The 72,089-nt window shown below is 47.0% G+C and overlaps 1 protein-coding gene across 1 annotated transcript; it reads right to left on the reverse strand.

Annotated features, from left to right (window-relative positions):
* Nucleotides 1–21,146: 21,146 nt before the first annotated feature.
* LOC144137725 (ras-related protein Rab-32-like) lies at nt 21,147–58,722 on the reverse strand. The gene is made up of 6 exons (XM_077669666.1): nt 58,567–58,722; nt 29,146–29,274; nt 28,550–28,628; nt 27,930–28,111; nt 24,640–24,783; nt 21,147–21,670 (listed from the first exon to the last, which is right to left on the reverse strand). Exons 2-6 carry the CDS (start codon nt 29,266–29,268, stop codon nt 21,560–21,562), a joined length of 639 nt encoding a protein of 212 aa, XP_077525792.1. The 5' UTR covers nt 29,269–29,274; nt 58,567–58,722; the 3' UTR covers nt 21,147–21,559.
* Nucleotides 58,723–72,089: the final 13,367 nt, after the last annotated feature.

Here is a 72,089-nt window from a genome sequence, read left to right on the forward strand (position 1 = left end):
CGTTCGCTTCGTGCATGTCGAAGAGGAGCATTCGGATAGACGCCGGCGTCATAACGCGAGGGCAGGTTCGGTTCCGGCCACGGAAAGGGTTTTGTAGCGTAAGCTACACTGGCCGAGGTTGACCGGTTTCGCGCGTGCCGTGAAGGGCCGTTCTGCGCAAGCGTGAGAATCATTGGATTGCTTTGGATCGGATCGGATCGGATTGGCTTGGATTGACGTAGATTGACTTGGAGTGGATTGGATTGGATTGCATTTGATTTGGATTGGATTAAATTGGATTGTGTTGGATTGAAATCCAATCCAATTGGAGTACGGGTGCTGAACCTTAACTCACGCTACGTATATCCTGGCATAGCCGGGATATACTGCAATTTTTTCTTTCAATTCAGCCACGATAATTCAGCATCATTGTTGACTTTCCTGCAGGGCGTATCGGCGTACAATGACATCAGTGAGGGCACTAAAGCTTTGCTTTAAAAATGCAGAAGAAAAGGTGCTGCACTGCTTTGGCCGATGGCCTCTGCTGGTACAGTCAAACCCGGCTATAACGAACCCGGATAGAGCGAATTATGGTATATATCGAACAAAAGTAATTCAGTTTCGGAAATACATGGGAAACATATTTCTTATAACGAAGTTCACATCCGATATATCGAACTCTGGGCGCCTAGAATGGCCGCCGAATCGCATGATCTCGGAGCTGTGATTGAGGTGTGGATTGGCCGCGACCACGAAGCAAGAGCCGCGACTGAGACATTGCGCCTCGCACGGAGCGACGTGACGCCCAATACTTTCCGTAACTCTTTCCGACGCGCGGGACTAGCGACGGAACCCGCCCTGTCAGCGAGTCCGGACCAAGACAACAGTATCGGTGAACTGTGGGAAGAGCTCGCCAGCGTTCCCGATGATGTCACGAGTGAAATCCGTCCGACGCTTATAATGAAGCGCTTTCGGCAGTCGATGTGCTTCGCCAATGCTTCTTAGATTTTTGAGGATGCGGACTCGAACTGGCGCAAGTAATGTTTCGTGTAGAGAATGCTATGCTAGTTGAAGCCACCAAAACGAAAGTGAAAACACAAATCACCGCTTTTTTTTTGTAACCGGGGCAATTAAGGCGGAAAGTAGCTTTATTACTTGCAATAAATGGATTATTTTGGTATGGTAATGGCTACTGCACTGTGTTCGTTTCTGCATACGCGGATGGCGGAGTTGGTGAGGGGGGGAAGGGGGGGGGGGGGCTCCCGCAGATTGCGAACTCGTAACAATCAGCCCGTTATAGGCGGGTTCGGATATATCGAACTATTGGATATATCGAACTAATCGCGGTGCCTATTGCAGTTCGCTATAAATGGGTTTGACTGTATGTTCATTCTCAGAAGAAGACGATACGCGTACTTTTTCGCATAAATTCGTCTAATTGTAATAAAAACAATTCGACAATGTACGGTTACAACAATAGACGAAATTACTGGCACTAAATATTCTTTGTAGGGGAAATCATGTTTTCAGGTGACACCAAAGCGGGGCTGAAAAGGCACTGAAGCTCTTGCGAAGAGACGCAAACTAGTGTTTATGTCGAGGAAGACCAGAAACAGCAGCATGCTTTTCTCAAACTTTTTTGCAGAACTTCTTTCCCAGAAGTGGCCCCTCACCTTGATTTCAGTCTAGTTCTAATTCTTACCCGCCTTTCAATATCTTGGCCAATCCCTCTGAATGGGTACGTGCTATTGATATTTCGCCATCAATCCATCAACGAATGTGCCCTATGCACGTGCTGCGTGTTTAATACGTTTTCAGCGAATTTACAGTGTTTCAGAAGAGAAAGGTGTGTCGTTCGGGGCCGATTAGGGGGGTCCTTTGTGCGATGAAAATTTCTGCTGAGAAACAATGCTGCTGCTGCTGATGATGATGATGCTTAGCGGCTTCCACTTTGTAACGGTGTGGCGTAGCACAGCGACCTTAGTCGTAACGCCACTGTACAATCACCTCGCGAAAAACTTTCATAAATCAATAAATACAAAATATAAAATAAAATAAAAAGAACATCGGCTTATAAAATTTTTGTGTTAGTCTGACTGTTTTGTTCGCATGTCTTCCCAGTTAGTTTTCTGGTCTTTTCATACCAACATTCTAACCATGTTAGACATTTCTAACATTCTAACCATTCTAAATCCTGTTGAAAGCAGCGTCCCTGGCGGCCGCTCCTAACCAGTTGGTTTCAAAAGTTTTTTTCATTAAATTCGTTATTGATTTGTCTAAATAGTCCATTTTATTTCATGTAATAAAGTTTTATAAAACTTGTCAAATAACTGTTTAGTTTGATTTGAAAATTTATAGGTGGCGCTGGCTAGAACAGGAGTCCTCTGGAGTGCGCCTGCGCTGCATACAATTTTTACATTGCAAAGGAACCCGCGCTCTTTATTGGTTTTCACCCGTACGACACACCTTCCCTTCTAGTACACTGTAGCAGATTGGTGGATTTGCATTCGCACGTAGAAGACCAATTGGGCTTTAAAAAAACGTCGAAGAATAACAAGCGTAACTAGGGCCAAACTCCGGGTGGGTATGCACCATTCACACAAAAGTATAGTCATCGTCATTGTCGTCACCGTCGTCGTCATCACATTCTCGGACACAGAAGGCCGGCTTCCACAGACCTTCGGAACCTCTTTGTCATGCTCCGCTCCAGCTTCGACCTCGGCCGCCTCCCTGTCAGGGACGCTGGAATTGGCCGTGTTAATGGCGAGAAAAGCAGGCCCAACGCCAGCAGTTGATCCTGCACAACTCAAGTGATAGGGGCGCGTAATCTCGACCAAGAGTCCGACACCATCGCGCACCTAGTGCAGACACACCACTACGTCACCATGGGCACCAAGTTTCCGGGCGTTCTCGGGAGGCCTCATGAGTCTCAACTCCGACCATCGGGTTACCACTACTCCTGGTACGCGACAACGCGAACTTGATCAACATGATCCCGGTGAGCATGAAAACGGCAACCCCGTTCCGAGCTGTTCCAGTCGCTTCTCTTCTGAGAGAGACGGATGGGCCAATCAGATGCCTTCCAGCCATTCGTCAAACCTGGCATACAGTTTAACAGGAGAAGCTCAACCCTTCGCGTCCTGTGGTGTCGTCTTGTCAGGAAACGCCAGGTGGCCAGCCTTTCACGACGGATTTGACTTCGCCTACCTGCTAAAGGTGCTGATGGACGGAATCCGGCGGGTGGAATGCACGGCCACTTTTATTCCCTGCACGTTGAATTCCTGGCGACATGTGGCGTCAAGTGCATCCCGAACGGCTTCCCCAGACTCCAGGAAAGGGCCCCAGCGATGTCGCGAAGACCCGAAAACATCAACGAATACGGTAACATCACCGGGCGGGTAACAACTGCATCCATACTCGCGGGTGTCCCTTGAAGATCCGACAAGTGTACTTTGGAGGCAATATCTATGATTTTAAATGCACTGCGGACTTCCAAGCTGTGACGGGTTGCTCACAATGACTCCTTAATAATCAGCTCTGAACTGCGCAGCTTCGAGGGTACTCTTCCGATCTCGTATTGTTTTTCTGTCTTTACAGACAATGTTGTCACAGATGTTTGTTTCAGTTCCTTCGTTTATGCTGCGTCTTATGTACTGGCCATAATTATAATATTCGCTGAATCCCTTGCACTTTTATGTTTTTCGTACCTGACACAGTCCAATCTACATCTCTTTCGACCCCCCTACCCTCTACCAGCCCAGGGTTTAAACTTGCGTACAACTACTCAGCAGTGCTGCAAATTAAGGCGTAAGGCAAACTTATCATTGACTAAAATTATTCAACGATCGTCAGATCTACTCAGATAAAAAAACAGGCAGCCACACTAAGTGTTGGAGGCGACATTTGATACGGCAGCCGATCCCGCGTTTAGTAGTCCTGCAGAAAACCCGCCTTGTTTATAGAGGGAGCGGTTTTCTCCCTTGGTAACCGCCAGCAGGTGCGTACCGGGGGCGCAAGGGGGGCTTGGGAGACTTCAGCACCCCTTCTGGCACAATTTTCGAAACATATAATTTTTTTATGAATGAATATTTTATTTTCTTAACACAACTTGTTGCTGAGCTAGTTGGTACCCTTACAAAAGAAGAAAACGTGGCGCAAACTAGTCGTGGACGAAGAAGACAAAGTACGACAGATACAGGCGCCAGATTTCTTTTTTTGTTCTTTACAGTACGCTGGGTTAAAAAATCCGTCCTCTACGTGTAACATACAATGGTAGTAGTCAAGTTGTAGATTTATTATACGTATTTTATTCCTTTCAAAATCACATGGAGGAGGCCGAACTGTAAAGACTCAACCCCAGAAAACTGATGCCTCCAAGTATGAGGCCCAAAACATATTTATTTGAATCCTTTTTTTATAATGTGCGCCGAAATAGTTTCGTCTAGGGAGCATCATCACTTCACATATTTTCTACATAAGCAAAACTGGAATCACAGGGGCTAAGTACAAAAATTCAAATTCTTGGGTCTAACACTTTGATGGTACACAAGGGATATGAGGCGCGCCGTAGTCTCCGGATTAATTTTGACCTCCTGGGTATCGGGCTCAGTAAGCCATTGCACTCCGGTTACAACAAGTAAATACAAAAAAAGTAGAACAACATATACCTGAACCGAGCCGTATACGGCAATCTTTCGCAAAAAAAGGTGCGCCAAGTTTTGGCCGATGGCCTCCGTGCGTGCGTACCCATCTCAGAAGACGACGATACGCGGACTTTTGAAATATAAACAGGAACATGTTTTTCTCAAAATATTTGCATTCTTTTCCCTAAATCTGTTTTTTTTTCGCTTTGATTTCCGTCTAGTTCTATTTATTCTCATCTTAAAGCATCATGTGTTCGCACAGTCTTTGCCAATCTCAGTAAGTGGGTATGCGCCTATTTCCTGGCACCAACCAGCCAATCTGCACGATGCACTAGCGGCGCATTTGAAGCGTTCTCATCAGATTGGTGGATTTTCATTCGCATGTAGAAGACGAAGTATTTTTATGGAAAAATGGCAGAAGATAAAGAAGAAGGAGTAGGAACAGCATCATCATCATCCTTATCTCAACGGGGGTCTCAGTCGTGGACGCAGAACGCCCTGCTTCCACAGAACAGCTACAGGTCGGCACGCACACGTCATGCAGCAGTTCCGAATGCGGCCGCCACCCGGCCGACAGCATTGGTGGATATAATGGTGAGAACAACGGGCCCAACGCCACCACCGAGTCATCCACCGTACGAGCTGCCTGGGAGTTCAACCTCGACAAGTGTTCGGCACCATCGCGCGACTCGCTCGGACCCTACGGCGCAATGGACACAGAGTCCCCGGGCGTTCTGGGGAGACCTGACGAGCCCCAGCTTCGACCATCTGCTCACTGCAGTACGCGTTGGTACGCGACAATGTGGCCCGGATGAACGTGGTCTCGGTCGGCCTTAAGTTCCTCGACGAGAACGGCAACCCCGTTACAAGCTCTTCCACTCGCTCTTATATTGAAATGGACACCCGTTCCAGTGAGTACATCTGGCTGTCGTCAAATGTGGCAAGCAGGTTAAGCAGCACGAGGAGAGGGCATTGATTCAAATGAGTTTGCTTCGGTGTTCGCAACGCCCGGTGTTGTCCTGTCAGAAACCGCCATGTGGATCGCATTTCCCAATCGGTTCGCCTTAGGCTACCTGCTAATGTTGTGATGGGATATTTGCCAGTGGGAAAGTGCAACCACTTTTCCGCTGCCGATGTGATTCCGGCCATCTATGACATAAAGTGCATCATGCTTCAGGCGGCAGCGAAGCCCACGGGGTGTAGTGAAGATACAGCAGTCGTAATGCCAGGGAGCCGGCAGCGACAGCTTGTGTACACTGGCGCCGTTTTCTTCAATATCCGCAAAGTGTATTTTGGAGAGAAAGTAATGACAATAAATATGCTGTGGTCTTGCTACCAACCTTTCCGTGGAACTTTCTTGGATGGCACTCCCGCCTACGACGCAGTACCGAAGGTTGCGCCTACAAGAAGCTGCCATCCATGCCCCTCGTAGCCGGACCGCATGTAAGGACTCCACTAAGACGAGTTCTTTTCGGCTGCCCTCTACCCCTGCACCACCCCCTCCCCGGAATCCGACGGGTTATGCAGAGTCAGTTCCTGATCAATGCTTAATTAGCGCTGCCGTGTGTACTTTGCGCTTGTGAGTGTTTAAGTTTTGAGAACATGCAAGCCTCTAAACCTATATTTCCGTGACCCTAGTGTATGTGTGTGCGTGTTATTTTTCTCCTAAGACATTTCTTTCTTCTAGTTTGTTCTGGAATCTCATCCGGGTCTCTTTTTCTCCAAAGGAAAAAAAGTATTTGAGAGGCGAATACACAAAGAATATGCGCGTTTCTGTCTCAAGTGAAGTTATTGATTGAAATGATTTTTTACAGTGAATAGGTTCATTGATTTTTCATTAATTTTGTTTGGTGTAATAAATATTGTGTTGATTGATTCTTCGATCGACGTATTTATAGACACACTGATAAATCGAACGTGGTGTACAGGCCGAAAGACGCCTGCCAGTGTTTGCTGATCAACAATCCGGTGGCCATTCCACCTACAGCCGCGGACCTGAAAGTGTCTTCGGTGACCGTATCCAGGCCCGCTGATCTCACGATTGCCGGGGCAGTTTAAAATCGTAGTGCCTTACTGTCCCTCCCTCAAAGGCGCCATCCGGTTTTTATCACATTGCTACCGTTCAATTCTCGGGCAACAGTGTTCCTTGTCCAAAAACTCCTTGGCAATCTTCAAGCGCAGATCAGCGCCATTAGGCAGTTCGTGTAGTATGCAAATAGTGTTTGTATACTCCGCAAAACTGGCTATAGTTTTCGCTCTTTTTCCAGAGTGACGATAATTAATCGGCAGTATACTCATTCTCCTATAGCTTGAGTTATAATATAAACCAGAGATCTTCCTTTTCTGCAAATATTGTCAGATACAAACAAGAACAACACCAATTTCAACCGCCAAGAAGGTTTCTACAGTTATTAAAATTGATTGAGCTCGCTCCTAATTAAAATTTGGGGGTGCATAATTTGATAAATAAAAAGAGAAGCGCACACGACTTGAAAAATATCCTGAAAACACAGACTATCGTCAACTGTCGCTGTACGCCCCATTACTATTGATTGATCATGTTGCAGTCGCTACGATCTGCTTTTCCTCCCTATAGGAGTAACCGACATTTTAGTCCCTCCCACATCTTTCAGGGAACAATCCAGGAAATCTGAAATTTCACCCGCATGAATGAATTTAATTGAGATTAAACGGTATTGTATTCTATAGTGCCCATAAACGGAATGCCAGGGCTGCGTCAGCAGAAACATCAGATGCACTTGCTTCTGTATGGAGCAAGCTTCCTATAGTTCGCCAAGAAGCGGACATACATACATACATACATACATACATACATACATACATACATACATACATACATACATACATACATACATACATGCATACATACATACATACATACATACATACAGAAAGACAGAGAGAGAGAGAGAGAGAGAGAGAGAGAGAGAGAGAGAGAGAGAGAGAGAGAGAGAGACAATCTTTATTGTCCGCAGGACCTAGGTCCAGGTCCTAATTTCAATCTTCAATTCACCGGGTCCACGCAGTACTGCAGAATTTTCGTGCGGATGCAGTGCACAAGTCCATAGGGAGCTCCTGTGCAGCCTGGATGTTTACTGTCGGCTTGGGAGACAGCCAGTGCTCTCAGGAAGTGATGGAGGAGAGGGATGGGACAAGAGATGATGGGGTGCATTTCAAATAAGAATGAGGGATGGATGGGTAGGCAGAGCAGGTGGGACAGGAAGGATGGCCAGGGTGCCGATAGATGCGGTGAAGGATGTCATGGGATGGGAGGTAAGGGGTTTGAGCCTGCCGAGTGAGGCACTTAGACTCACGAGTTAGACGGCAACTGGTCGTGGTTACAGGGTGCGTGATAGGCGCTGGGCGGAGAGAAAGCAGCACTAGGGAATGCAATCGCCATAGCAGACATCGACGGTGCGGTGAAGAAGAGCAGCGGGTATTTCGAAATGAGCTGCGGGCCTTTACAACTCCATAATGCAGATTTCCCATTTTTAGTCATTTTCGTTGTTTTTTTATCTCAAGAATGATAGCAAACGCCTTCCTCCGATGTGCTTGCCAAGGCCTTTGAGTCTTGGACCCGATTGGGTCGCTTTGAGAGTGGCCCACTCGTGTGGCCAATAATGAGCGTTAATGGGAGATGGGTTATGACTAAGAGGGGAAACATCCTGGGAAAATGAATGAGTTGGGTGAGATGGGTAGCTCTTCCTCCCGGTACGGGAGAGTCACCGGAGGGTACTTGTTTCCTCTAGAACGTAACGCTCTTGGGCCGAAAAAGGCATCTAACTGCGGACCAGATATCGAATGGGCGCGAGAAAACCATGCAAGTTGGAGCTGTGAACAGTATTGCGAAAAGAACTTTTTTTTTTTTTTACCGTTTAAGGTAGGTCAGAAGTTACTTGTTATCGTTTTCTCTGCGTGACGATACGGTCAGAACCGAAAGCGATAACGCGCACCAGACGTATCAATTTTCCCGACAGCAAGCAGTCGCGCTGGAGGCCTTAGCCTAGATTCTTAAGGCGAGTCCACGCACGCGTTGTTTCACTCGAACACGAGCAGAGTGGGCGTCACCTGCATCTCTGGAACCCAGAGCGCACTTGCAGTGCACTGCGACATTTGGAATATCTTTTGTCTTATAAGGCGGTTTATGCTTGGTTTTCAGTGTACATTCGTTAAACGAAAGCTGAAGATACCGGGGAAATATATCCAGTTTACCTGGAGTTTCGTTTACAGAGAATAGGTTCAGCATTGGGCGATCCCAAATCTCGGTAATAAGAAGCACTGCGCACTATTAACGTATAATCAATAAGTTTAATGCAGAAAAGTCAGCTGTGGACAATGTTTTTTTTTTTTTGCGGGCACAACATGTACTTAAAAAATTAATGATGGAATCCTTGCAAGTTATAAATCAATCGAGTGGTTTCAAGAACATCATTGTTTCAAGAACACCAGTCCAGTTAATACCCCATGTTGTTCGGTATCTCGTTGTGCAACGTGAAGATAATGTACTGTTACCAGCTGTAACGTGGCAATGCCTTTGGATGTTTTTTGATTGTTATTGGCGTTCACAACTAGTGCAAAGCCCGGATGTTAAATTAACCCTTCTCACGCATGTGATTTGAGACACATGGTTACACACCCTGAATAGCCATATATCGACGAGAATTTTGCCATGACTGCCACCCGAAACTCCGTCTAAAGTGCTCAAACCTTCCTTCTCTAAGCGTGTTCTAACCTTGTGTTTTTGTTTCTATGCCAGGCTATTTTGTTTTGCAAGGCCATGTATAAGTGCAACAGGCCGACTTTCTCACCGCGTTAGGCGTTTTAAAACAGCGGGTAGAAAATTTCTATTTTGTGAACAGTTCTTGTAAACAGTAAGTAACCTTTACATCGTCTATAAAGCAAAAAAAAAAAAACTCGTGGGATTCCTACGTCAAAAGGAGGGGGTGCCGCAAAACGTCCTCACTGGCAAACATGTTATTTTCGTCGGCGCCTGCGCCGTTATATTGGCAATGAACAGGTGGCGACAGACACAAGACGAGAGAAACTAACCCCTGTAGTAAACTGTTGCGACCTGTCGATGTAAACCAAACACCGAGTTCACCTGCAAATACGAAAATTATGCCGGCAATATTTCTGCAACAGCACCCAATGTTTGGCGGCTCGCAGTTGCGTTGTATTCTTAACGGACTGGTGGAAATTTTGCGAACACAGTTTCCTGCAGTGTCTTGTAGGTGCTTATCAAACGAGCCACGAGTTATTGAAGATTGGATAAACTGCTAAGGCACGGGTTCGATTCCCTGCCGCGGCGGCCGCTTTTCTGATGGAGGCGAAAAGCAAAAACGTCCGTGTGTATGAGATTTCGGCGCACGTTAAAGAACCCCAGGGGGTCAAAATTAATCCGGAGCCCTCCACTAGGCGCGCCTCATCGCCTGCGTTGCGTCAACACCTGAAACCTCACAATCAATCAAAACTGCTAAGGCAGCCTACCTGTAAACCTTGCGAAATTCATTTGTAAAAACAAAGGATAATCAATATCCAGCGAAAATATGTTTGCAACGAATCCTTCATGCTATCGAGCGTGTGAATTTATCGCTGCCTGGGCAAAAAACGTCACTGAAAAATCAATGAGCTACACGTGCGGGACCGGGTGAGTGTTCCTAAATGATATTTACCCGCTTACTTTTGCAAGTGAAGCTTAGGAACAAAGAAAGAAAGGAGTATCAAGGAGGGTTAGCGAGTATTTAAAGAGTTAACTGCCACGAGAAGCTGGTAACCAAAACCTAAAAAAAGAGACCAGTATTATATGCCCTAAAAAGTAGGGAAGTGTAGCTGGAGCACAAAAAGCCGAGAAAACAAAGCTAAGGACGGGAGAAAAACTAATGTATACGTTATAGTTTTTCTCCTGTCCTTAGCTACACATTCGCCCTACCGAAACTCCCATGCAAAGGATCCGCGTATGGAGAGATACAAGAACTTTGTAAAGTATGGTTTACCCGACCCAGTGCTAAGTACATAAATGTCAAAATCAACAATATTTTGTGAACTTTACTTTAGTAAGCGAAGATTTCGAAAGCGGGCGCAAAACCTGAAACGTGCTGCCATACTCTATATATGGCCTGTGCTAAGCCATGAGGCATATACGCAATCGCTTTTTCGAGGTAAACGCACGCTCACACAACCTCTCCAAAAAATATTACAACACTCGAAGATTTCTCCGGTCCACTAATGTTGGTATTGTTTGAAGGCGCATTCCTTCCAAATAATGACGTCACAGCATTGCGTAAATAACGGATTACGTGAACGCGCGAATTCGCACTATTATGCAACGGAAGCAACAGGCTATTCAGTGTTATAAATGCAGTTCTCAAAATTTTCTTTGTTGGACACGGGCTTTAAAGGAGTTATTAAAATAAGCGAATCCGATCAATTTTTGAAGAGGTTTTTATCACTTCAAGCGCAAGGAAAGTTGCGTAAGCATGCATTCTGTGAGCCTGTAAGTGGTGAGTTTCCTGACTGAACTTTGTAAGCCTGCAGTATTGAATAAATATAAAGGAAAGAAATTGCGTATTTGAGCTATGAGATTAAAACCCGGGAACTGTTACGGGCTGTCTTTTTCAGGAATTTGGCTTCATTTCGCTGTATTTCTGCGAGTGCGAAAATAAAGGTTGTTTTTTATAGACCGCTGTGTTGTCCATTTTGTTCCCATTTTGTTCCCGTTTTGTTCATGTAAGATATTAGACGTCATAAAAATGTAACCAAGATTGGGACGCTGCTGCGTTCGCTCGCAGAAGAGTAGTATTGTTCGCCTCTGGTTAAATACACGCAGATTAAATTGGAACACAATTGTCTGCCGATGGGACTATAATCGTGTTGGGTTTGTCGTCCTGCTGTTGGAGAGATCGCACTGGAGTTTCTTATCTGTGAAGCTCTTATCGACCTCTACGGTAAAATGCACGCCCTTTCACGGAGTATGGTCTCGAAAAATGGCTCTATTTGAGACGTTGTAGGGGGCATGTTTTCGAAGGAAGTCTGGAGCGTTGGTTCCCAAAGCAGTTCGGCAACTATATCCAGTCTTCTCGCATTTACGGTTACAAGTGATTGAAAGCACGGTTGTTAAACACCTAGGATGTTGCTGCAGCGTTCGTGGTGCTTTTAGCCGCCACGGTGAGTTCGAGAAAAGGCTGTTAATTCAAGTACTGGGAGACTTTTCTTTTTAAAATGCACATCATCTTCGTTCATTAGTATTAACAACTGAAAACCCGTTTTAGAGACACAAGCTGGTAAACAGAGAGAGAGAGAGAGAGAGAGAGAGAGAGAGAGAGAGAGAGAGAGAGAGAGAGAGAGAGAGAGAGAGAGAGAGAGAGAGAGAGAGAGAGAGAGAGAGAGAGAGAGATAATTTTGATGAAGTAAACAGCATTTCAGTATGCGCAATTAAATGATGGGAAAGGGAGAGGGGTACAAAGTAGAGGGGTACGAAATCAGGCCGAGCATTAACCAGGAGTGGGGTGTTTAAAGGCAGCCTTCCCAAATAGTTAAATACAGCTCACCCCTCTAACTAAAAATAAAAATATGAGGAAAAAAATTAAGTTCGCTATCAACGCATACTTCTGGTATTTATTCGGAGTCAGACTGCGTAAAAGGGCTATGAAGAGAAAATACAAGCAGTCTGTTTAATAAACGGACTGCTTTGTCCCGATAACAGCGACACCAATTTTAGCGCGAACTTCAAAACAAACAATGGATATTTTAAGGAATACAGATTAAGCAGTGGCGACTCCCCAGTCACTTTTAGGCGACCTCTCTATGTCATCACAAAATCTGTTTCGCGCCATTGCGTCACTGTGTGTCATTGTGTCGCCGCGCCATTGCGTCACTATTGCTTCACTGTGGCGCTATATTTAAACGTTTTTCAATATCCCTCGCGTTTTTCCGGTTAAAAAGACGTCTTTTGTGGCTGGAATGAAGCTGATTGAGTTACTAAAGGCTACTTCTTTCATATTGAACAAAGTTTTATTTTGTCTTAACTTCCTTTTAAAGTAACAACCCTGAAAGAAAACTGAAATTAGCTCAAAGCGGCGCAAAAGATGTTGGGTGTTACCCCTCATGAGAGAGCGATAGACCGCCATGCTGTCGTGACGGGTTGCTGCGTGTTACCTGACTAGGTATGGATTGCAGCTAACTGTGGACGGCGGGAAGATAACTACACAAAACAATCGTCCCGTCCGCGAGTTTGTTCAGCGATTCCATCATTTCCTAAGCGAATGACGTCAGCACCGTAAGGGCAATGCTCACGATTCCATCATTTCCCAAGCGAATGACGTCAGCGCCGTCAGGGCGATGCCCACGAAGTTTCACAGCGCGATAAGTGCGAGGCATGATAAGGTCGTGGTCAGGGCTAACAAAGCACAGTATCACAGCGTTGTTAGCTGGGATTGTGGAATCCGGCCTTTCAAAGGCACGCTGAAGTGAGTGGTGAACATCGTGTAATGACTTGAACCAAGATCCCCAGGTGGTCAAAATTAATCCGGAGCACTCCACTACGGCGCGCCTCATCGCCTGCGTTGCGTCGGCGCGTTAAACCCTACAATGAATGAATGAATGACTTGAACAAGCCTATTTTTTGGGGGGTTTAACGCAATGAAACTGTAATGGTGCCCTAAGGCGCACCGTAGTGGAGGGCTCAGGATTTTGACCACAGGTCTTAGAGTGTCTAACCCGGGCCGAAATCTTGACACACGGACGTCTTCACTTTTTGCCTCCATTTGGGAATCAGCCACCGCGGCCGCTATGGGGCAGCACGACGCCTTTGTCCCTGACCCACCGTGACGGGTTACTTGGTCAAGTTAGACATTTTAGTCTTGAGTTTTCTTTTTAACAGTGGAGGAGGAGAAAGTAACTTTATTGTGTCCAGAGGAAAGGCCTAGTTATGGCCGGTGTGCTTCAGACGACGGCCAGGATGTCTTGGCTCCTAGCGGCGTCTTCGGCCCTCTGGACGGCCCAACGCTGGATGACAGGGTCCTCGCTAAGCAGCACGGTCTCCCACTGCTCTTTGGTGTGGATAATAAATGTTCCCTCTGTATTACTGAAGTCTTTTCTTTGTATAGCAGGGCATTCCCAAAGCATGTGTGCCAAACTTGCAAGCTGAGGGCAGTGCTTACATATACCGTCACGAATTTCTGGGTGGAAGTGCCTGTAGAGGCCTGGGTTGGGATATGTATTGGTCTGAAAACGCCTCCATGCAACTTCTTGTTTTTTGGTCAGCGAGGGGTTGGCTGCAGGGTACTTCCGTCTTTCGCCTCTGTATTGGTCGAGCACGTCCCGGTAGGTGCACAGGCGATCCTTGGTGTTGTCGGCAGGGTGTAGGGCGGATTGCAGGGGCTCTCGGTATGTGAATGCTCGAGCAGCCTCGTTGGCCCGTTCGTTGCCTTCCAGGCCCGCGTGTGCGGGCGTCCATATTAAAGTGGTTCGGGTGTCTACGTTCTTGTCCCGCTGGGCAAGGACTCGCAGTGCCGCACTGGAGATTCTCCCCTTTGTGAAGTTGCGGATTGCAGGTTGGGAGTCGCTGACAATTTTCCTCGCTCGGGTTGTGGCTAGGGCTAACGCTATGGCTAGTTCTTCACCTTCTTCGGGGTGTCGTGTTCGGATGTAGCAGGCGGTGAGAACCTTTCCTTTCTGGTCGGTGACAACTGAGACCATAGCCCTTCGCTGTTCGTAAGAGGCAGATAACTTTTATAAAGAGCATTATCAGAAGATCATGTTGAAGTGGTTTCCAATTCCCGGAGCTATTTAAGCTTGAGTTAAATTCGTGCCTGGCGTCGCTCAAAATTCGGCGCAGTGAAATGGAAAGGAGGAAAATGCTAGGCCAAGACGTGTGAGGAAAGTGGCGACGAGGCAAGGAGCTGACGAGCAGGTGTGGGGAATGGGCGTCCTTGATTGATTGTGGGGTTTAACGCGCCGACGCAACGCAGGCGATGAGGCGCGCCGTAGTGGAGGGCTCCGGATTAATTTTGACCACCTGGGGATCTTTATCGTGCGCCGAAATCTCGTACAATGGAATGGGCGTCCTGAAACAGATGTTCGGGTGGGGTGGCGCGCGTCGGGGATTGGCTGCGCATAGTGAGGACGTTGGCTCTGACGTGAAGGTGTTCTAGTTGAGAAAGAAGCATCAGTGCCCGATCTACCGATAAGATGGGAGACCGAAGGAAAGCAAAGGTAAATCTATAGTTAATACCACAAGCTCTATTGTTCTCGCAGTCTTGGCATCTAAATTGAGAAGGTGGTCGAATTTTCTTAGAAGAAAAGTCCATTAATGGTTCTGTTACCATATCTCACCGACGTCCCCAGAATATTCAAGCGTATCATTCACGTATTTCGCATACCTTTATCAGCATAGACACGTGCCGCAACGAGCACCAAGCAGACACAAACTTTTAATACGGAAAACCAGTGTGTCAACATTGCGAGACAACGTTACTCGACCAGTGCGACAAAACTACGGGAGTTCGATGCGTCCACGAGAAAAAGCAAAGCTTTGAATGTGTGCTAACAATTAGTTGGTCCCACGAGCGGAACTAAAAAAATGAATGTATAAAGGAGAGCGTCGTTTTTACTTCCGCGTAGGTTTTGTTATAGACAGACATAGTTGTGATGGTGAAATTTTGTAATGCTTGAAAACAAGTTTAACGTTCCCGTCAATTCGCGAAAGGACAGCGGGAATGACTTTACTAGAGAAGTGCTAAATGTAGGCGTTAAATCCGCGCTGTAGTTACACAACCGGGTCACAGTGATTGCTTGATTGTGTTAATATGCAATTGTGTTAATATTGCCACGGGACATTCAGGTGGGCAGTACACGCCAGCACCATGACCAAAGACTTGTGACGACGACGACGAATGAGCTATGTTATGGTCGCCATGTAAATAATGTAAATTGTTCACCTTCCCCATGATTCCTGTCATGTGCTTTGCCGCTACGTAATATCTTTACTTGAAAAGTGTCACATCTGTTCAGAAAAAAAAAAAAAAAAAACGAGGTAGCCCCACGCAAGTGTGGGCGGCGACCTTTATTAAGGCAGCCAATACCGCGTTTAGTGAACAGCAGAAAGCACGAGTAGCGACCCGAACCTGCTAGCAAAGAGAGCTCTGCTTTCGCTGCTCCGTTTACCGCTAGTCTTTCATTTAGCGACATGGTTCTTGGCCAAACATCCCTCGGTAGCACCCCGACGTATTTGCATCCTTTTTATTTGAAAGAGAAAGACCAATACAAACAGGCAATCTATCCAAATTACATTTTGTACTGCGGGCAAAATAGGCTTGAGCTTCTTTTGTCGACGTGCTTTTATTTAATGTCAAAATTTTAGACTTGCTTTCTTTGCGCGAAAGACAAAGTATGAAATGCCACTCATGAAAAAATTTCTTCATGGCAAATTCTGAACATTTAAAGTACTTTTAAAGTGCATTTAAATTTTAAAAACCTTGTGTTTTGTTCCCCAAATGTTTTAATTTGGGGAACAAAACACAAGGTTTTACTTGATTTCACACAAGGACCCTTTATTCGATTTGAAAGGATGTATTGTAGGCCTCATTCCCGCTTTTTGCAAGTTGAAACAATGAAAAGTTTCTTAGTGCATTGAAAATTTGGATGCACTGATTTTTCTAGAGATGACCTAATTTAGCTTCCTTGCTGTTTCTCCAAGCATAGCGCCGATGTACCGCTTGGTTGATTTCTGTCTATTCATTATGCTGAGGATATTGTTCTACGTATACACCATTCACGAAGTTCATCCACGATCTATTGTAAGCTCTGATATGTTTCCAAACCACAAACGGGCGAGGTTTAAACATTCGCACACTCTATAGTAAAAAAGCAAACACTGACGTCCTCAAAATATTCATCACAGATTCAACGACGGTAGAACAAATAATAGAGAGAATGTGGGGGCCACTCCCACTTCCTTCACATTAAAAATTAAATAATGAAATAATTAATATTGCGCCAACTATTGTCCAGTGGACACGATTCAGTAAATAAAATACTGCAAGGCTGCAATGACTGAACGCCAGAAAACTGATGCCTCCAAATATGTAGCCCAAACAAATTTATTTGAACCCTTTTTTATAAAGTGCGCCAAAATAGCTTCGTCTAGGGAGCCTCGTCACTTCACATATTTTCGGCACCAACAAAACTGGAATCACACAGGCAATATTCTGAGGTTTATCGCTCCGAAGCTACAGCTAGGCTATGAAGTGCGGCGGAGCCTCATAATTAATTATGACCACATTGTGTCTGGACTCAGCACATCTATTGCACTCTGGTTGGAGAAAGTAAGGGCGAAAAAAAAGTAGGAGAGAAAACCTAAACAGAGGTGTGCCAAGTTTCGGCCGATGGTCTCCGTAGGTGTGCACCCATCTCAGAATAAGACTATACGCTGATTTTTTCGCAAGAGTTCGTCTAATTTAACAAAATTATAAAATTATTCGACAATGCCTGACTGTGAAAATATAATTAATTACTGGTACTAAACATTGTTTAAGGTAAAACATGGTCGGTGTTCGGATGATACGAAAATTGGGCCGAGAATGCATTGCAGGTGTTCTGTGACGGGTCGGGAACTACGTGTTTATGTCGAGGAAAACTAAACACACCAACATCTAGGAAGACTAGTAGGGTAACGACGAAATACGAAAAAAAAAACAAAAAAAAAAAACAGGAGAATCAAAGATAGCCGAGTTAACTAAACGAAGCAAGACAGACTTAAAAAAATGGGCACACCGGGACACTCGTTTTCCAACGCCTCGCAGTAGAACGTATTATCTCCGGGGGAAAAAACGCGTACTAAAATCCCGGGTCATCTCCACTAACGTGAAATTTGGGGACGGGCGAAGCACGCAGTGTATAAGTGTATTCTTGCCGCCTCAGCGTTTTTGCCAACGGAGATGAAACCGTTGGGCGTAGAGGTATACAGCTTTGCTGTGAATGTTTGGTGAGTTTGAAGCACAAAGTCTTCTAGCGCGAGGTGTAAACGAGGGTCCCGGTGGTGTTTTGTTAGCACGCGTTACGTTCTAGAGAGAGGTGTAAACGATTGTCACGGTGTTTTGGTACCGTGACTACATGAGACGACGGCTACGACGACGACATGAGAGAACGACAGCCCGACCCCCTAAGGGGCTTTGCCGCTAATATCCCCGCTGTGGTAAGCCTAATAGTCTCTGGAGGGGCCAGCCAGCATCCCCGAGCGCTTCGAAGCTCCCGCCATACGGTGCTCGCCTCCCCATTGGTGAAAGTCGTCTGGCTCCTTCCACTGCATGCCGAGCGATGCGAGAGTCGCTTTCTGGCCGACGGAGAAGCCACCGTCGATGCGCAATCGTGGACGCGGGCGTGTATACAAACGCGCGCGCAAGGCTCATAAACACACACAAATGCTTTGCCGAGCATTTGCCGGAACGATGGAACCCAACAAGCATGAGCGAACTCGTACGAGAACAAAGCGGCGGCACACGGCGGCGGCGCCATATGCACTTGTAGGCAAGGATCTTGTAGGCAAGGAGCTCGCTCACGTACTCCGTAGCTCGCTGCATCCGCGGCATTAGGGAGCCCGAGCCACCGTTCGAGTTTTATCGAGAACCCGTTTCGGTTATTGCATCTCCCAGAATTTACTTCTACAAAGAAAATTCCGGGCCTATAGTTGGTCATGAAACTTCGTTACACTGAAAATTCGGCGAACGAGACTTCTTTACACAGAGGGTGAAAATACATGGTGTGTGGTTCGTTACATCGGGGGTTTCGTTACACTGAAGTTCGTTACATCGAGGGTTGACTGTTATCAGTGATTTAACCCCACAATCATCTTCGGGCTGTAGTGATATAGAAGGAATGGCTTGCGGCAAGCAACTGAAATGGGCGTTTTGGAAGCATACCTAAAAATTTACAATTGCAGTATCAGCGGTATTCATTGAAAAGTTTAGCTGTCAATTTCTTCGCTTGGCAACGCTGGAAATGGCCACAGACATGGCCGAAGCGCCACGGACATGGCGCGGCTTGTGCCACTGGGGCCGCACGCCGAAGAAAAATATAACACCGGCGTGTGTCGTCTGCTCCGTTTCAACCCGATTCTCAACGGTCGTGTCAACACAGTTGTTATTAATCGCACTCCGATTGGAGTCGAGGCATTACTTCGCGTTCGGCGGGCTAGAGCGTGGAATGTCCAACCCATATCATGCGCTTAGCACGGACAAGTGCCCCCATCCCGCGGAGTCCGACGTAACCAGTAACGGCGCACTCACATGGTTGTCTGCATGCGTGCCTCGCTATTGAATGCAGGCTATAGCAATAAAGCTGATGACAAATTATGAAAAATTGTTGATTAGCTAAGTAGTTGCCAGTCAAGAAACTATGCTACAAAGGCAAAAACTGAGCTTGTCAGATGGTTGCTCTTAAAGGCACCTTACAACACTGACTTTATAGAAATTCTAAAGGCTTGCAGAACGTAGTCAACCAACACATCCAGTACTTAGATTAGGGGGTCACAATGTACCCCAGCCAAACATTTTTGCCCTACGCCCACCAGATAACTTGGAAGCTTGCTCAAAGACTTCTCTCTCTTTCGTGGTCTCGGCACATCATTACAGCGGTGTAGCGGCTATTGGCCAGCTTTCCTTCAGTTGCAGCCATGAACGCATTCGCTAGCCACCTTAAAAAGAAAGCCACAAAAGCAAAGTAGAAACATACTAGCAAATTACGCAGTGCCCCTCCAAGCTGGCGGTGACTATTGCTTTCACAGTGTTTCTAGACGCGAAGGAAAGATTGAAGTGTTTATCAGAAGTGTTGCAGAATCCCTTTAAACCTGATACTACTACAAGTTCACATTCAAATCCTGTGGTTTTTATTTATTTTCTCACCTGAGTGCAGGTCATTACCGTCCTATAGTTGCACAATACCATCCTATAACATCATAGAAAATAGCATCTTTCAAGTATTATAATGCAGTGCCATTGTGACAATGCTGGATGTAAGGGCACTTTGTAAGGACCATCTAAAGCTTTTCAATATGCCGACTGCTCCAGTTCCTTAGGACCATTATTATTGTAGCACTGGAGTGACAGAAACTACTGTAGCATGTTGTGTACATTCTTTTAGATATGCATGACCTCTTTAATGATGTCGCACTGCGCAAGAAATAACGGAGTCCGCATGAATGAGAGAGAGAGAAAGAGAAAAAATTTTAATGAGCTCAAAAGTGAGAGTGGAACCCTAGTCCGGGAATCCATGCATTGCCCTAGCCATCTTGGTCCCGTGTCACCAGGAGAGTCTGGCCCTCCGGTTGACAGCTGGTCACCAGTGTCTCCCACAGCTCAGGAAAGGAACGGGTGGAGAGAGGTGGTAAGGCTGGGTTGTGAGCACACTCCACAATTATATGCTGGAGGGTGCCTATACCTGTGGACAAAATTTGCATAGAGCGGTGCACTGTGTGGGAAACAATAAATTCATTCGAACCGGGTGTACGTACGTCCCTGCTTGTAATTGTCGCAGTGTTATTTCCTGACGTTTGCTGAGGAATGGGTGAGGGCACGGAAATTTTTGTCTGGTGGTTCGGTTGTGTTCTCTGTTTGCTTCAATCATTCATGCCGATACGCATCCGCATGTATTATTGACGCAAACAGAGAACACACGTAAAGCAAGTTGTATTGCAAGATGATTGATTTTTTCAGGAAGCCAGAAGTTCACTTAAGTGTGGGACTCGTAATATACAGGCACTAATATTTAACTCCGATAAAGAAGCGTTGGAGATCCAGGGAACATTCGACCCTCCACGCATTTGTTTTGCTATGCACTACTTCTGCATAAATTTTATTGCTGTTCTTTTATAAATATTTGTCTCCTCTCGCATCTACCATTGATTGCACCCGCTGCCCCTGAGCAGTTTCCACTTCAGTGCTAAAACATGGAGGGCTTAAATGTCTTAGTCAGTGCTAAAGCTGTCTCTTCTTGTAATGAACACCGAAACTGCTTGTCCCATGTACAGCTGTTTTTATTTGAGATGAAATAATTAAATAAGGAACCAAAATCATTCAGAAGAAAATTTTTGGAGCATTCAGCCAACACCAGCTACATACACAACAGGAAACAAAACTCCAGTATTTTTTTTCACAAAGCACAAATAATAGCCGGAGGAGGGAAAGGGAGGAGGGACATACTAAGGGCTACTTATAATCTAAAGAATCTCAGTTTTACCTGTTAGCATTATCTTCATAGGTGGAAGAAACATACATCGCACATTGTCAAACTTTGTGTCGAAGTGCACAATGAGGTGTTTTTAACAGTTTTAATTGTTTAGAAAAATAATGGCTGTCATCAGTGGTGTTTCGAGTGCCTTTTGCAGTCAAGGGTCATTATGCATCGTGTCAACACACCGACCACACCGCATTAACACAGGTAATGTTCAGGATGAAGACCCACCTTTAGGAGATTTTGTTTAGAGGTCACAAGCCCATTCGTACTGATGAGGTATGGCTGTAAACAACTGGTGTGACTTTGAAACACATTTTCTCTGACATAATTGACGAGTATTGTGTGGCGGCAGTAATCTCCAAGTTAGCAGTGCTTTCATATCAAAAGGTAAACGAAACATGTTCGAGTTGTACAATCTGTGTTCGTTAGGCATATGTGTCAAACTCTTTAAATACAAAGAAATCTTGGTCCCGAATATGCATATGAACATGCACATCTAATACTCCAAAACATACATTTAGAAACATGGAGGAGAAGTGATGTGAACCTTTAAAAAAACAAGCAAGCATCCTTTCACCACCAAGACTATACACGCACGTCTAAACTGACAAAATGTGCTGTTTCTTCCTTGGCGTCGGGAGTATCTCCTGCTTGTAGAAGGCAAGACTAGATGGCGTGTGGTCGGCTGGTCAGCAGCACGTTCTCCTTGGCACCGACTGCCCCAGTGGAGGGGTGCCGTCTAGTGGCACGGACCCTTGCCCAGAATCATCCAGGTTCATCCCTTTTTGGTTGTTCAGAATCTGCGTGTTTCCAAGAAAAAGAAAGTTGGTTTGAAGCAAATTCAAATTCACACTTGAAGAGTTTAATGCGCGAAAGTTACGCCGGGGCTTTTAGGCGAGCCGCAGTGGAGGGCTCCGGATTAATTTTGACCACTAGGGAATCTTTATTTATTTACTTATTTATCATATACTGTAAACCATTTAAGGTCCAAGCAGGAAAGGTTCAGCACATTCATTGGTAAAACAAAGGTACTAGGATACATTAAAGGTAAGAAACACCTGTAAATCACCATCAAATTTTACGTTTTCACAGGGAAGACTACACACACTGCAACACAACCCAAAATCAAAGTACCACACTCTTAGGCACACAGCATGTTCGTTATCTCGACACGGGCGTCTTCGCTTTTTGCCTCCACCTGCACAGCAGCAATAATGGCTACGTCAAACCCACGCCCTTTGGCTCAGCAGCCACTGAGCCAGCGCGGCGGGTAGCTGGCTTGAAGCAGTTTTTATCGTGTGCACTTCAGCGAAATTGTCACGACCACCGTGTGACGGGGAGATCATGTGAAATGTGTTTAAACGTCGTGTTTAAATAAATATTCCTAGTTTGTGGCTAGCATTCTGTCCAGGCGTAATTAGAATGATACTAAAGTTACGTCCGGATGCTTTGGTATATATGTTGAATGGCTGGAGCCCAATTATGCCCGTTTTTTTTAATGTGCGGTGAGAGCAGTCTTGATTTTTACCCAACCCGCCAAATTAGCACCGCTTACTTTCTGCAGCAAGTCACTTTTAATAATTTCCTCGTGGCAATTTTACCTGACAGGACAAGCTACTTCTGCTTTCTGCCTAATTATAGTAAGTGCTAAGAATTTCTAGTGGTAATTGCTTTTCTTTTGTCATTGTTCAGCTCCAACAAACGATTTTTTCACCTCCTCCTCCTCCTATTAGTAATTGGATGTACGTAGTAATTATATTGGACGTAGCTCTATAGATGGCTTCGTCTGGAAGCAACTTTAGTGATGATTGCAGTTACGTCCAGACATAACGCTAGATAGTTACCATTGCATCCGGACTTCACCTCTGCTTTACACATCGCAGTGAGAGCAGTCTATCTGGATTTTACACAACTCGCCAAACCACTACAATTCACTGGTAATTATTGACTAATAGTAATTCCACATGGTCGACGTAACTCTAGCGATGGCTACGTGTGGATGCATTTTAGTGATGATCACAGTTGCATCTGTAAAACTGGACACACCCAAACAACTATCACCCCCTTCGCCATTACACCCAAAACAGAAAATTATGAGAGGAAGTAGTTTCATTTTTGGCTGATCTCCAGAGAAATAATTGCAGCTGTTTACTACAGCAACACTTATCGGATCTATTCCACATCTATGTATGGGTAAAAAAAATCACCACCGTCCTTTACTCCGGTGCCCAGTTAAAAAGAACGGTCAAAGACCTTTCCTGGGAGAACGCTACGGGAACACCTGAAACATGAAAGCTTCAAGGCGGCCCTACGAACGCATGCACAGCCAGCATTGAATCATAAGAACGCCGCCGGGCAGCAAGACTGAGCATGTGTAGCACGAACAAGGAACAAGAGATGGAAATTTTAATTTTGAGCAGCTTCGCACCTTGGGAGTGGTCTGGTCATGGCTACTGTCATGCTCGTGCCGGGTAACTTTCAAAAGAGTTTGCAACCTAGCTCTGAGAGATAGTGGCGAAGACGACTCTTGCGTACTCTCTAGCGTTGTTAATCTCTGTATAGCATACACTTACTGAATGGCGTTATTCCCAAGAGCTTTCCTGGCTTTATAATTTTGTTAGAATAACTTCTCGGTTCTTTCGCAAATTAAAGGGCTTTTATCCACTGCACTGTAGTATTCATGGGGTTCATCCGGGTTACGTAGTGCTGAGAAAGTTGTCTTGTCTGTCAATGAAAAAACAGCTGCCGGCTAGGAAGTGCTCTTCGGGACGCATTCGTATATGCAGGCAGCAATTACCGAATGTACCTCAACCACCAGCCAGAGCCCACCATTATCCCCTGAGGAACTCATCTAAGTGCAGTAAACTCCGTGGGCATTTACCGTTTTACTGCCGGCAAGATCATCCAACCCGCACAACTTCGCCCAACGCTTTACTTGAAAATAACTTGGCACATTTGTGTGCTTATTTCACATTCTGAGCAGAAAGCATTCAGCATCTTGAAACTTGTGCGCCGCTCTGACTCGGAATGTTCATCTCATTTTAAAGGTGCAGGAGAGGTTAGTGCCGTATGGATCGTATGCTGACAACGCTATCTTGAAGCTTAAATTCTCTTGGGTGAAAATTACCAGAGTTTCTGTGCTAAAATACTCGTCAAAGGATCTGAGTGGTGAACATTACGGCATTCCAGATGGAGTTAGAGTAGGGGTTTGGTCATTGAACATTCAGAAGTACAAGTACGCATTCAGCAGAGAATGGGTGTACAAATATAGACTGAAAAGAGGCATTACTTCGAGCCAGTAAACATTGTGATGGTGCTGTTTTGTCAAAGTTTTCATAGCCTTTCTCACAGTGTGAAATCGATCTATATTTTTCGTAAATGTGTTGAAATGGCAATGCTTGTCTAGCTTCTTTTCGAGAAAAAAGTAAAATTACTACCCCATAGATTTGTCCTCCGTGCCCACTGTAAATAGAAAATTTGCCCTGAAAGACGCTGCTGAAGTGAATATCAACGGAGTGTGTAAACGCCTAAACGGTAGTATGTCACGCCTATATATCCCTAAATGTCAATGTTTAGTGCCTATTTCAGGGGCCTAAGCCTCCGACTTTTCGTGCCTAATTTTTAGCTTGTAAGCAGGGTACAAACTCGACGTACTAATTTCTTTTTACACTGCAACATCAGCTACTGTATAAGTAAACTGCAATCGGCAAAATGTTCTACCACAGGACAGATAACCACAAGTCGCCCTATGCACTCGGCATGTAGATACCTGTGTTATAAGAAATCGTGCTGCCTCCTCGATGTTCAGGTTCTCCTTGGCTGACGTGAGAAACCAACCGGCAAAGTTGTTCTCCTTGCAAAACTCGTTCATTGCGCTCGGGTTGTTCACAATGCCCTCTTTAGACATGTCACACTGCAAGAGAAATGAAAACAAAACGTGTAAATAACTTACACCCTCGCATGTGCCAACTAGCTAGTTGGCACATGCGAGGGTGCTAGCACATTTTACGATGAAAAATGTAGTAAACATTAAGTACTGCAGGTAATCGCAGTGGTTACTTGGGCACTCGAACATATGCATTACAAGATATCTAATTACATCTGTTCTGGGAAATAAGTTTACTCCAAGTACCTTAATTTTTTCTAGTAGGGTGACTTGGGAATAATTAGTTTGAACTGCATGATGTTAGGTGGTGTGCACCATAAGAAATATTGGAAGTTGAATGCGTTGTCACTAATCCGCCGTATTGGAGGGCTACGTAATAATTCAGACGACCTGGCATGTGGCCTCGAAAGACAGCGCCGTTTCTGTATCTCCTGCCACATTGCACCTCCCCTCTCCTATGACACCGCTTATGCTCCTCTCCGATCCATCCAAATCCACTCTCCTCCATTCCTCTCCTCCTGTCAACAGCGATATTTTTTTTCTACGTTTTTCTTCCTCTCCTCCTGTGCCCTTATATCCCCCTCGTACACTTCCAATTCTCCATCCCCCTCCAATACTGCTTCCCACGCACTCCACTCCTCTCCACCTCATAACCCTCTCCTCTGTTCCCTTTCCTTCTCTTACCTCCAATTGCCTCTCTCCTCCACCATTTCTCCCCTTCATGTCCTTCCCCGTTATCTTCCGTCTCGGGTTCAGCTTCTTTCCCCTCCTTTCTCCAGTTCCCGTCATCCTCCCCTATTCTCATCCCATCTTGCATTACCTCTCTTCCTCCCCCTTCCCCTCACTAAATCCATCTCATATCTTCGTCCTCCTAATCCCTCACCACCACCAATCCTCCTCACCCCAACTCCCCTATCAGCCCTAATGTTTTATTTACCTTTTCTCATTTCTCCGTCTCAGCTTTCCTCTAAACATCTCCCTATCACTGTCCGCATTATGCCCCTTTTAGTCCCCTTTTATTATTCGCTTTTATGTCTTCCCTTCCTCTCTATGCCACACTTCCACCCCCTTTTTTATTTATCGCCTCATTCTTCTCAGCATCTACCATTCTCATTTTCTTCCTTCCTTTCTCCCTACCCACCTCCGAGATGTTTCTCTCATTCCGATGGCACCCCCCCTCGTCACGATACTATCTTTTTCCCAATGCCACCCTCCTCTCCCTCCACTCTGCCCTAGCTCTGTGTATAATAATTTACCTCCTGCCCTCCCGCTCCCTCTCCCCTTGCCGATTATAGGGTTGTTGGTTTTTTGGGATTTATATTTTTTTCGAATTCCGGGGGTAAATGTCGGGTGATAGTTTTCGAACTGATATTCGGGGAGAAATCGGGTGTTTCTGTGAAACCATTCGGGAATTCGGGTCTTTGCGGGTTAAATCGATAGATGCACTAAGGTTATTTTAATAACTCAGTTTGTTCTAGGGGTTATCACGAGCTTTTTAACTCCAATTGGTGTTTATTTCAAGCTGGTAATCGGGGGGATTTCTGGGTTTTTTTTAAATTCTCTCCGAAATTTGGCCTTTGCTCGGAGATGAATGAATAATGACTGTAAATAACATTGATAACTTCTAAAAAACATTCTATTATCGAAAAGCTGGTCATCTATTGCTCCCTCATCCTTGTTTACATACATTATTGCGATCTGCTTGCGCAACTTGTCGATCTTCATTCTAGGCCTGTCTGATTGCTGAACGTATCTCAAGTGGCAAAATGTTCTCTCGACAACACAGCTTCCATTGGCTAGGCACAATAATGTCAGGGTAGCATTTGCCAGCCTGAAGTTGCTGGTGGTAGTCATTAATACTCAATGAGTTCGGAAGATGTGTATGTGCGCTTGCTTCCAACAAGTACTGGTTGAGAACGGTGGAATGCCAGATCACAATTGTGCAGATAGTTACTTTGAAAAGGTCCATTCGGGCAAAAAATCGGTTTAACCCGAATCTCCTGAAAAATGTTCGGGGTGTAAGAGTCTGGTAAAAAAAAAGAACAACCCTAATTATCCAGCAGATTATTAGAGGATCAATAACCTACCAATGAGCAGTCTCGCATAACATTTTGGCTGATTCGAGTGGCAGACAGATCGAAAATTTCGCGTGTAGGTAGCCCAAGAAGACTGTTGTTAATTAACAAAGAGCCACTGTTGGCACGGTGCCCTGGTGCGGCTCATAAATGGCGTGCAAGGGAAGTGAAGTTCCAGGCTTTTGAAAGCTGAAGCAAAGCGTGCATGTCCGGCCGATCCTCAAGATCGCGAGGCAGAACAATGCCATGATGCTTCATTCGTAGGTATCAACCAGTGGACGAGCTCTAATTACACAGACCTCTTCCCTCCCCAGCTTACTTTGCCGCTGTAACACCATTCACGTGGCGAAGCCCACGTACCAGACATCATAAGCATGGTTGTGGAAGCCCACCGTAGTTAATAGAAGTTTTTAATTGTAGAAGAAAATAGACAAAAATTGTTCTAACACAAGGTGAGGGTGCCCTTGGTATCTCTGGCTGGAATCATAGCCGCAGTGGCCAAGTTTCAGAGGAAGCGGAATTACGACCCCGAAGTGCATGCTGCTCCGCCCTTTGTGAACGCCGGCTTTACCAGTCATAACAAACTAGTCGCTCTGCCCGATCGATCCTGTTCCTCACGTTGGAAAGAGTGAGTATAGAAACACCAAACTAGGTTGTTTCCACCCCTGTCGAGCCCTTTTGCTAATGGTTCCAGCATTTTTGACGTGATAACAAATTTGTTGCCGCCGGGGCTGCCTGTGGCACCACCAGTGCAGCTCCCTCTTTGCGGAACACCCTGATGCACACCAAGCAAAGTTGGCTGCTGCTGAATCCCCGAGCTGCACCGAAGCATATACAGTGCGCAGAAATACGTAATTCACACTCCTGTTTCCTGTTCTTGAAATCTGACCTCTCGGAAGCAGGGAGAAACAAAGTATAGACGCGTCGGCCGCTCCCTTCACCGGCTCATGCCAGCTACAGCGATGCTAACGCCACCACGCAGATGGTAACTGCAGTTTTTTCCTCCTGAATTAACCCTATGGGGACACACCCTGAGCCCAATTTCTGCCCGTAGACACGCCGTAGTGCGGATGCGGGAGGAGCGCACTTATGTGTTACCTTGTTTCCCAGAAGCACGCAGGGAATGGTGGTCCCCTCGGGCTGCTGCACCTTGCTGTCCAGGTCGGCCTTCCACTTGCGAACCGCCTCGAAGGTCTGCGACCGCGTCACGTCGAACACGATGAATGCGCCCACGGCCTCCTTGTAGTACACGCGCGTCATGTTGCCGAAGCGCTCCTGGCCTGCACAACGCGAGCGCGGTACGATAGAAATGCCACGCTTCCACTTCTGCTCTGATGCCGTGCTGACACCTATGTGAAAGAGGCTTAAAAGTTGCAGCAATAAAAGAAAGCACCAATAGTTAGGCGCGTGAATATGCTGAATTTACAGGAATTCTAATACCTTTAACTGCTGCAGAAAGAAAATATGGCGTTTGCTTCTTCTCAATCGCGTAATTTTTGCATTTCTTGTTTTTTGTGTGTGTTACAGCATTTTATTTCAATCGCAGCGGAAGTTACCACGAGGGGCATACTTAACCTAACCTTGGGTTTGAATTTGTTTCGCTACGCATGTGAGACAGACACGGACGGGCAAAGAGAATGCACCTTAAAACGTATGCCTAATACTTTCATTCATATTAAAATGCTGCATTAGACCGGTAGTTTTAAGCATCGACTCACCAGCGATATCCCACAACTGGAGACGGATGAGGGTATTTGCATCCCACTCTAGGACCTTCAGAGCAAAGTCGACACCGATCTGTCAAGCCCTCGCGTCAAGGATGCGTAAGTCAATGCTGGCTGAAGCCAGGTGCCAGAAAGAACGCTTAAATACAACCATCAAACCGGCGTTCCCAAAGCCCTTCTGGACTGCTTCAGCATACTCGGTGAGGGAATATATTGCGCGCTGGTATCCCTGGGGAAATGGGGAGCCACAACTGGAAGCGACAAGTAAGAGGCTAAGAATGGCACTGTTTGTCACCTAATAGTACATTCTTTTTTTGCTCTTGCCAAGCAGCTTAGGAGTTATTCAGGCGCAGCTCACTGGAAGAGGACACAAAAGTGGGGGCGGACACATTGCTGTGTCTGCGTCCCCTTCATTCCAGTGCACTGTGCCTGAAGAATGTGAAAATACCAACTAGCTCACAAGTCAACCCTCCCCCATTTAAAAGTTCTGGTTGTATTTGTTGTTGGTAACGCAGTGCAAGGAAAAGAGAGAAGAAGGCAAGCTGGCGAAGCGAGTGGGTGAAGAGGGGCGCCGTGTCAACCAAGGATACGGTGGCCCGGTAGTGGTGTGAGAAGAACTGGTGCACGTATCGCTTGATGATGCTCGTCTTTCCCGTGCCCAGCTCGCCGATGACCAGGATCTTGTAGAGGTGCTCGCGCTGGGGACCGCTCATCGTGCCCTGCGCGCGCCGCCAAGAGAGAGAGAGAGAGAAACAACTTTTATTGAATCGAGCTACTACGACGTCTTCTTAGACGCCGTCGATGGAAGTGGTTCCCTCTTCACGGGACCCATATGCTTCTCTAGCCGCCTGGCCCCTGGAGATCAGAACGAGCTGGTCTTCCAGGGCGGGGCTCGTTAACAAGGTCTCCCATCGCTCGGTAAGGGTGGATGATGAATGGGGTGGGGTAGTGGGAAAGGTGAGAGGTGGGGGGATTGGCTTGTAGAAATCGCATACTCCAATGACGTGTTGGAGCGTGCCTAACTGAATCTTGCAAAAATTGCATTCCTTGTCGTACCTTTCCGGGTACATCTTGTTTTGAAGGTAAGGGTGCGGGAAGGATCCTGCTTGCATCTGCCTGTAAATCGCTTGCTGTTCTCTGCTAAGCGATTTGTGAGGATCGGGGTAACGTCGCCTCTCCGTCCTGTAGTGGTTCGTAATGTCCTTATAACTAATTATGGACTGTGGCTCACCTTCCTCTACCCGGTGTTCCATCTCTCGGGCGAACTGGTGGGCAAGTTCGTTGCCCTCCAGCCCAGAGTGAGCCGGCGTCCATATCAATTCAACTTTTCTTTCAGATATGTCGCATTTCCTGTTTAGAATACCTAGTGCCGCAAGAGACACCCACCCTTTTCTGTAGCTGTTGTACGCCTTTTGGGAGTCGGTGACAATTCTTCCTACGTTGGGCTGCGCGAGCGCCAGCGCTATTGCGGCCTCTTCTGCCACCTCCGGAAAATACGTCTTGATCGAGGCGCAGGTTACGAGCACATTCCGCGTCGTAACTGTCAGCGTGTTTTTCGAGGAAAACTTGGGTAACGCAGCGTCTGTGAAGAGAGTGACCCCCTCTTGCTCTTCTTCTATTTGACCCAGAGTCTCCGTCAAGGCCGCTATCCGAGATATTCTGCGGCCGTCGTTACGACCCGGCCTCATGTTTCGAGGCAGAGGCTTACTATTGATTTTATGCACCCATAACCTGGGTAACGGCCCATTTTTCTTCCGGTCTGCCTCTTGCCAGCCCAACTTGGCTAGAACACGACGTCCCGCCGACGTTTGAGAGAGCCTAACTCTTTGATTAGACAAATGGGCTTCTATCAACTCTTCAACGACGTTGTGTTTCGCCATGCCGAGAAGCTTGTCGGTCGACGAATGCTTCGGCAGGCCTAGCGCCATCTTGGTTGCCTTGCGTATAATGACGTTCAACTGGTCCCTGTCTTTTTTGAGTAGATTGAGGTACGGCGCAGCGTAAACGATGCGCGACGTCACGAAGGCCTGGACAAGCGTCAATGCATCGTCCTCCTTCAATCCTCGTCTTCTGTTTGTGACTCTTTTGCCGCCAAGCCATTAGCGTTAAAAAATGCAGGCGAGCCCGTGCTCACTATATTCTAGGCAGCTTTCTAGCCATTGATATTGCACCGAAGTTTTTGTGGAAGACAAGGGCTAAAATTGCTTGCCGTAACAAGCTGAAGAGATGTACCGCTTTCTTAAAATTCTCACGGCAAGGCTCATTTCCTCGTTGTGTAATCGAAAATGGCAGTTCACAACAAATAGACTCGGAACACGAAGAACACACACTTCGACTGAGACGACCTTTCGACAAGCTCAGAAGGCTTTTCACGCCCTTTCTCTATTACGGTGCTGCAGTTTTGACGTTCGTGATCATACAGGCCGTCCATAGGTTGCTGGACCTGACTTGCTTAACCGGAATTGGAATTTGCTGCTTTCTTACGCTTGCTGTCTTCCTTTCTCTCTTCCCTTCTGTATATTCCCTTTCCTGTTTCATGGCGAGGTATGGGAGCTCATTCGAGTGACTCAAGTTCCCAGTGCAGCCGATTCACCTTCCCTCCCGACTCCTAACCAGACTACATAGTACTCGATATAAATATATTTTAATTTTGTGAGGAAGATCACGTCAAACATGCGTCGTTTCGCATTTTATTTATACTTTACTATTTTATTTCGTGGTGAATTTGTAGTAATATTTTTTCTTTAAACTACTGAATATGTCGCGCTGGTTTTATTTTGAGAAGATCTTGTCCCAATTTCTAAAACATTGCAGAAGCTATACTTCACTTGGCATGCCGTGATGTAGCCTCTTAAAAAACGCGAGTCTACGTTTTGTAGTTTTCGAAGCCTTACGTCAAAAGCATAATGCAGTGCAGGAACATTTTCTTATAGAGGTTTGTGAAAAAAAAAATGATTGCTGTTCATATAAACACGTAAAACTGCAATGCTTACCAAAGCTGTACGCAACCTTCACGACCATCAGGAGGGCTTAAGTCCACGATTGCAGCCGATTTGCTTCTTCTTCACTGCCACAGCGACGTTTACTCTAACACTGTTGCTATGAGTGTGAGCTTTCTTCATTTTTGTTGGAAGTGATAATCATTGGACATCACCTCGGAGGGGCGTTCGCTATGACATGTCTATCGCTCCGAGCAAGGGTTGCCCCCACTACGGGGAACGCAGGAATTTTTTCGTTTTTTTTACCTATCTTGGCCGATGTCCCTAAGTTTATGCTCGGATTGCAAACGTGCCTGGGGGATGCTGGGCGGTCATCACGGGGCGCGCACGAACGAGCTCTCGCTATTTTCTTGGTTTTGTTTACTGCCGGGCGGTCACCGCGAGGTCCGCGCTCACGTGCGCGCGCTCGGCAATTTCTTAGTATTTTTAACTGAGGACACGAAAAATTACGATTTGCTAAAGAGCTTCGTTGTTAACAAAATTACTGAATAGTAAACTTTTTTTGCATAAAAATAACGGTTAATAATCAATTTAGTGACACCAGTAAGGCTGCGCCGCTCGTGATACACTGTATCGGGAACTAAATATTAATGAGAAGGAAAGCGAACAAGCAGCAACGTATGCGTTGTACACGCGCTGCATGTTTGGTAGGGTTTACACAGATCGGTAGATGTGCATTGCACGTTGAAGACGAAGTTTGCTTTAAAAAAAAAAAAAACCGAACAAGAAGCGTAACGCGGCACCGAACACCGGGTGGGTATGTCCCATTCACCCTGGGACATCATCATCCTCATTATCGTAATTGTCGTCGTCACCGTCTTCGTCATCGCATTCGTGCACACAGCAGGTCCGAATTCCACGCAACAGCTGCGTATCGGAACACGTCTGCCATGCTCCGTTCCAACTTCGAATCTGGCCGCCACCCGGTCAACAACGCTGGAACTGGCCGTGTTAACAGCGCCAGCAGCGGGACCGACGTCCGCAGCGAATTCTGCGGAACTGAACGACTCACGTGGCCACCCAAACTGGAGCAAGAGTTGGACACCATCGCGCACCTAGGGCAGACACACCACTACGCCGCCATGGACACCGAGTTCCCGGGCGTTCTGCAGTGGCCTCACGAGTCTCAGCTCTGCCCATATCATTACCAGTACTCCCTGGTACGAGACAATGTCAACTTGATGAATACCATCCCGGTGAGCATTACTTTCCCGGACCGAGGCGGCAACCCCGTCCCAAGCTGTTGCACCCGCTTCTATACCAAGACCGACAGATGTGACAACAGTTCCATCCGACCACTCGTCACATCTGTAAAACAGTCTAAGAAACACGAAGAGGATGATCTTGACCTGAGCACAGAACCTTTCGCGTCCTATGGTGTCGCCTTGTCAGAAAGCGCCAGGTGGCTCGCCTTTCACGGCGGATTTTACTTTGGCTACCTGCTTAAGGTGCTGATAGGACAGGCCTTGCCTAATGTAATGTACGTTCTCTTTTATTTTCTGCTCTTTGAATTGCCGGCTATTTGTGACGTCAAGTGCATTACGAACAGATGCCCCAGTCTCCAAGGAAATGCCCCCAAGATGTGTAGAAGACCCAGCAATAACGAATCCGGTAACATCACCGGGCGGGCAGCGCCGGCTTCCTCACTCTGGCCCGTCTCTTAAGAATCCAACAAGTGCATTTTTGGGCAAATAGTGGCTTGCTCGCACTTAGTGCCTTATAATCTCTCAACTCTGTAGCTGCATGTATGCTGCAGCGCTGATAACTATTTTGTTTTTTCTCTATATACAGGCGCCGGTCTCAAAGCTGTTTGTTATAACTCTCTAGTTTTTGCTGGCGGCTTATTTACGGACATAATTATACTATTTTCTGAACCACGCGTAGTCTTCTGTTGTGCTTTGTAAAATACAACCCTCACCCATTTTGTCCTCCTCCCGCCCCTTGCCCACTCTAAGCAGTAAAATTTGTGGACAGCTACTCAGCAGGGCTGCAAATTAAAACGCATGGTTAAATATCCTTGACTGAAATCATTAAATGAAAATGATAAATTATGATCGTGCCAACGTCAGGTATACTCAGATTAAAATCAGGCAACCTTACCGAGTGTGCGCGGGGACCTTTGATACGGCAGCTGGTACCACGTTGTGTGCGCCGGCATAAAACCCAAGTAGTGGCCCAACTTTGCTTGAAAGGCGAGATGTTTTCGCTGACCTGGTTACCGATTTGATTTAGCTGTACTGTTTCTGTGCAAAGAGTGAGTGTGTGAAAGTCTTTTATTAACACAAGGAGGGCCCAGTGGCCGAAAGGTGGGAAAGGGGAAGGGAGAGATGGTCAGGAGATGATGTTCACTACAAGATACTGGAGAGGAATAGTGAGTTCCTGAATGCACAGATAGGGCGGGTAGACCCCGGCTAAAGTACTTTTGCGAGGACACTCTCGAGAGCGAAGCGCCCAAGGGCAGCAAGGAAATCGCGGTTGCTGAGTGTCGGGGGGGTTATCTCGTTTGGATTGGGTAGGGGATTCAGCAGGGTGGGGTGGAAGGATTAGTACGCAGAGCCATGCCAAATAAGGTGGGTCAGATTTGTTATTGTAGCTGTGTTGCAATATGGGCAGTAGGGCGGAGGATCGCCGGTCGGTTGATGCCATTTGCGTGTGATGTGGGGAGTCAATGCAGCGTTCGCGCGAAATTTGTTAATAAAAACTTCGGCAGAAAGAGTGAGTGATGGGGCGTTATGCAGGAAACCTACAGGAGTGGCAGCGGCAAGGCGGTTGTGCCTAGCCTGACGAGCGCGATAGAGCTGTTGCCTAAGGGAGACCGGGGGAGCAGGGCTGTCAACCAGTGGAGGAGTTACTTCAAGACTCTCTCTGCTCTGCGTCATGGGCAGCCTTGGTCTCCGGAACCCTGAGCCATGTGTCCCAGTATCCACGCAACACGTACAGAGGTACTATTGCGAGCAAGCAGACTAATCATATATTGAATTTGATGAACCAGAGGGTGATCGGAGGACGGTTTCCGGAGCTCACGTAGCCGCATGTGGGAGTCAGTCAGGAACCGAATGCGAGGGGGGTAATGGGGCAGACGTCTCGTAGGTCAAGTGGTCGAGGGCCGTCATCCACGGAAGTGCCCGCGTGCTCGCGCGGAGAGTCGCTGCTCAGAACAAAAGCTCAGAACAAAGTAGCGGATGTTCACGGGCGAAACCGCAGGCCTGGCTGCTCCAGTACCTCCTCCGCCGGTAATGACTGCGGACTTTATCGCCCCCCCCCTTTCCACCCCCCCTCCCACCTTCTTGAGCTTTGGCCTGTGTGAATCTTGTTCCCTGCGGGGGATTTATAGTTGCTTTCATGCGTCACTTTTTAAAGGGTTTGCTGTAGTTTGTTCAAAGGTGGGGGCAGTCTTCTCCGTGGGGGGTGGTGCCTCGAAGTTGGCGTGGTAATTTTTTCTCAGGAACATATTTTGTTGCCCTAATCAAAATATAATTTTCACGTGTACTCTCTCTCTCTCTCTCGCGCGCTTTTTTTTCACCACAAGGTCACATTTTGACGTCTTTTTGAAGGCCGAAGCCTCTTAATGCCTCGGGCTGTCGGCTTCTAATGTCGCCCTAGTAATCGTCGTCTCATGCAGGCACGGTACTGAAACACCGGGACACTCGTTTCATCTCCGTTGGCAAACACGCCAAGGCGCCAAGAATAAACTTATACACTGCATGCTTCGCCCCTCCCCAGGTTTCACATTGATGGAGATGGACCATATTTTTGTGTGACTTATTTTGGTGCAATTACCCACAGTACGCTATGGTTGAGGAATTTCTCTTACGCAATATATTGGCATAACATACATAGGCGTTAAGATTTGCCCCTAACCGTCGAGTACACGCACAAATGAAAAAAAAAAATTCTTGGATGACAAAATGACAGAAAAATAAGACGGCCACCCAGAAGGTGTTTGTTTCGTGCTTTACACGTTTATGATAGCCGCTGCATGCAATCCTTTGTTAGTTTCATACAGGCGCAGTTATTTACTTCTGTGTTTCTGGCTTTCATGATTGTTAAGCATTTATGTTTATATCTGCTCCGCATTTCCATACTTTTGTAGGTGTTATTTCTTTTTATGGGCATAACAGAAAACTGCAAGCAGACATAGCAATTCTGGCAAAATTTTCGGAGCATACGAATAAATGTTTTTATGAATAAATATTTTATTTTCTTTGTTCTTGACAGTACGTAGGGTTCAAGAATCGTCCGCTACATGTAACATACATTGGTATTAGTCAAGTTGAATATTTATTATACGTATTTTATTCCCTTCAAAATCACATGGACGAGGTCGAGGTGCAATGACTCAACCCCCAGAAAACTGATGACTCCAAATATGAGGCCCAAAACAAAATTATTTCAACCCTTTTTTTATAAAGTGCGTCGAAATTACTTCGTCTAGGCAGCATAATCACTTCACATATTTTTTGGGCCCCAACAAAACTGGAATCAGAGAGGCAAAGCACAAAAATTTAAATTCTGGGGTCTCAGGCGTGCCGTAGTTTCCGGATTCATTTTGTCCTCCCGAGGTTCGGGCTCGTTAAGCCATTGCACTCCCGTAAGAACAAGTAAATACGATACCTGTTCCGAGGCGTGCTAAGCTTTGGCCGATCGCCTCCGTGCGTGCGTACCTGTCTCAGAAGACGATACGCTATTAACAGCACATTTTTTTTCTCGAAATGTTTACATTCTTTTCCCCAAATCTATCCTTCTATGCTTTTATTTAAGTGTAGTTCTATTCCTTCTCATCTTAAAGCATCATATGTTAGCACAGTCTTGGCCAATCCTACTAAGTGAATATGCGTCTATTCCCTTGCACGAACCAACCAATCTGCACTATGCACTAGCTGCGCGTTTGAAGCGTTCTCAGCAGATTAGTTGATTTCCATTCGCATGTAGAAGAAGAAGTCTTCTTATGGAAAGACAGCAGAAGAAGACGACGAATGAGGGGGAGCATCATCATCATCATCACCATCATTGCAACGGGGGTCTCAGTCGTGGACGCAGAACCATCTGCTTCCACAGAACAGCTACAGGTCGGCACGCACACGTCATGCTCCTATCCAGCAGCTCCGAATGCGGCCGCCACCCGGTCGACGCCATTGGTGGATATATTGGTGAGAACAACGGGCCCAACGCCACCAGCGAGTCATCCACCGTAGGAGCTGCCTGGGAATCCAACCTCGAGAAGAGTTCGGCACCATCGCGCGTCTCGCTCGGGCCCTACGGCGCCATGGACACAGAGTCCCCGGGTGTTCTGGGGAGACCTGACGAGCCCCAGCTTCGACCATCTGCTCACTGCAGTACGCGTTGGTACGCGACAATGTGGCCCGGATGAACGTGGTCTCGGTCGGCCTTAAGTTCCTCGACGAGAACGGCAACCCCGTTCCAAGCTCTTCCACTCACTTCTATATTGAAATGGACACACGTTCCAGTGAGTACATCCGGCATGTCGCCAAACGTGGCAAGCAGGTTAAGCAGCACGAAATGGAAGGCATTGATTCAAATGAGTTCGCTCCGGAGTTCACAACCTCCGGTGTTGTCCTGTCAGAAAACGCCACGTGGACCGCATTGCCCAACCGGTTTGCCTTCGGTTACCTGCTTATGGTGCTGATGGGACATTTGCCAGCGGAAAAGTATATCCACGTGTCCGCTGCCCACGTGCTCTCGGCCATCTATGACATAAAGTGCGTCATGCCACAGGCGGTAGCGAAGCCCACGGGAGGTAGTGAAGATCCAGCAGTCGAAATGGCTGGGAGCGGGCAGCTACGGCTTGTACACCGGCGCCGGTTTCTTCAATGCCCGCCAAGTGCCAAGTGTGTTTTATAGAGAAAATAAGGACGATAAATACACTGCGGTCTTGATCCTCGTCACCAGCTTCTGTGGAACTTTCTTGGATGGCAGTTCCACCTACGACGCGGTACCGGATTCCTCTACATGAAGATGCCTAACATGCCCCTCGTAGCCGGACCGCATGTAGGGACTCCATCCCGATGAGACCTTTTTGGCGGCCCTTCACCCCCCCCCCCCCCCACCCTGTTTTCCCTAGGCCCCGACGGGTTATGCAGAGTCAGTTCCTGATAGTGCCTAATTAGCGCTGCCGTGTGCACTTTCGCGCTTGTTTTTTTCGTTTAGCCAAGATAGACCTGAAGACCTATATTTTAGTAACCCAAGTTATAGTGTTTGCGTGTTTTTCTCCTCAAGACATTTCTTTCGTGTAGTTTCTTCGGGAATGTCATCCGGGTTTCTTTCTGTTCCCGAAAGGAAAAAAAATTATTTGAGAGGCGAACACACAAGGATTGTGGGCGTTTCGGCATCAAATGAAGTTATTTATTGAAATAATTGCTTAGAGTGAATAGGTTCATTTACTGATTGAGTTATTTTTGTACTGTGTAATAAATACCGTATTAATTATTCTTAAATATTTGATTGTTCGATCAATTTGTTGATAGGCACTCATAAACTGAACATGACGTACAGGCCGAAGAACGCCTGCTAATGTCTGCTAATCAAAAATCCGGTGGCCATTCCACCTACAGCCGAGGACCTGCAAGTGTCTGCGGCGACCGTATCCAGGACCGCTGATCTCACGATTGCCGGGGCAGTACAAAGTCCTAGTTCCTTCTTCCATACCGACTCTGCCTTAGAGGCGCCATTCCAAAGAAAATGAGGGTGCCGCTCGCACTTCTTTTACATTGAAAATGAAACAAAAGCAATAATTTGTATTGCGCAAACTATTGTTTTTGCGGGCAGGACTCTGTTAAACATTGCAAGGCTGTGTGCAGTGGTTCAACCTAGGAAAACTGATGCTTCCAAATAACTCAAATTTATTTGAAACCTTATTTCTATAAAGTGAGCCATAATAGCTTCGTCTAGGGAGCATCACCCCTTTATCTAATTTTCGGCACGATAAATACTGGAATCGCCGGGGCTAAGTACAAAAATTCGAATTCCGGGTTTTAACGCGCCGAAGCTTCGCCTGTCCTATGAGGTGCGCCGTTGCCTCAGTATTAATTATGGTCACCTGGGGATAGGGCTCAGTGCAGCTATCGTACTCCAGTTAAAGCAAGTAAAGACGAAAAAAAATGTACCAGAAAAGATACCCGAATAGAGGTGTTCATACCCTTTGTGTGTATGCCCCTCTTCCAGAACAAGACGATACGCGGACTCTTTATGTAAATTCACCTAATTACAATATTATAAAATTATTCCACAATGCATGATTACAGAAAATAAAAATAATTACTAATGCTCAATATTCCTTGGGGGAGAGAGAGAGAGAACAAGACTTTATTATCACTATCCGGCGTGTGAGGGAGTGGGTCATGCCGCGCAGGGCTTCGCCACCCCTCTGTCTCGCTAGACCTCTATGTTGCCTGACTCATCATTGGCTACTAGGAGGAGTCTCCGTTCGCCTCTGTCGGGCCAGCGCAGCATCGAGCCGCTGGATAGCTTGGAGTTGCATCGCCTGATGGGGCGACGTGACGCACTGTTCAATGTCCGGTGGAAACGAGTCCCAGGTATTCCCCTGCACGGGAACACCACACCCCCACATCAAGTGGGCTAAGGTAGCCGGTCCGTCCCCGCACGCACTGCACATTACACTCGCAAACAATCCGGGGTTCACATGTCGAGCGAGTGCCGGTGTGAGGACAGTCCTGGTTTGTAGTTGTCGTAGAAGGACACCTTCTCTTCTGCTTAAACCTGGATGAGGCGTGGGTAGTTGTCGGCGGGTCTCCCGGTACCAGCCGAGTATCTCTCCGAATTCCATGAGTGGTTCGAAGTTAGCTGTGGTCGTTTCTTCCGCTTCCGAGGGGCGGGGGGGGGAAAACATGGTCGGTGTTCGGGTGACACGAAATCGCGGCCGAGAAGGCGCTGCCGCTGCTGTGATGGGTCGGAAACCATGTATATATGCTGAGGAAGGCCAGAAACAGCAAAATGTTTTTCTCAAAATTCTTCCATTAATTTTCCAAAAGTTTTCTCCTCACACTGATTTCCGTCTAGTTCTATTTGTTACCTATCCTTCAACATCTTGTGCAATCCCCCTGAATGGGGAGGCGCCATCGATATCCTGCGCCACTGAATGTGCATCATGCTCGTGCTGCGTGTTTTATGAGCATTCAGCACATTCGCGTATTTGCATTCGCGCCTAGAAGACGAAGTATGCTGAAGAAAAATTACGCCCACCTCCCCTCGCGGGAACCCTGGTGTGATGCGACGCTGAGGGGGTTCAAGCGCAAGCGGAGAGCAACCGTCGACCGAAAGGCCGCCGGAGAGCGGCACACCGGTTATATTCTAGGCACTATATATGCGCAGCGCGCCCGAAGGAGAGGAAACCGCTGAGAGAGAGAGTACTGCACATGCGCAGCACCGTGCGCAGCGCCGCCCACTGGCGGAGTGAGAGCGCGCTGGGCCGCACACGCTCTCACCTGGGCACGCGCCGGCGCCAGTGCGTCTGCCGCGGCTATGACGCAACACAATCCAACACAATCCACTTTAATCCAATCCAATCCAATCCAATGCCCCTCGCGAGAGAGTGTTCGCTATCGGAGAGGAGAGCGGCTGCGGACAGCGGACGCACGCCGCGGACAACAACGGACGCACGCAGGAAGGACAGGGCCGCCGACAAGAGATGCTCTGAGCGTCGCATCTAAAAAGTAATACCGCAGAAGAAGAAAAGGCAAAGCCCCGGTTCGGTATGTGCCTTCACCCAGGAAAATGGTCATCATTGTCGTCGTAACCGTCGTCGTCATCACATTCGTGGACACAGAAGGCCTGGCTTCCACAGAACAACAGAATCTCGAAACACCTTTGCCATGCTCCGTTCCAGGTTCGAACTAGGGCGCCTCCCGGTCAACTAGGCTATAGGATTGACCGTGTTAATGGCGACAACAAGTGGCCAAACGCCAGTAGCTAATCTTGCACGGCAAGAGTTCTGTTACCACCCGATCTTGAGCAAGAGTCTGACACCATCGCGCACCTAGTGCAGACGCACCACTACGCCACCATAGACACCCAGTCCCCAGGCCTTCTGGGGAGGCCCGAAGAGCGTCTGCTCCACCCATCTGCTTGCCAGTGCTCCCTGGTACGCGACAACGTGAACTTGATCAACGTTATCTCGGTGGGCATGACTTGGAACGGAGGGCATGACTCGGTGGGCATGACTCGGAACGCTTCTATACCGAGAAAGCCAGATGTGCGAACAATGCCATCCGGCCACTTGTAAAACCTGGCCTAAAGTTTAAGAAGCACGATCAGGGGGGGGGGGGGGGGGGGGGGGGGGAGAGGGGGGGCATTGACCGGAACGCTCAACTCTTGGCGTCCTGTGGTGTCGCCCTGTCAGGAAACGCCAGGTGGTCCGCCTTTCACGGCGGATTTGAAGTCTGCTACCTGCTAAATGTACTGATGGGGTAATAAATTTGTGGAATGAACGACCACTTTTATCCGCTGGTCGTTGAATTTCCGGCTGCGTGTGGTGCGTCATGTGCTAGGGCAGGTGCGTCACACCTGCCCTAGCCTTCAGGGAAGTACCCTCGAGATGCAGCGAAGACTCAGCAACTTCAACGAATTCAGCAACATCATCGACCGGGCATCGACGGCTTCCTTACTAGCGCGTGTTCTTTCAAAATCCGGCAAGTGTATTTTGGAGGCAAAGTCGATGATGATAAATGCACTACCGTCTGTCAAGCTCCGACGGGTTGCTCGCATTGACTGCCTAGTCAGCGCTGAACTGTGTGGCTCATATGTATGCTGTTGCGAACTTTTATTGGGCTTTTATATCCGTACAGACACTGGCCTCACATCTGTTTGCTATGTAACTCTCCAATTTGTTCTGATGTCTTATCTACGAGCTTTAAGTATGCTATTTTCTTAAACCTTTGTCCTTTATTCTTCTCTTGTATCCATGCCCCATTCGCTAAGGTGCAAAGGTGAATTAAAGCGTAAGCTAAGGTCACCGTTGACTAAAATTATTCATTGACGTATTTTTATCTGAGGAACATCAGACCTCCTCATATAAAAACCAGGTGGTCTTACGGAAGTTTGGGCGGCCACATTTGTCATGGCGGCCGATCCGATATTTAATGATACTGCAGTAAAACAGAGTAGCACGCCAACTTTGGTGGTAAAGCAAGCTGTTTTTACTGCCCTGGTTACCCCAAGTCCTTAATTTAGCTGCAGTGTTCTTGTCCATACAGCCATTGGCAGCATTCTGCTGAATTGGCACCTTGTGTATTTCTAAAGAACAAGACCAGCGCGAACACCCGCCGCGGTGGGTCATTTCTAAGGCGTTGTGCTGCTGAGCACGAGGACGCGGGTTCGATTCTCTGCCGCGGCTGCCGCTTTTCTAATGGAAGCGAAAAGAAAAAACGCCCGTGTGTATGAGATTTTGGCGCACATTAAAGATCCCCAGGTGGTCAAAATGAATCCGGAGCCCTCCACTTCGGCGCGCCTCATCGCCTGCGCTGCGTCGGCGCGTTAAACCCTACAATCAATCAAATCAAAACCAGCGCAAACAGGCATCCGGTAAATTAACATCTATTATTATAAGTCATATTGACTGAAACTCCTTTTATCGTCGTCCTTTTAATAGCGTTAAAATTTTAGACACCCAGCGATGGCGCGCGGATGCGAAAAATGACGAAATGCCACCCATAAAAAAATTACTTCATGTATCATGCCAAGTCCACAACTTTTAAAGAAACCAAAATTTTCTCCCACTTTACAAAGTCTCCCATAGTTCCAGACAAGTGCCTTTATTCTTGTGGTGGGAAGTCCACAACTTTTAAAGAAACCAAAAATTTCTCCCACTTTACAAAGTCTCCCATAGTTCCAGACAAGTGCCTTTATTCTTGTGGTGGGAAGTCCACAACTTTTAAAGAAACCAAAAATTTCTCCCACTTTACAAAGTCTCACATAGTAACAGACAAGTGCCTTTATTCTTGTGGTGGGCTGAGATGGGGGACGCATTGTAGATTTAATTCCTCTTTTTCAAGTGAAAAAGGATGAAAGGTTACTTCGTACATTTAAAATGCGTTTTCCCCAACTTATGTACACCTAATTTAGCTTCCTTGCTCTTTGCTATCTTACGCTTAGTCGGTTTTCGCATTTTTCGTATTATGCTATGAGCATTGTTCTATATATACCTGAGTTTGTGAAATCGCAGTTTCTAGAGCGCCGTCCGAGTGCCGTCCATGGCACTTTAGCTTAGCGCTGCAGGCATGGCTAGTGGGTGCCGTCCGACGACATTCGTATATTTAGGACTAGGCTAGCACCACTTAAAGTGTCTGTCGGTGTGGTGTAGGGGTTCCGTCTTAACTCCTTGATGCCAAGATCGGTTGGTTGGTTGGTTGGTTGCCTCAGACGGTTCGAGACCGGCTTTTTACTTTTTGTTTTCTTTTTTCAACCCTGGCTTAGGTTGGTTTTTTGTGTTTTTAATTATTTCTTTGTGTTTATTACGTCATTTTATGTTAGTTTGATTAGGTTACCTCTCTTTATGTTAAGTAAAGCGATGCAGCACCGGACGCCGAATTTTTTTACCGACCCCGGTGGACGTCGATATAGTGAAATGCTTATGGTACCGTCGGACAGCGTTGTAGACACAGCCTTGTGAAATTCCTGCACGATCCGTTCTGAGCTCTGATATGTTGCTGAACCCAAAGCCGCTCAGTGTATCAACCTTTCAACCTTTTCCACCCAAAAAAGGAAGCAAACCTTGAGATCCTCAACATGTTCACTACATATTCAGCGGCGCTAGAACTAATCATAGGCAAAATGAAGGTTCCACTCCCACTTCTTGCAGATTGAAACCGAATCTAAAGCAGTTATACTGAGAAAACTATTGTTCATGTGGTCATGGTTCGGTAATTGAGACACCGCAAGGCTGTTCTGATTATATCCAGAAAAACGAATACCTTCGAAATGTTTAAGCATTATTTTGAACAAGTTTTTCGCATAAAGTGCTTCGAAGGTATCTGGTCTAGGCAGCATCATCGCTTCATTCATACTTTCTGTACCAAAAAAAAAGTGGAATGGCAAGGGCTAAGTATAAAATTTAAATTCTGGGGTTTCACGCGTACAATGCGGTATTAGGCGCGGCGTAGCGGAGGGCCTCGGATTACGTTTTACCCTTTGTTGTTCAGGCTAAGCATAGCTTCCGCACTCTGCTTAGAACAGGTAAAGGAAAAATAAAATTTAAAGATAAAGAAATGACCTGCACAGGAGGCGCGGTAAGCTTTAGTCGATGCCATCCTGAGATTTGCTCCCCATTTTGAGAGGACGACACGCCTTCCCCCCTCTTTCTCAATAAAGTTTGATTACAGCGGTACGCGGGCTTCTTCAAATGGATTTGTATAATCAACGAAATTATAAGATCAGCCGACAAAGCACGGTTACAAAGATAGAAATATTTACAGATACTGAATGTTCCTTATAGTGGCGAAAGATTCTAGGTGTTCGAGCGATACAAAAACGGGACCAAGAAGGCACCGCAGGTACTGTGATGAATCGAAAACTACGTGTTAATGTCGAGAAAGTCTTGGAAAAGCAACATCTCATCCTCAAAATTCTTACAATCACTTCCCGAAAGTTATCTCCTCATTTAGATTTCCGCCTAGTTAGGCGTACCCATCCTTTGACATAAAATTTCAGCCTGTCTTGGCCAATCCCCTTGAGTGGGTACGCGTAAGTGATGTCGCGGAACCAACCAACCTCTATGTGAACTATGCATGAGCTGCGGGTTTCATGCCTTTTCAGCAGATTGGAGTATTTTTTGCATTCGCATGTACAAGACGAAGTCGGCTGAACAAAAAAAATCACCCAGGAACATCATCAACATCGCCGCTGTCGTGGCCATCGCATTCGTGGACACAGAAGGCCAAGATTCCAGAAACCGGCTGCATATCGGAACGCGTTTACCATGTTCCGTTCCAGCTTCGAACTCGGCCGCCTCCCGGTCTTGGACGATGGAATTGGCAGTGCTAACGGCGAGAAAAGCTGGCCCAACGCCAGCAGTGAATCGGACACCGTACGAGTGGTTCGGGCCCCCAACCTCGACCGAGAGTCCTATACCATCGCGCACCTAGTACAGACACACCACTACGCCGCCATGGACTCGGAATTTCCGGGCGTTCTGGGGAGACCTGAAGAGTCTCAGCTGCGACCATCGGCTTGCCAGTACGGCTTGGTATGATACAACGTAAGCTTGATCAACGTTATCCCGGTTGGCATGACGTTAAGCGGAGGTGTCAACCCCGTTCCAAGAAGCTCCACTGGGTTTTATTCCGAGAGACATATGCGCCAACGGTTCCTTCTGGCCACTCGTCAATCCTGGTATACAGTTTAAGAAGCACGGACAGGACAGGACTGACCCGAACGCTCAACCACTCGTGTCCTCTGGTGTGGAAAGACGTCTTGAAATACGACTTTCACGGCGGATTCTATTTCCACTGCCTGCTAAAGGTGCTGATGAGACAGAATTCGCTGGATGTAATGTACAACCTCTTATCTCCTGCTCGTTGAGTTCCCGGCCATGTGTGATGTTAAGTGCATCATGAACAGCGGCCCCGGCATACAGGAAAATGCCCTTGAGGTGTAGAGAAGACGCTGCACCTTCAACGAATCCGGTAACATCACGGAGATGGGCCCAACGGCTTCCTTTCCCCCGCGTATGTCCTCAATATCCGGCAAGCGTGTTTTGAAGGCAAAGTATATGGCGCTAAACGCACTGCGGACTCCCAAGATGCGACGAGTTTCTCACATTGAGTGCCTAATAAACGCTGAACTCTGTAGCTCCTAGTATGCTGCTGTGAACTCCTTTTTCATTTTTCTACCTATACAGACACTGATCACAGCGTTGTTTGTTATATCTATCCAGTTTGGGCTGGCGTCTTGCGTACGGGCCATAATTATACTATTTGCTTAACCCCTTGTATTCTATTTTTAGTATATTCTAGAATCCTCTCCCTTTCCAAGTCCAAGAGGTCATATCTCTGGACAACCACTCAGGGGTGCTTCGTTAAAGAAGCACAAGGTAAAGTTATCTCTGACTAAAATTGTTAAACGAAGGATTTTTTATGTGACAACCATTCAGGGCTCAGATAAAAACCAAGCAACCGCAGGCAAGTGTGGGCGCAAGCTTCGTCACGAGCCGATCCGACTGTTCGGGAGCCGCTGAGGGGTGGAGTATATCCCACCGACCTTGCTTGTAAAGCGAGTTCTGTTATCGCTGCTCCGGTTATTTATACTCCTTTAGCTGCCCTATTCCTGTCCAAGCAAGCCTTGGCAGCTCCCGTCTTATCTAAATTCTTTTTATCTTAACAGGAACAGCGCGAAAAGGCATCTATCCGATTTATATCTTGTACTGCGATTGAAGCCCGCTCGTGCTTGTTTTATCGCAGTGCTTTTGTTTAATGGGGCTCAAAATTTTACCCTTGCTTCGAGCCCGCCAACGGAAAAACTGTGAAATGCCACGAATAAAAGTTCTCTACTTTTAAATAAGTTATAAGTATGCCGAAGTTTTACATAATACCTGGCGAGCACTTTCTATTGGAGGGTAGAAAAAGCCATATGAGCATGGAATCAATTCGGCGGCAGAGCCGGTCGCCCACCACCGAGCTAAACAAGGGAACGTGACGTTAAAGTACACGCTAACCGTTACTCTGCCGCTATAACCCTATACTCGGTACCAAGGTTGATATCCTTGCACAGGGTTAACCCTTACCGCCAGGAAAAATGTAGAAATCAGGAAGGAAGGAGATGACAGGACAGGGACAGGAGAGGAGATAGGAAAGTGAAAGAGTGGAGAGAAAGAGAGGAAAAGGCGACTGGCTGATTCCCCCCGGGCGGGTCAGACCGGGGGTACCGTTTGCGAGAAGCGGGGGCCAAAGTGGAGTGTTGCCGCTGCTGGGGGACCGTAAAGGTCCAAAACAACCCCAACTTTGGCTCAGCCACCAGGTTTCCCTTTTCCCCGGACACGGCAAAGCCACGCACAGCCGGGACGTGGGTGGGTCCAACCCACATGTGCTCGGGTCCGTGGTGTTGCAAGACACCAAGTGCCTACGGCAGTAGGCACCCCTGCGGAGCTCGGGACCGTGGTGGCGCTACTCACCAAAACACATTGAGTACACAAAGTGCCCCCTGCGGGGGAGTGACAAATTCTAGATTTTCCCCTTCGGTAGAATGTTGTTATAGAATGCTTCACTACACTGGTTACTTAACGGCTTAAAATAATACACGCTGATGGAGGGCGAAGACAGAAAATGAAGTAGACGGGACAAGCTCTCACAAATCCAAGTGAGTTGATGTACGCTAGTCCCGTCTATTTGTCTTACTTTGTCCCCGTCCTTCTGCGGTGTATGTTATTTTTAAAATAGTGTCATAGCTATAAACAAGAACAAAAAAACAAACAAACAAAAAAAGAATTCCAACCATCTACAGCGTTTCCCCACTTCCTAAAATTGATGAAACTCGCTTCTAACTAGAATTTTATTGATGTAGAATTTGCTAGTCCCGAATGCAACGCACACGGCTTGAAAATAATCCCTACAAACGCGTAGGAACGCGTCAACAACTCTCGCTGTACGCCTTATCGCGTAGGGTTGATCGTCAGTTAATTTTGTTCGTTCATCAAGTTGTAGCCGTTCTAAGTAGGTATGTTACCACACAATCTCTTTTCTTCCATTCAGCAGTATTCTTCATCTCATACCCATGCCGCACTAGCGTCCGAATGTCATTTGACTCAGATGCGAAGTTGTGCTGCTCCACTAGGTTTTGGAATGCCATTTGGCTCAAGTGACATTCGAGCCAAATGAGCACCCAGAGACATTTGGGCTCTCAAATGCCATTTCCAGCACCCTCGCGCATAGCGTTCCAAGTCAGCATAAAAAAATACATTACTGATGTACTTAAAACAAACAAAATATTCTTAATTGTGGGACTTTGTTTACTTCTCGTTCACTTAAATCGCGGTATCAAGATGTAATAATACCGTACTCAGCACCAGTGCGAGCAAGCGACAAAGCAGTGTGGCCAGACAGCACAAAAACCTCGATTGCGATTCAGAATTGAGCAAAAACCGTGTCAAAGATTACGTTATTGCTAATTTGATATCATTGTAATGCAAAAGACTACCGCTAAGTTTGATTTTTGTATTATTGTGTAAAAAAAAAAGATCTCGAAAGCAGCAGCGCCAGGCAGCAAGGCGAGCGATTCTTAAAGCTTTCATATGCCATCGAAATTGTAGTGGAGCACGGCGGATTCTGAATGGAGTTTGAAGCATCCCATTTGAGTCAAATGACACTTAGTTTAAATGACATTCGGACCCTAGCGTAGCCGGGATATTAGTCTCCTCCGCAGCTTCATGGAGTATGAGAAAAATCTTTAAGTTCGCTCTCATGAATGAATTTAAATGGCATGAGGTGCACTTTCTAAAGAGTCGAAGGAACGGAACGCCAATGCTGCGTCACCGTAACACGAGTTGCTTTCCGTTCTGCAAAGGTCTCCATCCCCTGCAAGGAAGGGGAAATGCACCTCTGATGCAGTTGGCAGTTTAGATCACTACAGTGATAGGAACCACCATATTGGACAGAGAGAGAGAGAGAGAGAGAGAGAGAGAGAGAGAGAGAGAGAGAGAGAGAGAGAGAGAGAGAGAGAGAGAGAGAGAGAGAGAGAGAGAGAGAGAGAGAGAGAGAGAGAGAGAGAGAGAGAGGCACTATATTTAAGAAGACTTTTAAGTGAGGGAGGTGACAGCGACGATGCGGAGAGAAAAGAAGCAGGCATTTTGAAACGAAATGTGCACAACGGCAACGCCGCGAGGCATCTTATTTTTTCGGTATTCTATTCCCGGAGGAGACCAAACGCCTCCTAGCGACGTGTTTTCCGAGGCCCTCAAGCAGCCAGTACCCTGCCGCTTTGATCGGTTTTGTGAGTTGCCTACTCGTGACGGCAGCAACCAGCACACATGGGAGAGTGCTTATGGCAAAAATGGGAAAGCGTGCATGAGAAAGGAAAGGGTTGAAAGGGGTGGGGAGGACCTACCCCACCAGTTTACACGGGAGAGTCACTGGAGGGTACTCCCTGTCCCCTCTTCAACCTGCAGGGCTTCGATGGCACCTGGCAAGTCGCTATGTTGCGGGAGAAGATGTAGAATGAAAAGGATATGAAATGGAAGACTGATATTGGAAGATCGTGACAAAACCGCGCAACTTGCCCCTATGAAGAGCATTACACACAAAAATGTCTGCTTTATTTTATTCTCCCAAGGCAGGCCACAAACTCGTCCTTCTTTGTGTGGTGATATGGTCACCACGGAAAGTGATAGCGCGCAGAAGCCTATCGAGTTTGCCGACAGCAAGCAGCCGCACATGAAGCCTCAGCCTAGATTCTGAAGGCGAGTGCGTACACGTGGTTTCACTCGAGCGCGAACACAGGGGGCGTCTCCTACATTTGTGTATATAGAGCTCGCCAGCGATGTGACCCAAAAAGCACCTTAAATAGGCTACGACGTCGGGAGCAACGCTTTGTGCACATGTTTTATCTGTTCAATGAACAGTTGAGAGTCAGCGTTTGTCATGTCTGTCTTGTAAGACTTCATCCACCTTTCGCGCTGTTTTGTTTGGCGGGGAACCAACTGGCCGAGCAAGATATCCTTCCGGTTATGATTTTTTTTATTACTCGCCGGCACAGCTTGTGGAAAGCACGAGTGTTAAAGTGACCCACTCAGAGCAATGGTTGCCATGGTTTGAAGCGCAACAAGAAAACGCGGACGATAAAACAGTAGACAAGAACGGCGCTGTCTAGTCTACTACTCTGTTTCAGCCTCCATCTTTTTTGTTGCGCTTCAAATCATGGCAACTATTCACCAACTAGACCAGCTAGAAGTTCTTCTTAGAGCAGTGGCTCCTTCTTAATGCAAGGTGATTTGTGCCAGGCGATTACACGCCTAAAAGAGGCGCACGATCAAAGTAATTTTCGCCGGGTCTGGTATCCCTAGCTCCACCTAAAGTGCCCACCCTTAATCTAACTGTGTTTCTTTGCCGTGCTTTCTTGCTTTTTACGTACATGCATGAGTTCATCAAGCCATTTTTTGCCATATTTTTTATTGGTTTGGTCATTTTAAAACAGCTCCTAAAACATCCGTTTAGACACCTGTTAAGGAAGGAAGGAATAATGTAGAAGAAAGGCAGGAAAGTTAACCTGGCTAGAGCCTAGTTTGCTATCCTGCACGTGGGAAAGGGGAAATGGGCAAAAAAGAGAGAGGAAAAAAAGAGGAAAAGTTGGACCAGACACGTATGCCCACCACTGAGGCACTGACAGTGATTGACACTGGAGGCTCTCAGTCTATAGCCTAGTGTTCGTGTTGAACCGTATTTTAAGCGTTTCTAATTTTGCAAGCAGTTCTTTGAAATACCATTTGCTTCATGTAGTAATACTGCGAATAAAAAAAACCTAACGCCCCTTCGTCAGAATGAGAATGATGGTTGAAACGCTGAGCTTCCTCGTGAGGGATTCGGTCGCTGTCGTTGTGAGTTAGGAGTTCACCGAGTTTTGGTGACGGGACGGTCACCAAAACTCTGATTTGCTGCGTGAGATGCAGGGGCGACTTCGTCAGATACCCAGAACGTTTTAATTGGAAATTACGTTTTGCTGGTTTGGTTCGCGCATGTGCCGTGATACCAGTAATTAGCACACGACGACACACGCGACGAGATGTAACTTTACACGATCACACTTCAGCGCAGAAAATGAACACAAGACCAAGAAATGGAACATACGTACCGCTGTCCCCTTTCTTAAGCTTGTGTCCGTTTTTTTTTCTTCCTGCGATGTCACGCTGAACCAGTTATCCCAAACTTCAATTTTACGAAGTTACCTTTAACAGTAAGCTACCGACACATGACGATGTAAATGAAACACTCGATGGTTCGCCTCTGAAATATGCGAATGCTCGTCTATTAGAGTGCTGATTTTTGTATTCGCGTAGTATAGTTTTTTTAACGTTCACGAGGAAATGTTGCGGACAGTTATTTACTTGCATTTCTTCTGCGAAACGTCACGAGTTACTTCAAAACGGATAAACCCCTCCGGTTGCTTACGCGGAAAGCTTGTGAAAATCGTCTGTAAAAAATGGAGTGCGTCTAGCGAAAATGCGTTCGCAATACGACCTTCATTCTGTGAAGCGTATAGGGGGGATTAAAAGAAATACGAACAATGGAGCACACAGCCTCCGACGCATGCCGCACCGTCTTGCTGCAGTGTCAGTAAACTGCGCGCATGCGTAGTTCTTTCAGAAGGTTTGAGTGTGTGGCCTACTGTTAATGGAAAGGCTCGGTAAAGAAGCGACGCCCGTCTTTATTTTGAGGCGTATTTTTATGCTCTGTCGCCACTGAGCGTCATGTTATCTAGTACATTGGAGAGCCAAGCGCGCAGCAGGCTGATTGCGGCTAGCATGATGCCCTTCAACGATCATCTTGCTCAGTGGCGACACAGCGTGAAAAGGCGCCTCAAAATAAACAACTGGAGTCGCTTCTTGATCAAGCATTTACCATAAATGTAGGCCACACTCTCAAACGCTCTCAAAAAAGTGCGCATGCGCGCAGTTTACTGACTCGGCAGCCAGGCGGTGCGCCATGCGTCGAAGGCTCTGTGTTCCGTTGTTGGCATTTCTTTTAATCCCCCCTGTCGAATTTAGCCCCGATTCAGAAACTAACTTAAACGGCGTTTGTGTCCCCTTTACTTCAGTAAATGTCGAGGAAAAAAAGAGCTATGGCGACGAGGGAGGATTAGTCCGTATATTGGAGGTTGGCTCTGACCAATAGCTGCTAACCTCAGACTTGAAAAAAAAAATAATGCGCATTGAGCAGGAGACGATGTAGAATCAGCACGGTACAGCAAAGACAAGAAAGCGAAGAACAAAATAATACTATAACGCACGCATTCGCCGTAACTGAAAGATGCATGAAATGATCCGCGTACAAATTAGCGCAAGCATTTGTTAAACCTGGTTTACCCGACAAAACCTATAGTGTCAATGTCAACAGCACCTTCGAAATACTGGCTTATTAAAATTTTACTTTAGTGAGCGAAGTCTTCAAAAGCGGACGCATAACCTGAGAAGACGTCCTGCCATAAGCTAGAATATGGCGTGTGCTGGGCCATGCTGCATATACGCAATCGCTTTTTCAAAATATAATCTCGACTGCTGCACGCTTACACAACTTCTTGGAAACTAAAACAAAAAAAGGACCCGAGGATTTCTCATGTGAACTGGTCTCAGTATTTAAGACGCGCGCCTTATAAATAATAGGGTCATAGCGTTGCGTAAACGACGGACAACGTGAACGCGCAAATTCGCGCTAATCTGACACTGGCAGCAACTTGAATATTCGGTGCTATAAATGCAGCTCTCAGGCTTTTTTTTTTTTTTATGAGACACGGCACTTTAAAGGAACATTGGAATCAGCCGGAGCGATAAGTTGTCGGGAGGCTTTTACTGCTCCCAAGCGCAAGGAAAGTTGCGTAAGCATGATTAAGTTGAGCCTGTTAGCGAAGAAAATTGCGCACTTCGACTATGAGATTAAACCCCGTGTATTAATGCATGTTCTTTTTCGTGAGCTTCATTCCGCTATATTTATGAGACTTCGAAAATAAATGTTAGTTTTTTATACAGCGATGTGTGTTACCCATTTTACCCATGTTTTGACAGCAATAGTTTTTATCAGGGCCACCTCGCAAAGTTCCAAGCTATGTAAGACGTTAGACTTGAGATAAACGTAACCACGTAACGAAGGTAGCGATGCTGCCACGTGGGCTTGCATAAGAGCAGTACGGTTCGCCTGGCGTTCTAATACACGCATCTTAAGTTTCAACACACTTGCCCGCCAAGAAGACTATAACCGCGTTGGATTTGTCGTATTGCTGGTTAAAAGTTAGACGATTTGTGAATTTTTATATATGAAGATCTTTCATTGTTTTTTATGGTTAAATGCACTACCTTTTATGGGAGGACTATGGCCTCGAAAAACGGGTATAACGTGCGCGTTGTAATGCGCGCATCTTGAAATGAAGCCTGTCGAGTGGATGCATAAATGGTTTCCACAACGATGTCTATTGTAATCGCATTCGCGGCTAGAAGTGATTGAAATCGCGGTTTTAAAACGGATCACGTTACGTTGCCTACGTTCGCAGTCTTTTTGACAGCCACAGCGGGCTTTGAAAACAGCTGTCAATATGACTTCTTATGCGGATTTCTCTTTCGGAAAGCACCTACTGTTGGTTAACTAGCATTAACAACGAAAAATTGGTGGCAAAGGCAGAAGCTGGGAAACAGCATTTCAGCTCACGTAATTAATTAAACGCTGAAAAACCTAGAGGGCGAAGTTCTTGGGTGTTTATTTCCAAGCGGAAACTAAACAATTCAGGTCGAGCATTCACAGGAAGTGGGGTGATTTAAGGCAGCTTACCAAAACAATTAAACTCAGCTTACTCCTCAAACCAAAAATAACAAAAAGTGTGCAAGACATGCATGCTTCTAGTATTTATTCTGAGCCAGAAACTGAGTCATAATGGGACAATGAAGACAAAATACAAGTTTTGTTCATTGAAAAAAATGCTTTCTGCTGATAACATGGATACCAATTTTATCGCAAGCTGCAAAAAAAAAAAAAAAACAGTGAAGATATTACGGAAAACAAGAGAAACAGTGGCGACTTCCCAGCCACTTTCCGGCAATTTCTCTATGACGTCACAGAACCTTGTTTGCGATTGGTGGCCGGCGACCGAAGCCATCGCTGAATGTATGATGGTATAATTGGGCCTCTGCTTGTAATTGACCCCATTACTTGAAAGCTAACGTACACTTGACACACTGATAACTGTTTTTTTTACTACTGGCCTCTGCTGCGTCATTATTGCCCATTCGGCTTTGAACGTTTTCCAATATTTTTTGCTTGAATTTTTATCTAAAAAAACTTTCTTCGTGGCTGAAATAGAACTGAGGGAGTTACCGAAGATTACTGCAGTCAAATGGAACGAACTCGTATGTTATATTCAACAACCATGAAAGAAAACTCAGATGAACCCAGAGGGGCACGAAAAGATGTTGGGTGTTACCCCCCTCGGGAGAGAGTGGGGAGCGCATGGCTTGCTGCCATGACGAATTGCTACCCGTCGCCTGAGTAGGTGCGGAGTGTGGCTAACTGCGGTCGGCGTGAAGATAACTACACAGAGCAACCTTGGCGTTCGCGAGTTTGCTCAACGATTCCAGCATTTTCGAAGCGAATGACGTCAGCGCCGTCAGGTCAATGCTCAACAAGTTTCACATCGCGATAAGTTTGGGACATGATAAGGTCGTGGTCAGGGCTAACAAAGCACAGTATCAGGGCATTGTTAGCTCGTATAGTGGAATCCGGCCTCTCAAAGGCCGGACTACGCTATAATTTTAACATTGTGCAAGTACCGTAATTACCCGATTCTAACGCGCACCTTTTTTCCGGAAAAATAGGTCGAAAAATCGCATGCGCGTTAGAATCGGATACGAAACCGAAACTGCCGAAACAACGGAAATTTCGTCCAGCCCATCGCCATCACCATCTCAAGATGGCGCCAAAGCTTTTAGCAACGATTTTTCGGACGCAGGAAGCATAGGCGCCCTGGTTTTTTTTATCGGTTTTCACACAAATCGTCACATCGTTCCACTTGCGCACCTGATAACAGCAATGGCAGCAGCGGTTCTCACGCGTTCAAAACGGGTGGTCGGCTGAAGCGTGCGCCTCTGAAGAAGTTCGCAGGATGGGCGTGCGAGGCGTGGGTCACGATCCCATCGATCATGGTTGAACGCTCGTTATGAAGTGTGGCATCGCGAACGCGCTTGACGGCACCAAGGACGAGATGTTGTGGTCAGCGGAGAGCGACGAGGAGTGAGATGAGGGCGATTACTTCGAGAAATAAATCGCCCGTTTCTCTCGCATTCGTTTTTCTTGGTCACAAAGTTCCGTGCGCGTTGCAATTGCAAGTGCAAGTTTTTTCGTTTTTTTTTTTGCCAGGAAAATCGGGTGCGCGTTAGAATCGGGGGCGCGTTAGAATCGGGTAATTACGGTACTCGATCAAGTTAAAATATTTGAGTCCTCACTTCGTGTTCAGTGTTTTTATTTCCAATTGATAGGACCTTACTTTTTTTCAGAAGTAAACTGTGTGCGCTGTTACCCTTGTACACTTCTCACTGGTCTGGCGGGGTTGGAAGTGAAGTATTCACCACTTCAAGGGGGGTACCACATAACCAGTTTTCGATACATTTAGCCGATTGAAAACGCGCCTAAACAAACACCAAGCCGAGATTAACCGTAAGATACGCAGACATTAAAACTTTGAATATCGGTATGCCAGCAGACATGGCAAACCAGTGGGACGACATGGCGGTAGTTCGAAGCATCTACGAAAAAAAAAAAAACAGAAAAAAAACTTTAAATGTGTGCTAACAATAGAATGACCGGTTGCACGAGCGGAACTACAAAATAATCCGTAAAGAACAGTGTCGTTTTTACTTCCGTGTCTCTTCATTGCCGCGTATTCCTCTCAAAAGCAGTGGGATAGTAGATGAGTCGTTAGGTTTGAAAATATGTTTGAAGCCGCCCTTTTATTCTCTGGCGTAATCACCAGTTAGTCCTAATATCATTAGTATTGCGACACTGCCGCGCCAAAGCGATTGCTTAATTATGTGAATATGTCATGTCAGAAACGGCGTAAACAACAAGCAAGCAAGGAATACCTGGACCGAACAGGCCGGATTACAACATTTTTGCTGTAGAGGCGAATAAAGGAGGGTCAGTCCTGGACTTGTGGATCTACAGGGACTATGAATTTGAAGGTGATTGCTGGAGCATCTATCAGCAGGCATTTCAAGCAGAATAACGGCTGTTTCAGAACTTTAGAGATAAAGATAGCGCTACCTTCTTCCCCTCGCAGTCTCTTCCATGATACAACCCCAATACAACCCGTAACATGGCGCTGCTGCTGGTTTCTTCGCTACTTGAGCGATCACCTCCAAATTGGTCGCGAGGGTACAGTCGCAAGTGACGGCGTCACGATCTTACTTTGGCGCAAATCATTAACGTGGGAATAGGCATCCGATACGCATAAAGATCGTCAACGACAAAACCCCTCGACTGGTCAGATGGGCTCCGAACTTTCCCTTGGTTGCTTCCCGTTTTAGATTCGAGCGACCACTCCATACTTTCTCCATGCTCCTTTACACCAGTTTTTGTACTGAACATGGCGCTTATCTGCCGTTGATCTGCAACGCCTCCTTTCCCCGACTCTTCGTTTGAATCACAGCGTTGTTTGCAGAGCCGGAGGCCTTCTACATCGACAGCTCTCTCGGAAGCGCACGACTTATCGACGTGCTTATCCCATGCGACAAGCGGGCGTTGGGTCAAGCTTTCTACCTCTGGGTATCGTCGCCGAACGGAACGAAGCTGGATAAGACGATTAGGCTACCTCCGCAACAGCGAACGGACGAATCGTTATAGTCTGATGCGCGCATCGCTCCCATTCCTGGTATCGACGTGATTCAGCCACGTCACGTTAAACAGTGACGAAATTATTATCGCAAAACTGGTGACAGCACAGTTATTGGCTCTCTCTTTCCCAAGCAGGCAACCGGATGTCGCCAGTGACGCTGCACTGGTTTGGATATTTCATTCACCCATATTTTCGACCTAACTGGCGTGAAATATGCGTGTACCGGGAACACGGTTTTAAGTAACACAATCTTGTTGGAAAGCTGGCAGCTCGAGGGATGCCGTTCTCTAGTCGAATTCCTGTAGGCAGGCGACCACTGTTTTTTTTTTAAAAAGTGGTGATAAACATGTTACGATTAAGTTTACTTATATAATTGAACTATCAATGAGTAACTTTTAGAACTGTAATAAGAGATGCGCTTGTATTCACGGAAGGGGGCGCGTAGGCGAAAAATCATTCGAGTGTGCACCTCATCTTTATTTACGGCTGATGTGTTTACGCGACGCATTGTCCAGGCGTCCCTGGCTTGAAGCCACAAGGTTTTTAATGCCCGATTCGCGGCTCAATTTGTTGCCAAACTTTAAATAATTCTGGGACTAACAAAATGAAGACAACGGCGACATTATCGAACCACGAGCCGATTTCTTAACCGAGGAAGCTTTCAAGTTCGTGTTGTGCCGTAAAATCAGTCATTCGAAAGGTGGTGTAAATTCATCGCACAGCCATTTCAGCTTTGAACGAGCACTCGAGCGTGCATACGTGCGTGGACGTGTGCGAAAACGTCATCTGCGTATTCCACTGATGAAATTAATGCTAGCAACAACAGCTGCACCAATCGCGTTGTCTTTCCCTGCTTGATCGGAATGGAGCAACAGTTGTATTTTTAAGTACAGGATACGCGGCGTGACCTGACTGTTTAATAGCGTGTTTTTTTTTCTTCCGTGCACTTCGCATGTATGCCATCTGAACCACCTTCAAGGGATTCAAAAAAAAAAAAAAAACGCCTGTAGCTTCACCTGTAGAAGAGTGTATTTCCTCGACTAAATCCCGGTATAGGTTCCCACCAGTATATTTTTTTTCTGCTCTTCTTTTTTCGCTCTGGAATCAAGCACATCTCCCCTCCTCCGAACCAATTAAGCAAAATGGATTAACCTGGCAATAAGTGTAGGTCGGGCACCCGGCTAAAAAACAACTTCACGAATTCGAGGGAGTACCAGTAGTTTTATAAAGGGGCCTGTCTTCCAAACGATATAAGCTTGTAAGACAGTGGCTTAGGTGCTGTTTAATCCAAATAAGCAGCATTGCTGATGAGCTGGACAGCGCGAAAAATGTTCTGATAACCATAGTCGCGAGCTTTGCAGAATTAAAAAGCAATAAAAACATAAGTGGCTAAATTCACAGCCGGGGCTTCCACAGTGTAGGATTTACCCCAACGTCCATCAATGTCTTGTGTTTCTGCTGCGCTACGAATCATAATGCATTGAAATGAACTAGTGCAAGAAATATATCATTCATCTGAAACATCAGCTGTACGCAAGCCCTACCATTGATATCTGCTCTGCGTACCCACGATTAAGCCTGACACAGAGGCCATGAAATTCTCTTTGATTAAACGCGTGAATTGTACGCAGACAGAAATACGCAATCCTAAACCGACTCGCTACTTTAAGGTAGGTAGACACAGCATGTCGATCGGGGTCAAATATGCGCCCTAAGCATCCGTAGAAGAAGAGCAAACAAATGTTCTTGATTATTATTTGATTTTTTAAAGCATAACTGGTGCGGGTCCCTGGTACAGTTGCTAGAACATCGCAGCGAACTACGTCGGTGAGTCGCAACAGCAACCCAGCTGTAATGTTCGTTGCTCCAGAGGATTTCTTCTTCATTCCATCAAATGTAATGGTTTCGCACGTTTAATACGGGTAAGTATTGCGAATGCGTTCTTCAACCAAAGGGAACAACTTGAAAATGTTCCAAAAACGTGTCCAAGTCAAGATTGAACGCGTCAAACGGACGGAAATTACCTGCAAATATTTTGCTAATATGAGTACCACGTAGCGCATTGAATACTATCTTCGATGCACTCAGCGCAATACTCAGACATGTGTCGAAATTGATTCGCTACGCCTACGATCCAGCGTAGCGTGTTTTTCCGAAGACACAGCAAATCTGTATTTTAAGTGGTTCACGTGACCCGCTGATAAATGACTCAAGCGAGTCAAAATGAGCTAAAACAACGACCGCCGTGGAGTAGGCCGCAGACCCTCCCCACATCCAGAACGCACAGAACACGCGCCCAACGAAACCGCGCTTTGGGTTTCGACAACGGAACGGATACGCGCGTCGGAGTACGCAGAGGGTGCATCCTTGCATCCTCAAGGACGTCAGAACGCTCGCGGGGCTTTTGCAACCAAGGTGGTGGGACCAAAACAGCACAGAAGCAATAAAGCAGTGTGGGCGACTTACGGTGGCGTCCGAAGATCCCCTTGCAGACCCGAGAAAGCGGGCGGCATGGCGGGCGGTCGCTACGGCGATCCGAGATAAGCGCCAATCTGTCGCGCTGACGTCTGGCGAAGGACGGTTGTACTATCTGTTTGGAGAAACGCGGTTGGAATGCTATCGCCGGGACAAACGCATTGGTTAACAAAAAAACAAGCAAAAGACAAATAACTGATAGCCGGCCGCAGAAGAAAGAGCGAGCGAGTGCGTATGCCCCGAACGGCGCTGCTGTCTGAGGCTCTGTAATGTAAGGCTGAGCCGCTCGTTTCTTCTTGGGACACTCGTATGTGGGACACTCGTAAAGGCTATCCTTCTAATGAGGCGTGTTAACGGACGCCCCAGTTTGTAAACATGCACGATAACGCTATTTAGCTGGCGTCAAAAGGCGTGCTTATTCTCCGGCACGAATTTGACCGCATAAGCACGGTTAGCTAATGATGCGCAACTTCGAATAAGCATCTTTGAAATAGTGCTTATAGTCTGAGGAGGATGCAGACAGAGATTATTAGTCCTTTATGATGCGTGCTCAATTTATGGGACGCACGTTCACAGGGCACAACGCGCGGCATTATTGTTAGTGTTCTAAGGACAATAATTACATCGGTTCATCAGGTGGCCTGTTCGCTCTCAAGTGTAGCACGCGAGTCGCATTTGTTGGTCAGACACTTTGGAACGGTTTTTGCCTCGTTCTTCAGTTGAAAGGAGGAACATTATAATTTTTTACAAAAAAAAACAACAACTGAAGCGGCATTCGGTGCGCACAAGATCAACCATTTAATGAACGGCGTCCCTTTTCATGCTCGGGCGAAGGGTAGGACCAATGTAATCTCAATTTACGTCAAGAGCACCATATATCATTTTCAATCGATAAAAGTCGAATTCAACTGCGTGCCTGCACCTCATTTCCTTCCCCTGCGCTCAGAGAAAAACAGATTGATTGATTGTAGGGTTTAACGCGCCGACGCAACGGAGGCGATGAGGCGCGCCGTAGTGGAGGGCTCCGGATTAATTTTGACCACCTGGGGATCTTTAACGTGCGCCGAAATCTCGTACACACGGGCGTTTTCGCTTTTCGCCTCCATCAGAAAAGCGGCCGCCGCAGCCGGGAATCGAACCCGCGACCTCGTGCTCAGCAGCGCAACGCCTTAGCCACTGAGCCACCGCGGCGGGTAGAGAAAAACAGAGCTGGAGGATTAGACATTGGGGCGCTTCTTAACCTACCTTCCATAAAAAAGCGGATACTCCTGAAATTCGGCGTTACCCAGGACACTTTATCCGAGGCCAGGTACGTTAGCAGTTTTCCCTAGGAAACTCACGCTTACACGTACAGTCGACATCCCGACCCCTGCACTAAAGTGCCGCGACTTATGGTCACCTTCAGCTATCCTACCAGGTAGAATTTATTGCATTCGACCATTCTGTTCTAGTGCTATATTTTCGAGCCATCTGTGAGGTTCCACGGGCTTCCAGATACGCCTCTGTTAATAAATTTGTCATCTTCACTGTTACTGATTTACAGGTCACAGAGGCTGGTGAGGTGGCTTATTACCATAGCACATGATAATAACTTAACACAGACAAACTTCCCAGGACGCAGTGTTCATCGAAGGGTACGAGGTCAGGGTTCTGTCCCGGGCAGCCATAACTACCTGCGAAGCACCCTAACAGGCGACACAGTAACTCTGAAGCATGCATCCTTACAACCCCCCCCCCCCCCCCTCCTCCCATCCCCGCACTTGCAACGCCCCGAGTTCATATTAGTAGACATAAAGGATGTCCACCATCTCATCTACACTGGACATTCTTCTTTAACCCACCTACTACGCACCCAACGTGGTGGCACAAAGGCTAAAGCGTTGCGCTGCTGAGCCCAAGGACGCGGGTTCGTTCCCGGCCGCGATGGCCGCTTTTATGGTGGAGGCAAAAGCTTCGGCGGCTTTACCGTGCACGGAACGAATATATGGAGCCCTGGAGCTAGAGGCGTCCAGTTTAACTGCCAGCACTCGCTTGACGACGAGGAATTGAGCGCATGGCTGTTTAAGATCTACTTGAGGGGCATTTGCAAAAGACGACGTCGGTCCCATCTATTTGTGATCAGCATAAAGGTCGTCTTAGCAGCCGAAAGTTTCAAGCCGATTGTAGCACACCAAAGCTCCGTTTTGTCCATGATCGCCTGTAGGCGGGACTGTTGTTTGTTCAAACCTGCATGTACTGATCAGACTGTGATGCCGTCGGCATACAAGATAAATAAAATGTCCGGAATTGTAGCAAGTGCTACGCAAGGGGAAAGAGTACCACATTAAACAACAGTGGTGGAAACACGGAGCCCTGAGGTACTTCCTACTCAGAGGTGAAATCCCCCACCCATTCCTTGACAATTCGTCTAGAAAATGGACAACGGTCGAGGAAAGACCGCACCAAATTGCGGGCCATACATGGGACTTTCAGCTGACGTAGGGTGGTAATGGTCGTTGAGTGACTGACATAATCATAAGCCTTTAGGACATCCATGGTTAGTAGCGTTCGTATGCTACAATGTCTGCCGCCCAAAAGCACCATGTTCGAAATATGTTCCAGGACCTATTCTGTGCCAAGGTGTGGGTGGAAACCTATCTGAGCCGAATGATACCACACGTAGCGCTCGAGCCACTAGGACAGACGAGCAGCGAGCATTTGTTCCAACAACTTGCAGACGGTGCACGTCACTGCAGTTGGCCTGATGTTACTCATGCAGTACATTGGCTTGTCTGGTTTTGGTATTGGCACTACATCCGCATGTTTCCACGAAGCTGAGAGCTCCCCTGAGGCCCAGATGGCGTTGAGGGAGTCAAGCATTCCCTGAAGATTGGGGCCACCAGCGTTTTTTAACACTTCATAGATGATACAATCTGGTCCAGTAGCTGTGCGCAGCTTTGCCTGGTCGATGGCGGCCACAAATTCCGCCATTGTATAAGGCCCTTGTATGCCATGAGTGTCCATCTAAGCTATAGGGACGCACCTGCTTCAGGAAGGAGATAGGGTTGGCTGATCAGTGGTGGTGGAACCTGGTCAAACGCCGGGAATAATGTTTTGTCTAGCTGTGGTGCAAATTGTTTGGGGTTTTCTTGGAATGAAGGAGCGCAATAGTGGCAGGGTCCTGTGGACCTGCCCCAGCTGCGTTGCGGAATCGGCGTTAGATAGAAAATGTCGTTGAGTGCGGCCTAATGAACGCACACCAATCTAAACACCTTTGTCTTGAAAAGCGCTTCTCGGGTTGGCGGGTGCCGGTTGTGACACGGTTTCAAGATGCTCTCGGTTCTGGCGATCCTGGATTCTGTTTTACAGCCTGTTCAGCACGACGACGAGTCACCCATGATAGAAGATGCAGTTCAGGAACTGGCCTAGACACTTCCACCCAAGTTGTACGCGCTTCCATCGGGTATGGTCCTGCGTAAAAAGGTATCTAACGTCGTTAAAGGGACACTACAGGATGATTGAAATTTTGTTTTAACTGATAGATAACATTTTTCGTGGCTTTCTCGGCTTTTGTTCGACGAGCAACGATGCGTTATTTTGAAAGAAATGAGAAAACAAAGCTGAAATTTCTCTTGCTCGCTTCCGTTTCATTTTTTCATGACGTAGCCTTGCATCACAAACTAGGAGGAAAGCACCGGCAGCACCGGTACGGTCTACGACGTAAACACTGGCAGCGGTAGCTTCTACGTCTCCGAGCAATGGCCGACTACGGCAACGTTTCTCTGGCCGAAAAGGCTGGCTTTCCCTTGTATTTGTCACCGATCGATTGAGAAATGCTTTTCCCCGCTCCAGCGGCCGCTGTGCCAGTTTATACCGGACACCCAAACTTCAACACGCCGGCCGCGAACGAAGAAGTAACAAGCACCGTTTCAAATATCGTGAAATAGCGGCTGCCCGGCTAGTCGTCGCTCAAGCTGGAGCCTTCATCTCACATCGTCTGGCGATGACGTACATCTCATATTCACTTCTCTTATGCGACGCGTCAATCTGGCGTGAAATGCACACTCGCTTTCCGCACCCGTCTCGAGAGTCCTCATGGCCGAGGCTCCGTCTCGCCCAAAAAACAAGGGTAGGGTTATGGACGCACGATTTGTGGATTATTTATCAACAGCGGCACGCAGCGAGCGGAAAAGCAAAAGTTCGGATCGGTCGGATAACCCCCTTCTGTAAGTACCTTAACCTTTCACGGGCGATAACGTTCGAACTGTGCACGGGCCAGCCTTACCGATAGCAACATCCACGCGCAGAGCACGGATTAGAAGCTGGGGCGGGTCACTTGAACACCTGCAATGCACTTTGTTCCTTTCGTCGCTTCCTGTCGGAGTTACTGCTTGCACAAACTCCTGCGTTCTCGGTGGTAGGTTATTGACTTCGCTAACTGCGCTCCAGTGCTTTTCTACATGCTTTTCCAAAATGAAACTGAAAGCATCATCGCTGACACGCGTGAGGGGAGCGGGCTGTCTCGCAATGCTAAAATATGTAGTCTGCGTTTTTAAAATACATCAGCTCCCGGAAAGATATGAATTACGTTTATTTCACGTGCTCAGCCACTTCCGAACAGTTCATTTTAAGAAAAACATTTGTAGATGCTTCTCCAGTAATTTCTCGCCGTGCATAACAACTGTCACATCACAAGCCGTAGTACCGGAAAGCGTCCGGGGCGTCAGCCCCTGTTTTCACTTTTACGACATTTTTTTCCCTTATTAAAAAACTGCGAGCTGCGAGGATCGCGAATTTGGATTCTCGCGACCTCAATCTATCATTACAGGCCAACTTGTTTCCGCGCTTTAGTGTTTTTTTAGCCCTTGAGAAAGGACGAAAGATTAGGAAACACAGGATGGCGCCCATCATCTTTCACCCTGTCTCAAGCGCTACTTACGATATACAAACACCAGCTAGCCCAACTGTCAATTCTACTAAGGTATCTAACACCGTACTAAACAAGTCCCAGTCATTCACCTGACAGCGGCGCCGTAGGCATCGTCAGGAGGCTGAAGTCAAACCAAACCATAGAGGATAGTGATCACTGTCCCAACAGTCTGGCTGACGGTACCACGAGACATGATTTACGCCTATCCACCAGGTCTAGAGGTCTGGGGAATAGGGGGCATGTGGAGATGATCCCAGAGGCGTGTGGATGTTTGCAGAGCATTGAGTAGCACAAGCTGTTGACTTCGGAATGCGTCTAACTCTGCAATGCCACGCGCACTAGATGAAGGGTAGCCCCATACCCCATGATGCGCATTAGAGTTCCCACCGACCAGCACTAGGCATTCCCGGTACGTACGGCGAAGGTGAGCAAGACAGCCCATTCGAAGTCGGGGTACACTGCGACTACACTCTACGAAAAAAGGGTGGGGTAGTTTCTCCCTTAGGGGTGAAACAGGAATGTATCATATATTGCTCCCTAAGTGGTAGAAAGACTCTCCCTTTAAGAGGGAGGATCACGTTTCTCCCCTAGGAATGGAGGAAGGTTTCCCCCTTTCGTGAGCTAATGGAGGAGCGTTCCTCCCTTGGCGGCAGTACCCGAGCAATGCTTGTTATGCGAGAAAGGCCTAGCGAGCTGATCGGTTTGAGGATCGAGCAAGTACAAATAGGTAGGTACTGTGGTTGTGTGCGCTTAAAATGCGCCTAAAATACCGAAAACATTACCTACCGTGCACCAGAACTGCGGTTAGCAAGCCATGACGCCAGTCGTATGTGCGCGACTTGCATCCGTCCCGCTAAGCTCTCCGTCTACGCGTTTAGCGCGAACGCGCCGCTGTAAACAGGGCAGAAGTCGTAACGATTGCATTCAAAATGCTGCCTTTATTTCCCAAACGCTTGCAATCCTGCCGTTCACCGACTTATGAGATCACAAACATCCAATGCGGCCGTTAGAGAACGACTAGTTGTTGTTAGTCGCCTTACCCATGCTACAACCGATGCATCAAAGCGCAGATCGTCTGCAATCGTACACCTCAGCGAAAAGGCGGTGCAGGCGGCTCAAATAACGGATCCGCCACATCCGTCCGGGCAAAGAGACCGCATTGCTCGCCATCTAGCGAGCTCGAATCGTAAACGTTTAAAAATGACCGATAGATGATGCAAAAAAAAAAAAAAAAAAAACAGTTGGGCAGGAGGAGGGGAAACTACTAAGCATCACTATCAGCAGGCGTTTACATCAAGGCATTTCCTCTATGGCTAACGTATATATAGCAACATTACAGAGGCCGCAGGCTGGCGGGCACAAATTGGGAAGAAACATAGCACAACACATCAACATACACTTCGTTGAAGGCATTGCCAACGCACAATACATGCAATAGACAACGGCGCAAGCATAATACACGTATACATCCACATTACACAACATATAGTACACTTTTCACGTGTCCGCAAAGCACAAAACACAACTACACCTTAAACGGCCACAAAGTATTTATACCACTGATTGCAGAGCATGCAAACAGGAACACTGAGCTTGTTGTTTGTTTCGAATAACCCACAGCAATGCGTGAGACTCAGCTGTGTTTTGTTGTTTGGTCAAATGTAACTCGTGCAATTGCAACCTTTTACTAGTTTCACGTTTTGTAAGTAGTAGAATAGCTCAAACAAGAAAAAAAAAAAAAAACGTGTAACGAAATAGTATGGTGCGTATGTTTGGGTTGCCTTGCTTTCCCTCTTTTAGCGAAGAGCGCACCACTAGTCTGGCAACCATTCAGAGACGCCAGCCGAAATGCTACCGCAGGGGTCCTTTTGTTGTTGGTCACTGATGCATCAATATGCTGCTGTCTGTGTTTGCTGATGAAGAAAGGGCAGTTTAGTATAATCGCTGCCCACTTTTACCCTTGGGAGTGAGTACAAAGCGTCCACAAATGCAGTGGTAACGTTGAACTGGGCGCAGGCGAGTCGCACCCACCACACATGCATCGGCTACCACAGAATGTGCGCGAATCACACGGCTGGAGAACCGTGCGTTTGCGTGGCGAGAACATGGTGATAAAAAAAAAAAAAAACAGTGAGCGGACAAGGAAGTACCACATTGTAGGGGCGATACTGCACAGAATAATCGCGTACGCACGATCGCCGAAAGCGGTAGTGCAACGAAGAACAGCTTCGTTATCGGCGTCGGCGCCGACGGCAGATCGCAGACGACAGGGGAGAACGTATGCTCCCCGTGCCCGTTTTTCGTAGAGGCCGCACAGGGGCCGCTACGTGTAATGAGCTAAATGGAGAAACTCGCCGGGCTTGGGGAGAAAACCCGCATTTGCCTCCCCTTTTCTACCCTTTTTTCTTAGAGTGTATATGGACACACGTAGCACGGCACCAGGATCCAGTCTGTGAGGGGTAAACGAACTAACACTGCAACCACTCCCTGCCACGCACTGCGCCAAGGCACCAACGACACTTGCGTCTGGGGGTAGCAGGTGGTTACGAACACCGCCACTGTACCAGGTTGACCATATGCACTGCAGCGAGGGCAGTCCGGAATGGTCGGTGAAAAGTAGCCTGTGAATCAGGTAATACGTGGCATAGAGTTGGTCTCCTACAAAAGGGGAGCCCACAAATGAAGTGTGCCTACGTGGAGACGAGTTTGGAGCTTTCCTACCTTGGTCGCTAGACCTCTGCCGTTCCATTGAAGTACGCCCTCGGGTCGTAACGGTCTCCGGGACCCATTCACACGTTAAGAAGCCACTTAGGGCACCATGCAAGCAGGTGGACCACGAGAGCCGTTTCCAGATGTTGCAGTTCCAGACGTTGCGCGCGTGTCGGAGCGATTCCCGTTCCTCTGTTGCATTGAACTTCGCGAACGTAATGTCGTGATCGTTACTGCGGCACAATGAGCGGTGATATCTTGGCGTTGTCACAGCCTGCTTGTCCGCTTATTTTGGAGGAGTCAGACAAAAGCTCTTCATATGTCAGTACGCAAGCACTGGTAGCATAGTATCGTGGATGGCCGGTATACGCACGAACACGAAAAATGCACCCAAAGTAGTAAAGACAGATCGGTGGTTTTTGCGGTCGTCCTAAGGTAACTAGACACATACGGCTGCGTCCAAGGTATCGTGGCGAGACCAGCTTATGAGTGTGACAGGTGGGGTCTGCCCTTTAGAGTCGCTTGGTCCTGCCGGACACTAGCTCCACTCACCCCGTACCTTTTGAGATCTGATCCGGGGGGTGTAGTAGGCTTAAACTATGATATTAAACGTTTTTGTGACTGATATTAATTCGAGGGTCTGTAGTTTGGCGGTGGCTTGCGGGGAAGGCAACCGCACATAGATTGTGCTGGTGGGGCGTTGGTAAGTGTAGCCACTAAACCCTGTTGTGCCGAGACAAACGCAAGGAGTGTGTTGTGTGACTTTGTTGGGCAGTTTAGACATGTCGTAGCCGCAGCGGGGCTTGGCAACCAGCATTTACGACCCTGCAGATGTCAGGAGACCAGATTACGGGAGTGTCGCGCACTGTTTCTTGGCCCCGCAATCTTGGGAGTTCAGGTAGGATGCTGATACCGGTGAGAATTTCATCGGCCCCGTAGGAGGTGGCATAGTTGAATGAAACGTTGGCCTACCTCGGAGCTGGTCGGAATTCAGCAAGGCACGTTTCATTACTGTCAAGGACTCTAGGGCCACGCCCGGCGTAAATGAGGGCGGTGCGGGAAATATTTGCTTTGCATAAAATATTTGCTTTCCTTGTCTGTCGTACGATACTTGATGGACGGAATCGTTCCCCCTACACAAAAAGCATTGCTATTCCTGATGCTTTACATTGTCGAATTATGCAGGGCATTGAGAGGTCGATGGGAAATATCACCTGTTCGATTGCCTCTTTATAGAAACGAAGTATGTCAAGCCAAGATTCACGAGCCAAATCAAGCCAAATTTCAAGCCAATTCCATGGCCGGGCCGTGTTCCGCCGCGGGGGACTCAGTTAAAGCGGTTCCGAGCACACGTGCACCCGCCGGCGCACCAGAGCAGCCATCACGAGCGCAGAACTGGTTACACGTGCAGCCGCGTAAGGCTTCTGCCGGCGTTCGTGGATCTTGAAGTGGCGAACAAGGCATAGCTGCCGAGCGACCGGCAAGGCATCCCTTGGAGAAGGTGGTAGGCGCCAGTGCGCCCTCCGAAGTACGAGTTCGGATGCAGGAGCACGCAGAACGTTGATGGTGGTCGTTCTTGAGCGCCAGGAGTCGTAAGGAGGCAGGAAAGTCGATGCCAACGGGAGCAGCACAGACCCGTCCACAGCCTCACGGCGCTTAGGGTGGCTCCTAACGTTCAAAAGTTTGTTCGATAACACCGACTTTGTCAAAACAAAATTGTCCGGCGAGCAACAGGACATAGACAGCAAGTGGGCGCGAAGCTTGAACGACATAAAGATAGTTGAGCATGGCACGTTGCTGGTAAGAAAATACAGTCAAGACATGTTCGCGGCCATATTAAATGCCACACTATTAAAAATGGAGGTAATAGGTCGACGCTAATAAAAAAAACCAGGAAATACAAAAAATAACACATAGAAGTGATAAAAATAAAATAAAGAAATAAAATGTACATTTCGCACATTACCTTCATACGATGAAAACAAAATTGAGAACTCCTGAGAAAAAAGGAAACAGAAACATGTGAAAAACCACCAACCGCGTAGTGTCTGCATTATTACGCAAATTTACAATTCGCGAAGTTAGTACGATGGACTGATATAATAGCGTAAATGCACATTCTTCCGAAAAACTAAAAAAATGAAGAGAACCGGCGTTAAAAGGCTTTCGATCAGTATAAGATTCTCGAAAGTTTTGAACATTTGTATTGAGTTAACATGATCTAATAGAACGTAGGCTGCGAAGTCTTGTGCTGGTGAAGTGAGTATGTTGAAGCTCCTAAATGATCCATGTACTATAGCAACTATTAGCGCTCTAAACATTTTCGGTCTAGCTGCAGGGAAAGGTCAGGAAATCTTGCAGGCCCTGCTTTGAAAACACCGCAAGACGGTAAAACCTCACCATACTACTTTAGCAGGGACGTAAGGCTACTACGCGCGCATCTTGACCGGTTTTGCGCGCAGCTGGAGCCCTCAAGAGGAGAGAGAAACCAGGGGTCTTCGTGGGGCAGCGGTAGAAGCGGCTGTTCACTAAACGCTCGTCCGGACGACGACGCAGGGCCTGGGGCCTTGCTCGTTAGTATTAAATAAGAATAAACGTCCATTGATATCACCGTCCCCGGAGCGCAATCTGGCATCCTTCGCAACAAACTGGTTGGCAGCGGCGGGATAAGCCAAGGTGGACGAACAAACTTCGCGCAGAAGAGCCACCTGATCCAGGATCACGCGGATTCCTCATCGTGGTTTCTGGGAGACGGAGGCGGATTTTGGGAAGGACGAAGTTGGAGATCCGTCGGCCAAAATTTATCGAGTGGAAAAGGAATAGGAAGAGAAATTAGAGCGAAACAGGCAGGGTGAAGACCACAAGGGGTAGGACGAGAAAGATGCCAGAGATTCCCAGATTATGCTTGAGAAAATAAATGAAGCTAGGTTAGCAAATGGGAATTCCTGAGTAGTCCAAGGAGGCGCTGTGAAGATGAAAAGTTTGCTGCAACCAGTTAAGACAGTAGGGGACATCGGTCTCTTCCTTGTAAATTTTGAACGATACATGACCACAGCGGATGTTTTCATTGCTTTTGGGGGAAGCATTGCAGGTTGAGGCAGTGCGGGCGATGGAGAAAATTACAATTTGGGGAAGTTGAGCCTGCTCGCAAAGAGTAAATTTTGGCGGAGAAGTTTCGGATGTGGTTTCGGTAACAAAAAATTGCCGCGTATCTGCTCCTTTCGCTGCAAATTTTGAGAAAAGACGATAGTCTTTGTCGACATTGGCCAAGTAAATCCCTCGCTTCGCTTTCCCGCCCACATCTCATGCTGTTCCTCTTGAGTCGCACTCCTTCCAAGGAAAACACGCTAAAGGTTTGCTCAAGTAAATTTAAATTTACCGCGTTCCTCTGCTCCAGGCCGGGCTGCTCGATGCCAGCGCTGCCGTACGGCAAAGACTTATCTTGGTGACTCAGGGGCATCCCAAGCTCCAGAACGGGCCTGCTGGTCAGATTGCTCAGCGGCGGTGGCGGCATTTGCTCAGCGGCGGTGGTGGCAAAGACAGCGGCCTGCAAGTAACACTTCTATCGCCAATTGCAGTTTCCTGGCAAGACGAGCATCTCGACGACGCCTGCTGGGGGATACCACTGTGCTGCTAATCTTCACTGGCTGCCGTTCGCCCTACCCCTGCCTTGGCGTGATGTCATCGAAGCGGCGATAAAAGGACGAAGACCAGCTGGAGCGGACGCATTTGCTCAGCGGCGGTGGTGGCAAAGACAGCGGCCTGCAAGTAACACTTCTATCGCCAATTGCAGTTTCCTGGCAAGACGAGCATCTCGACGACGCCTGCTGGGGGATACCACTGTGCTGCTAATCTTCACTGGCTGCCGTTCGCCCTACCCCTGCCTTGGCGTGATGTCATCGAAGCGGCGATAAAAGGACGAAGACCAGCTGGAGCGGACGCATTTGCTCAGCGGCGGTGGTGGCAAAGACAGCGGCCTGCAAGTAACACTTCTATCGCCAATTGCAGGTTGGTTGTAGTTTGATATCTATCCTTACTATCTGTCATTTGCCACCACCACCGCTGCTGTTGCTCTTGTTGCTAAAGCTTGACTGTGATTGCTGTGTATGCCCGAAATGAGTGACAGTGACCCGTGTTTGGCCTGTAATGAACCCATCTTTGACAAAAAAGCATGTCCAACTTGCTCGGAATGTAATTATTCCTATCATTTCGGTACATGTTCGGGCATAACGAAGACGGCCTTTAAGGCCAATACCGCTAAAAAGAACTGGAAGTGCCAAACCTGCAACGTAACAGCAGCTCGAGGGGCCGAAGCTTCTAACAGGCGAAAGCAGGAACAAGAAACTGCATTCGAGTCTGTGTTGACCGAAATTAACAAAAAACTGGCAGAAATACCGGAGATTAAGAGCAAAGTCGATGACATAATTCTTGTGAAGCAGACGGTCGAAAAAATGGAGCATTCGGTTCAGCATCTCTCGGACCAGTACGATGACGTGCTGAAGGAAATGATACGACAGTCACATGATATTGACACCTTAAAAAAGAAGGTACAGAAGATTGAAGCAAACAGCTCTGGTCAGGTGGTGCAAAGCCTGCAACGGCAAGTCAATAATCTTGAGCAGTACATGCGGCGCCAGAATTTGGAAATTCATGGCATCCCGCAAGCCGCAAACGAAAGTTTGCTGAGTACACTACATGAGTTGGCAGGTAAACTTGAATTGCCAGAAGTGAAGGAAACAGACATTGATGGCCTTCACCGGCTGCCTGCGAAACCCGGGAAAATTCCTGCTATACTTGTCCGCTTTGTGTCCCGTAAAATGCGTGACAACTGGATGGAAAAAAGAGGCCAGTTGAAAGCTAACAATTCTGAAGTGTACTTTCTTGATAATCTAACCCCACAAACAAAAAAGCTGTTGTGGATGATGAAAGCGAAAGCCGCCGAGATGGGTTACGAGTATGCCTGGCAAAGAAACGGAAAGCTGCTAGTGCGCAGAGCAGACGGCGAGCCGGTCATTCGAGTTGAATGCGAAGCTGACCTTAATAAGATCTGCTGAAACGGCACCGTGTGCTAACGACTGTGCTTTGTCGTTTTTCTTTTTTTTTTTTCTTTGATGGCAGTGCCTCGTCCAATTGATTTCTACAATGAAGAGTTGTTTAACAATCTTGTTTGCACTTCCTCCTTAAGTTCGAGTAATACTATGTCGATCTTTCACGTAAACATCAGAAGTATGAAAAATAAACTGTTTGAAATTGATGCCGCCTTGCAATCCCTTAACCACAAATTTGACGTTTTAGCTTTTACTGAAACGTGGTTTTCGTGCGAACAAGACGTAGTGGCGCTTGTCGGGTATAAAACGGAGGGTGTTTTCCGGTCACATAAGAAAGGAGGTGGTACTTCCCTTTACCTAAAAGATAACTTGCAATATGATGTGTTATCTGAGTTTTCATATGTCTGTAAAGATTATGAGTCAATCGCTGTGAAGTGTGTGAACACACTGGTGGCTTCTGTTTATCGTCCGCCATCCGGTGAGGTAACAAAACTTGTGTCGTATTTGCATGGTATTTTTGAATATGCCTGCTCATTGAAATTGCCAGTTGTCTTAGTCGGAGATTTCAATATTGATGTACTTTCACCTAATGCACAACACCAAGGTTTCTAGGATGTTCTTGAATTATTTTCCTGTAGGAATGTTATTCACTCCCCAACCCGCATAACGACGAATAGTGAAACCCTTATTGATCTATGTATCACTAGCCATGATGTAAATGATGTAGTTTCCGGTACTTTGACATTCGGCCTTAGTGACCATTTGCCCATATTTTGTTTTGTTCCCATTTCTAAACAGAAAATGAAGTATTCCCAAAAGCACTCGGCATTCCATCGAATAATCAGCGA

This window comes from Haemaphysalis longicornis, unplaced genomic scaffold (assembly GCF_048455015.1).
Source record: "Haemaphysalis longicornis isolate Haplotype H1 unplaced genomic scaffold, Haemaphysalis longicornis Haplotype H1 scaffold_49, whole genome shotgun sequence".
Lineage (NCBI taxonomy): Eukaryota > Metazoa > Arthropoda > Arachnida > Ixodida > Ixodidae > Haemaphysalis > Haemaphysalis longicornis.

Excerpts from the sequence above, each read along its gene's own strand:
- LOC144137725 (XM_077669666.1), bottom strand. The coding sequence starts at position 29,268 with ATGAGCGGTCCCCAGCGCGAGCACCTCTACAAGATCCTGGTCATCGGC. Across the intron at positions 28,112-28,549 it reads CCAGTTGTGGGATATCGCTG|GCCAGGAGCGCTTCGGCAAC; the intron begins GTGAGTCGATGC and ends CGCGTTGTGCAG. Across the intron at positions 21,671-24,639 it reads CACGATTTCTTATAACACAG|ATTCTGAACAACCAAAAAGG; the intron begins GTATCTACATGC and ends GGAAACACGCAG.